Consider the following 72,089-nt stretch of genomic DNA (forward strand, 5'->3'; position numbering starts at 1 on the left):
CTGTAAATACTCCAGAAGCATATTCTATGGAAATGGAAAACTTTTATGCAGAGGACATGAAACGGCTGTTTTACCTAATGAAGAGTTATATTAAACCCAACTCTTGATGGCATAACAAGGTGTCTCCTATACTGCAAGGCAGAGGTTCTTTAATATCTTTTTTTTTTAAGAAAATATTTTTAAAATTTGTTTTTTATATGTTACAATTAAAGGGGTATGCAACAACAAAATTACCATGCCTCAAAGAAAGGACTCAATATCAGCCTTAGGTTTATTTTGAAACGTAATTAAGTCCATCATTCCAGAAAATTATCTGTATGGAAGCTATTATTGCCACAGTATTATTCCTGCTTATAGTTTGTTATTTTAGTCAAATATGCTATCCTGCTCACTCAAAATTGCCTTCCAAGATTGTGGGAGTATCGATAAACTGCATTACATAGCAGCACCACAATTAACAGAGATAAAGTAAAATAACTTCAGGGCCCTTTTGCTTTCAGAACAAGATCCTGTTTAAAAGAACCTGTTCTCCCATTTCTGATTTTTGCATTTGTATAGCGGTTCCATTTTATTATATTTGGGTTCTGTGAGCATGTAGAGGAAACAGATTGTCTATATTCCTAGTTAGGAGGTTCAAAGAGGAGCGTTTTTGTGAGCACTAAAGTTTCAGGAACTTCAATAAAGACCTCAGCAAGAGCACTTCTGGCAGATTTCATAGTCTCATTGTCATTCCCAAAATCATAATGGCTTGTGGAAATGGTATGTATTCATTAAATGCTCAGCAAAGTGGTAACAAGATGTCTTTAATTGGCTTTAAATTGCTTTTATGACCTTGTGAGCTATCTCAAGCAACCCTGACACCCAATTAAGGGCTAAAATTAAATTAAATCACCAGTTTTAAGTAAACAGAGATGCCAAGAATCACCAAAAATCCTCAAAAAGATTGCTTCTTTGCACATTCTGAGATCTCCCCCGCCCCCGACCCAAACCCAATGAAAATCTCATGATCCGTCCAATCTCATGGACCTCCAGGATGACCCCTGAATTTTACTTCTTTAATCTCTGTATTCAAGTGGTATAGAGAAGTGGAATTCATACATCTTCTTTAGAGAAAAGAGCAAGCTGCCTTTTCCCTTGTTAGCAGGTAGCAATTCTCTTATGTTTCCTGTATTGTTTGGGTAACCCTTCTGCGGTGGAATGTGCCTTTTTTGGCCTGCAGGCCCCATTTCCACCTTGTACTCCTAGGTGTTTATCTACACCTGGAGAGGATTTTCTTTCACTCTCAGGGTAGCCCTCCACCTGCACCTGACCTGTGTACAGAATTGCCCACTGGGAAGGTCAGAAATCTCAGCTTCTCTTCCATGTTCTGAGGCCTTGCCTCTGTGTCTCCTGTTGCACAGCACCTACTCATCATGGGGAGACTCCCCTGCTTTGTGCACCCCAAGAGGAATAGCTGTTTGCCAACTGTCTTCCTTCCTAGCACCCTTTCTGAAATAGTGCATCCAAGATGGTGGAGGTCTTATGTGGTACAGAGAACTGCTACCAGCGTCCACGGTTATAAAGTATTTATTAAAAAGAAAATGTCCACAACTATACTTTTAGCACAGCACCTGATGGCTCAAGGGAACCAAAACCACAAATCCTCTTTCTATACATGCCCTATCAGACGTTAAAATATAGGACAGGCTCTTTAGCTTTAAGAAGTTACAGATCTCTGCATAGTGATCTCTACCTTGATGTTTGCTCCAGCTCTTGAGGTGAGCTGAGCGCATGGCAAATAGCTTCCTTGCCTGTGGAGAGTTCTGTGAGCACTCCTAGACACAGCACCCAAGGAGAAGAGAGTGCCTTCCTGTTGCAAGATTTAATCACCTCTGTTACTCCACCCACTAACCGGAAGCATTTTCTGGAAATCTCCAGGAATCTCTTCCCTGAAGACTATCTAGCATTTAATATCTCCAAGCCTCTATGCCCTGCTAAGAGAAGGGAGATGAGGGAACCGTGGACATCCCATTGTCTCTAGTTAGGCCCATTAGCATAAGCCTGGAAAACCATTGATGGACTTCCTCCTTCCCAAGCTGTTCTCTGCTCAGAGGAAAAATAAATATATAAAATAAAATGCAAAAGGGGGAGGTTTTGCTCATCTCAAGTTTCCCAGGAAAAAATGCATTTCTTCACGCTTTCTATTGCCTTCAAAGGCAGTACTAAGGAGGAAATCTGTATCAACATTGAAATGAGACTCCGAAATCTGGGAATCTAGATGGGGTAAACTGAGTTGCTTGGGAAGCAAATACAAATGATCAAAAGCCAACACCTAGGTAACTCCTACAGTAGGGAAAACAGGGAGATCTAGAATCTCTGAGCAATTACCAATTATCTATTTTGAGAGGCATAATTATTAGATCCATGAGGGAAAACAGCATGGCATTAGATCTCTGAAGGTAAGCAGGATGAGTGTATGGATGGGAGATCACCAAGGAAGACTCTGCAGAGAAAGGCAATGGCAAACCACCTCCACTTTTCACTTGCCTTGAAAGCCCCTTGCTGGAGTCACGGTTGATCAGTTGTGACTTAACACACATACATAATTATTAGTTAACTCTTATGACCATCTCCAAATTATCAAATGTACTCCTTGGATGAGTGAAGCACAGTTACACGAGACATGTCTATATTGTCGAGACCTACTCCTCAGGGTAACTCTGGGGCACTGGACTCAAACCAGCTGCAATGATTTTAGTTGCTAGGTCACATAGGTCATTCCCATTCTGCCAGGTAGACTGATGTATCAGAGCAGGCACATGATGCCCTTTGACAATCCTTTAAAGGATATTTAAACACATCTGGATAATCAGAAGTTTGACCCAGTGATGCTAATGAGATGATCCCAGTGTTGGGATCCTTTCCCCATCCTATGTTCTGGATGTGTGTAGCGTAGATATTTGTTGCTGAAAAACTGTCAATATGTGCTATTACCAGTAATTAATGTAGGTAGTGAAACAACCAATGCTGTTGGTTTCCTGAGAGACATTTTAATGATTGAAGCGCTCTTAAGCACGCAGAGGCTTCCTTCCAAACAAATATGCATAGGATTATGCTGCATACACATAAAGGGCGTTTTCGCACTGACCTTACTCCGGAGCGACGTCCCTCTTCACCGCGCAGCGTCTGCGCGGATTTCGCACACGTTGCTCCGCGGAACCCGGAGGAGCCGCAAAGTCCCGCGGCTTTTGCGTCGCAAATGTAAACTGGTCTTTGGCGGTTTACATTTGCGACGCAAAAGCTGCGGGACTTTGCGGCTCTTCCGGGTTCCGCGGAGCAACGTGTGCGAAATCCGCGCAGGCGCTGCGCGGTGAAGAGGGACGTCGCTTCGGAGTAAGGTCAGTGCGAAAACGCCCAAAGAAAATATTACAGGAGAATTATAACACATTATTTAAGAGTTGTATTGGGAAAAAGGAAGAACTATATGTTGTAGAAGAAAATTTACACAGAGAGTGAACATTTTAACTTCGTTAACATCTTAACCTTAAATATTTAGAAACAAGCAAGTGCTTGTGGTTGTCAAACCATCAGGAGTTGACTAACAAAGGAGAAATTACAAAAAAAAAAAAAAAAAAAACCTCTAAATGTTCTACCTACTCATTCCTGGCTTCAGAAGTCAGACACTATTATTCCAAATTGTTATTTCCTCAGCTCAGCTTCTGCAGCACATTTCTTTGCACTATGTAATTTAGATATAGTAGATGAATGCTGTAAACCACTGAATCCTTCCAATTCATCAGAATGGCAGGGAATCTTTTCTATTTTGAAAGAAATAACCTTTCCGTCCCTGTGTTTTCAGTGGAAGATGATAAATATCCCCACTGGAAGGCCATAAACACCATAATAGTAGTACCAGAACAGCTGAGGAATAGGTTTTAGGTTAGGAGAGAATAGAGGAAAGAATGAATAAAAAGGAAGAAAGAGTCCATAATGCGATCATTAAAGGAGGGTCACACCACTATCTAAGGGTCACGTTTTACAAGACTGAGTAGCAGGCTCACATGATTATTGAGCCAGCTATGACCACCTGAAATTTCCCCATTTGTGTGTGGTAATAATTCTCAGTTGAATCCCACAATAAATATCTGCTGTTTGAAGGGATTTATGTCAGCAGAGCCAGAACTGCTTGCTTCACCTTGACTTCTTCAGCCCAAATTGTCCCCTAAAATGCTGCTCCTGGAGTAAAAGACACCCCCCGGGACCAGCATGAGGGGGCTACACCTCCACCCCTACTTTTTATGATCTGCTCTCTCTGCTGTTTAGATTTGAGTGTTAGATCTGCCTCTCCACACAGACCGAACAGTGGAGTCTAGCCTAGTGGAGAGCCAGTTTGGTGTAGTGCTGAAGTGTGCGGACTCTTATTTGGGAGAACCGGGTTTGATTCCCCACTCCTCCACTTGCACCTGCTGGAATGGCCTTGGGTCAGCTAGAGCTCTGGCAGAGGTTGTCCTTGAAAGGGCAGCTGCTGTGAGAGCCCTCTACAGCCCCACCCACCTCACAGGGTGTCTGTTGTGGGGGAGGAAGGGAAAGGAGATTGTGAGCCGCTCTGAGACTCTTGAGTGGAGGGCAGGATATAAATCCAATATCATCATCATCATCATCTTCTTCTTCTTCTTCTTCTTCTTCTTCTTCTTCTTCTTCTTCTTCTTCTTCTTCTTCTTCTTCTTCTTCTTCTTCTTCTTCTTCTTCTTCATTAATACATTCTCCCAAAGCTTTGGTGTCAGGACTCTGAGGTGGTCTCAGGGCTTCAGTGCCTTCTGGGTGAAAGTGGAAGGGGTGCTTGTTGTGGGGGGAAGAAACCCTCATCCTCCCATGCACCAGAAGACCCTGTCCCTGGGCACCAAACACAGCCTCCTTGAAGGACATCCCCAGCATGTCATCAGCAGGGGTCACGGAGCCTCCTTCCTTTGCTTCATCCATGGGGCTCTCACAGGTTGTGAAACAGTGTTTAGCAGTGCCCAAACAGCAGGAGTTGCTAACACTGTATTGAAGGGTGAACTTTGATGGCAGTGATTCAGAGGGTGGTGGTGGGGAACTATCCTCCCCTTTCACATCTCAACTCCTTGCTGCTCATCATTAGTAGGCTGATCTTGGTGCTTCCCAGCCCAGCACCAAAAAGCAGCTGTGCTTCCCACCTGTTCCAACTGTGGGGTCCAGGCTTCAGTATCCCCAGTGACCCCTGTGTGGTGGAGTGCCTGGTGTGCTGTACCCATGTCCAGAGGGACAGGAACACCCAACACCTGTCCTCCACTGCTCTCCAGAGGAACCTGCAAAGAGTGTACTCCATGGTGTTGGTGCTGGAGGAAGGAGTGGAGGCCAGTGGGAGGCAGAAGAGGCCCACTGCCTCTTGGCAAGCAGAAGCAGGGGGAAACAGGAGGCTCCTCAGCGAATGCCTCTGGGTACCATGGTTGGGAGTCAGGATCCCAAGGCGCACTACTCTTCAAGAGGTCTATGCCAACACTGCCAGGCAAAAGGGCAAGGGGGAGGGCTGAGGAAATAGTCCCTTGCCTCATTGTTGAGATGATTGTCATGACTGGCCAACCCTTCTCCCTCATGGAGGATGTAGCCTTTCATTGGCTGCTGCACCACCTGGCTCCCTGGTACTCCTTTCCCTCGAGGATGACCATGAGCCAGTGAATCTTACCCACCATGCACCACTCCACAGTGGTGATGGTCAAGACTAAGCTTTCCAAAGCACAGGCCTGGACCATCCTCTTCATGGGAGACCTCTGGAGCAGCTGGCAGCATGGCTATCTCTCCCCCTCACTGCCCACTGGTGGCAACTGGAAGACCTCTCTGTCCAGACTGTCAGGCCCAGGGCCCTGGTGGGGACAATCCGGCCATCTGGCTACAAGATGGTTCGGATCCACACACAGGGAATGGATGCAGACCACAATGCGGTAAACAACACCTCCATGATGCCAAGTAGCCTGAAACAGTGGTTGGGTGGCACAAACATTGTCTGTGGCTATATGGTCACAGTGCAGGCAGTCGTGAGGCTTGTGCACCACAAGGGCATTGTCCGCCTGGTGCGTACGCTTCACCTCCTCTCATGTCCTGAACACTGGCTCTTCCAGGACATGGCCAAACACTGGAACGACACCTACTCCATGATTGTGCATTTGGTGGAGCAGAAGAGTGCATTGCCATTTCAGAGAGTTGAAATTCATTTTGCGGCATATTTATATTCCTTTGCTCTGAAGGGCTTGCTGCCAAATAACATGTTTTCGATAAAGTTAGAACAGAAGCTCCTATTGAAAAAATAGTCCGTTGGCAAGAGCTTGCGGCTAGCTCAAAGCCTAAGTATCTTCCGTTTGTTTAGAGCTGTGGTGGCAGAACCGTCCTGTAGTGTTTTTGGCGAATCTGACCCTGTTTTGATGACTCTGCATCCTGCAAATCAAGTGCCTGAACATTTTTGCCCATGTTACATCACAGATAGGGCAAACATTTGACAAGAAATAATTAGTGTTTTGATACTTAGGTTTATGCTTACGCTCAGAATTGCTTCAGTGGCATCAGTACGAATCTGAACTTTAAACCTGAGTAGGTGTCTGGGATGTATTCTACAATTCTGGTTGCTAAGGAAACTCTTCTTTTGTCTGCTTAGAAATACATACTTGTTTGAGCTAGGATAAGATTCACAGGCAATGTTGCCCTCATTGTCGCATTCAACAGCCGCAGTGGGAGAGCTGCTTGTGAAATGGTCTTGAGTTCATTACAGGTGATAACATATGATGAGTTTGTGCACTGAAGCTGTCATTCTGTCATTTTGGAAACCTCCATGACTAGAAAAAGGCAATTTTTAAAAGTTCAAGTTTATCCTTTCCGTAATGTTTTAGCTGCCCGCCTAGAGAGGGTTTTTTGCCCTGTGAAAGCTCTCAAGCAAGTAGACTTCCACGGGTATTCTGGATGTTGCTACAGTGCTGGTGAGGGTTTTTTGCCCTGTGAAAGCTCTCAAGCAAGTAGACTTCCATGGGTATTCTGGATGTTGCTACAGTGCTGGTGAGGGTTTTTTGCCCTGTGAAAGCTCTCAAGCAAGTCGACTTCCATGGGTATTCTGGATGTTGCTACAGTGCTGGTGAGGGTTTTTTGCCCTGTGAAAGCTCTCAAGCAAGTCGACTTCCATGGGTATTCTGGATGTTGCTACAGTGCTGATGAGTGGGCTGCCTTCAAAGAATCTACTTACCACCTGCTGTGTTGGGCTACTGCTTTTTGCCAGTCCCAGTTTTAAGCAAGGCACAAAGAAGAGCACTATTGGCTCTTGGTGAGCCACTTGCTACTTCACACAAAGCAGCCAATCAGAGGCGTGAAGGCAAAGCTATTGAGAACTGCTCAGTTTTCTGCAGCAGGCTTTTGTGGTGAGTTGGTGATGAACGGAGAAAATCTAGCGCAAGGGCTGCTGTATGCCTTGTTTAAGGACAAAAGCAGAGTGTGAGAGAGTGAGAATAAACCTGTGGCTGCTAAGCTTTAGACTTCCAGATAAACTGATCTGTTATGTATGCGGACTCAAGTGAGAACTGAATTGGGTGTTCCCGCATGGCTCATTGGAGCCAGAAGACCAGAGCTTCAGGACTTGGGAACAATAGGCAGCAGGATTCAAATCCCTGCTGCCCTGCTCCAATCACGAGCCCCCTGCTGGTTTGAATGGACCAATAGAACGCTAGCGCGGGAACCCTGACATGTATATAAGGTTGGCCCATTGGCCCTTTCCCCCAGTCTTATACTATGCTGAAATCAATAAAAAGCTTATGATTCACTACCCCTCGCCTCTTCCATGTATGGAACCCGCTATATTATAGTGGGGATGAGGATGGGATCCTGGTGAGCGGCCCAGACGGGTACTGCAACGTGCTTCACTGCCCCAGTTCCAGCACCACGCTCTGCACTGCCGTGGAAGAGATGGCTGCTACGCCAGGACCAATTCCGGCCTTCGACTTGGCCAGGACTGAGAGATGGCAAACATGGTTAGAGCAGCTGGAGAACCACATCAAATACAACGAGCTCACGGGCTGCAGGAAGAAGGCACTGCTCCTCAGCTCCTGCGGAATGGACGTCCTGGAGCTGGCGCAAGGCCTCATGGTGCCTGTGACTCTCAAGGCGGCCACCTTGGACAAGATCACTTTGGCCCTCACAACTCACTTTGCTCCGCAGCCGACAGTCCTAGCGCACCGCCTCAAATTCTCAGAACACAGCCAGTGACCGTGGCTGAATTCAGCATCGCTCTCCACCAGCTGCCCATCCGCTGCGAGTTCCTGAACCTGTACAAAGCACTGAGGGACTGGTTCATCTTTGGTCTTCAGGATGAGAAGCTGCGGAGGAAACTGTTCGGTAAGGACGACACCAATCTGGCCAAGGCCATCAAGGAAACCACGGCCTACAAGAAGACAAGGAAGGAGCAAGTTTTGACTTCAGTGCATCAAGCTGTTGCTTCATCGTCTGAATCCGAGGACCCGGGGGAGGATGATGCACTCAAGCTCCGGCACGCGGCTTCGAAACAACCGTTGAAACGGCCAACTAGAAGTGCGCTGGCCCGTGAGTGTGCCAGCTGTGGGGAGGACCACAAGCATCGTCCCTGCCAATTCCGAGACACCGTCTGCCACCAGTGCGGAAAGACGGGCCACCTGTCAAGGGTCTTCTGCTCCAGGCCAAGGTGATCCACGCCGAGAAGCGCCGGCCAGTGAAATGCAAGCAGAAACCAAGACACCACCATGGCAGAAGACCTCCACTCCATCTACTCCTTGGATCAGCAGATATGCCAACTTCCCCTGCCCTCCCCTGGGAAGTTGCAAGTGACTATATTCATAGAGGACAAACCATGTAAAATGGAAGTGGACTCTGGGGGGGACAGACTGTAATTTCACTCTGGACATTTTGGAAGTTATGCCTTGGGCGGGGGGGGGGGGGAGCCCATCTGCAGCCATCCCTGTTTGTGGTCCGGGACTACCAAAAGCGGGAGAGTGCAATAAAGGGGGTGGGGTTTCTGAGGGTGAAATACGGCGGCTTCACAGGGAGACTGCCCCTAATAGTTGTGGAAGGGGACTTGTGCAGTTTGCTGGACAGAACATGGTTCAGATCCCTCAGAATTCAGGTGACCAGATTAAACCAGGTTCCTACCCGGCCCATGGATGTCCAGAGCATCTGTGGCAGTTTCTGGCAGTTTTTGACGGGACCCTGGGAACTTACACGGGGCCCCCTGTGTCTCTGCAACTACACCCGAATGTCCAGCCCATAAGGCTGAAGGCCCGGCGGGTTCCCTTTGCCCTGAAACACAAGATAGAGGAGGAGTTTGACCCCCTGGTAGCCCAGGGAGTGTTGGAGCCAGTTGGTAACGCTCACTGGGAGACACCCATCATCACCTCAGTCAAGCCTGACGGCCGAGTCCGCCTCTGCGCAGATTATAAGGGTATGATAAATAAGCCATTAAGGAACCATGCCTACCTGGTGCCAGTTGTGAGCCATGTGTTGGCCTCCCTAGCGGGGGCCAAGATTTTCAGAAAATTGAAATTGGCCCAGGTGTACCAACAGCTGCCGGTGGACGCTGCCACGGCCGAGGCGCAAACAATAGTAACGCATAGAGGCGCCTTCAAGGATCCAAATCCCTGCTGCCCTGCCCCATTCACAAGCCCCCTGTTGGTTTAAATGGACCAACAAAACACTAGCGCAGGAACCCTAACATGTATATAAGGTTGGCCCATTGGCCCTTTCCCCGTCTTATACTTAGGCCTTACTATGCTGAAATCAATAAAGAGCTTATGATTCACTACCCCTCACCTCTTCCATGTATGGAGCTCACTATATTATATGATCCCTAAGAGATCTGGGGAGGCAGCAGCAACATCACAGGTTCCGAGGGATCAGAAAACACAGATCCATGTAATATCATTTTTAGGACCAATCTGATGATATATGACAGTATGCAGGGTCTCTCCAGCTTCACTGAACTTTTCCTCAGGCTAAATGTTACAAAATGGGAGGGGGTAGTGAGATTTTAAGCAAATCCTTCTGGTCATGAAGTTAAACGTAAGCCAGCATATGGTGCATATGGTGCCAACAAGATTCAGGTTTCAGGTTGCTGTCGGCAAGAGACAGCAAGAAGCAAATAAAAAAACAAACAAACTGAGGCTATTTCCATCAACGAACACTAGCAATGGTGACTAAAGAAAGTCTCCCTTTAGACAGTATCAGCAGCAGCAGCCTTTATCGGCATAATGTCCGGCCCTCCCAGCCAAGCCGGCTTGCCGGCGCTCAGGCTGGGGGCCACTTTTGCCGCCCCGGAAGGAGGGAGGGGCAGCATCACCCCACATACGGGTGTTTGCTTAAGGCGCGGAGCCGGGGCTATATAAGCCCCGGCCCCCGCCCTCTTTGCATGCAGTTCCTTTGGCTCTCTGTAGGAGAGCCACGTGCCGGTCGGGTTGGTAAAGAGGCCTGATCGGTCTGGGAACTGTTTGGCGCGCGGGCTCCTGATCACCGGCGGGAGAAAGGCGCGAGCGGCGGCTTTTTCTTCGGCATCGGAGGCGCGAGCGAGGCTGAGCGGCGCTGTGAAGCCGGGTTTGCCTGGGCGCCTGGTGGTTGGGAGGCTGGGGCTGGGGCTCGCGAGCGCAGCAGACTATACCTGGCTTGGGTCGTCCGGGCCCCCCCCCCCTTTTCAGTCATTCCGTCCCCTCATATGAGGGAAGCGCGCGGGGCCAGCGCGGCGGCCTTATCCTTGGGCGTTTTTAGAGGGCAGTAGCCTTCTTTGGGGAGGCAACGCGCAGCGGCTTTTTGTAGCGGCTCTTTTTGCAGGTGATCTAAACTTGTGGTTGCCTAGTGGGGGTTGCACCTAGTAGCCTTCCCCCACCCACCCACCCCCTTTTTTCTTTTCCGGCTGGATAGGCTGGGCCCGCCCCTTTGAGGGCTGGTTGTTGCGTGGGTTGGGGCTCGTTTTCCTGGTCACTACCCCCCCACATACCTCCTTTCCCCTTTGGGGTCAGGGAGCCTGTGGACACAGGCTGCTGGTTGGGGGGCTGTGCTTTGCTTTCTGGCCTGCGGACTGGGAGTTTAAGCGCCCCTATTAACTACACGGCCCCTCTATCTGCCAATAGTTGGTGGGTGGGGCAGAGAAGGAATCTTTGAGTGCTTCGGTGGCAGGCATTTAACCTCTCCCTTCCCCTGCATTGGTGGGCAGAGGGAGTTGGTGGTGCTTGGGGTGACCCCCCCCCCTCTGTTGCCCTGACTACAGGGCGGGTACTGTGCGTTTTGGCGGGAGGGACGGTGGCTCGGTGGTAGAGCATCTGCTTGGGAAGCAGAAGGTCCCAGGTTCAATCCCCGGCATCTCCAAAAAAAAAAAAAAAAAAAAGAGGGTCCAGGCAAATAGGTGTGAAAAACCTTAGCTTAGACCTTGGAGAGCCGCTGCCAGTCTGAGTTGACAATACTGACTTTGTGGACCGAGGGTCTGATTCAGTATAAGGCAGCGTCATATTTTCATTAGTGGTATTCCCCAAAATATATACTTGCAGGGGGAGATTGAATATATTTCACCCCCTCCTCTCCTGACAGTAAAATACAGCCCTGGTAGGACAGTAGGCTCCTTGACTGCCTGGTTTATTATATCGCTATTCGGTGCCTTGTACGGGATGGCTCCAAAGAAAGGCCAGGGCAAGTCCAAGGGAAAGCAGCCCGCCCGCCCACCCCGCGGGCGGGGGCAACAAGGTACTCCAGTTGAAGAGCCTAGCCAAGGAGAGAGGGTGAGGCTCGCTATCATGAGCCAGCTGGATGCCTTAGAGCAGGATAGATTGGTTAGGGGCGCTCCCATATGGGGTGGGCGTCGCCGGGCCTCTGGCAGGTCGGCGCGCCCGACTTTTGAGGCAGAAGTGCTTGCACGTCTATCTGCTTTGCAGGGTGGGCCACCTGAGCCTGAACCACCGGCGGTACCGGACCAGGAGGAAGATCCACAGGAAGGCCCATCAGGTACGGCGTTCGGTAGTGGTGCAGCCGGAGGTAGTGGGCAGCAGCCCGCTGAAGGTGCTGGCGTTTTTCCCGGCGATGGTAGTAGGCTTCCTCTTCTGCCAATTCAGGGGTGGCCATGGGCTCCCATTCCACTTCCTCCCCCCCCGGTGGCCCCAAGTGGGGCGTCCTGGGGTATGGGGCAATTGGGAGTGGTTGAGCAGCCTGGTCCTGTCCAGCCTTGGGCTTGGGGTTTTCATGGAGCTAACCCACTCCCCTGTCCGGTCTCGTCCACAAACGGCCAGTTGGCAGGTGCTGCGGCGGTCCCCATGGCCCCTTCAGCCCCGCCCGTACCGGGCATTTTGTCATGGGGCGGTCAGCAGATGGCGCCTCAGAGTAGTGGGTGGTTTTACCCCCCCAACCCATATGCTAGTATCCCCTTTCATTCCCTCCCATACGGCGATACCTCTCTGCCGTTGGGGGATCATTTAACGGTGGCCACGCGTGAGAAAATCCTCCGTGGGGAGTACGTGGACGTTTTCGGTCTCCTTTTCAGAGAGCTCGAAAAGAAAAGTAAAGACGAGCTCGACGATAAGGAGAAGGAAAAGTTGAAACGGCGTAGGGTTGATAGGTCCTGGGCGAACTGGTTGCCTGGATTTTTGATTTACGCCGGAGTAATCGCGAGAGCGCAGCCGGCGCGGGCGGCGGCCCTTTTTCAGTATATAGATATTGTTTATAGGGCGTATACGGACTTCGTGGGTGCAGCTTGGCTGCAGTACGACGAGGCTTTCCGTATGAGGGCCGCCGTCAATCCAGGGATGCCGTGGGATCAAATAAATCAGCAGCTGTGGTTACAGCTGATGTCCCCGGCAAAACCGAACGCCGGAGACAGGTCTGACAGTGGCCATCTTGTGCAGAGGTCGCAGCAACAACAGTGCTCTACAGGGGCCTGTGACACCTCGGGCCAGTCTGTCCAGTCCCGGCTGTTATGTTGGGAATTCGCACATAAGGGTGCGTGCCCCAGGAAACCTTGTAAGTTCCGGCACGAGTGCCTGCTCTGCAGCGGGGCCCACGCACTTTCGGCCTGTAGCAGATCTTCATCCAGACCGGGCAGTAGGACCTCCGGGGGAGGCGGGGGTGGTCAGCAGCCACCTGGAAGGGGGGCCCAGCCCCAACCGCCCGATGGCACTCCGCCACCTGGCACATGAGCGGGTGGCGGTCGGCGGCCGGCCAAACTTATTGGCCCTCTGGTTACCTCTGGTGGGTAGGGGGGCTCTTTTGGGTGTGTTGTTGTTATGCTGACTGCTGTTTGTCTTTTCAGATGCTGGGCTCGTGGTGAGTGATGTCGGTTCTCATCTGCGGGCGCAGCACGGTTTTCAGTTTCACATTTTGCCCGGTGGGCGCCCAGCCTGGCCTCAGTGCGGGGCTACCGTTGGCCTGGGATCCCGCCCCTGCTGTTCTAGTAGGCTGACTTGTGTCGGCCAGATGGTGGTCTGAGTTGGGCAACCGGGCCTTTTAGTTGGCTACGGCAGGGGGTTGCGGTTGGCTCTGGGCCACCCGGTGGGGCGCTAATGCCTAAGCAGAGGCTTGGCATTGGCGGTGGCTGGAGGGTTTGGCCACAGGGTTTTCCAGGGGAGCACCTATGGCCTAGCACCGTTGGTGCGGTGGTCGGCAGGAACCGTAGATGGGCTACACGGCTCAGTGCGGTGATGCAGATCACTCGGAGCCTCACCTGGTTGGATCCTTCCATGGGGATCGATGCCAGCCCAGATGGTGATGGCTGGAGGCCTGGCCGCTCAGCTACAACCCGAAGACGGCGGGCTTGTGCTGGGGGCAGGGTGGCTCGCCCTTTGGACAAGGCGGGGTCCAGGTGTTGACCCCAGGGCTTGTCTGGTTTAGTTTTCCCCCCTGCCAGTTACTGTGTTATGTGTTTAATAAAGCGGCCCGGTTTTAAACCCAATTCCTGTGTCTGCCTCTTCATTCCGACTGGGGGGGCAAAAGAAATCAGTTATACAGAATAAAAGGATTACCAAATTATACAGAATAAAAATTACCTATAAAATACAAAAGGTACAGTTAAAATTCAGGGTTGTCAGAAAGCGGGGGGAGGGGAGGGAAATGTCTGCTGGGAACTCTATTATTCCCTAGGGAGATTTATTCCCATAGAAAATCATGGAGAATTGATCCGCGGGTATCTGAGGCTCTGGGGGGGGGCTGTTTTTTGGGGTAGAGGCACCAAATTTTTGGTATAGCATCTAGTGCCTCTCCCCAAAATACCCCCCAAGTTTCAAAAAGATTGGACCAGGGGGTCCAATTCTATGAGCCCCAAAAGAAGGTGCCCCTATCCTTCAGTATTTCCTATGGAAATTTGTCCAATCATTTTGAAACTTGGGGGGTATTTTGGGGAGAGGCATTAGACGCTATACTAAAAATTTGGTGCCTCTACCTCAAAACATAGCCCCCCTCCCAGAGCCCCCAATACCCACAGATCAATTTCCCATTATTCCCTATGGGAATCGTTCTCTATAGGGAATAATAGAGTGCCCAGTAGACATTTCCCTCCCTCCCCATGCTTTCTAAAGCGGGGGGAGGGCCTCCAAACCAGGGAATCCCCTGCCCCCCTCTCTCTCACACACAAATACTTACTGAGTCTTGTTCCTGCAGAACTTTACTTGCTCTGAAAATGAAAGCAAATTTAGAAACATCATTATCAATTAAAACTACGGCTACAAAATCCTTTGGTGTATCATGGTGGCCGGAAAAATAAACTTGGCTACTATTTCAGTGTCTTTCGGGGAGTAACCACTCAGGAGCCTACAGACTTTTAAGGCATCCAAGCAGCTTCCTGATTTCTCCAAAATGGGACGCAGCAGTGAGTTACGAAGCTGTGAATGTAACAAACAGTGGAGCAAAACGTGAGGGACTGTTTCAACGGATGTATGGTCGCAAGGACAGAATCTAAGAGAGTAGTTGAACAAAGAGAGTACGTTGTCTTGTTAAACCTGCCAAGAAGTATGGCAGAGGGCAGAGCTTTACATCTAGCAAGAGAGAAAGCTCTTCGGTCCTGGGATGTCAATAAAAGGGAAAAGTATGAAGCCATAGTGAGAGGAATCTCAAAACACAGTGGAGAGGTATGAAGCCATAGTAAAAGGAATCTCAAAACACAGTGGAGAACAAGTTTTATTGGCCAGACTGTATAATTCCTGGCATTTAATGTCCAAAAGTCTACTTTTAATTTGGTAAAATGCTGCCGAAAACAACAGCATGAATGATTCCAGGGATAGGCCCAAAGACTTGATTTTCCCTGCAATATACTCTGACCAGGTGGACAATTTATATTCAGAGATCATATGATGGGACAAGCTCTCAGGTTCAGAGAAACTGTGAAGACGGAGTCAGAGGTTGGTGATAGCAAGTCAAGCTCTGGTCACCAATAAAGACATGCCAGTTTCCAAGCATATTACTGCTTATGGAATGCAGTTCGGCCAGCCTAAGACTTTCCACAGAAATTTCGATTGGATCCATTCGATGGATTGGTCAAAAGCATGGATCCAGATTGCGATACCATGAAGTAATTGCGGAATCACTTTAGTCTTAAAGATCTTTATAGCTGTTGGCACAAATTGATTACCTCTACCATAAAAAAAAACATGTTATGGCTGACACACTAACATTGGCAATTTTCATAGCATAGTTACGATGTGCAGACCAAGACGCATTATTCTGGAAATTAATGCCTAAATATTTTAAATGCTTAAGTTGTTTTATCCTTTTCCCCACGATGGACCAGCTAAAGGAACTCCTTCTCTTGGAGAAGACTACAATTTTATATTTCTCATAGTTTAGCTGGAGCTTATTGTTCGCAAGGAACATCGAGACAACAGCTGCCTTAGACCTACTCTAGAACAGGATAAAAGCATAGTATCATTCGCATAAAGTAATAAAGGGACGTGGATTGCTCCAAGTTTAGGTCTATGACAGTCTGGGTCTGTTAGGTGCACAGCTAGGTCATTAAGAAAGAGGTTGAACAAAAATGTGACCTTGCTTAATGCCTTTATCAACGGGGATCTCGGAGGTTAGCTGACCATCCAGGGAACATTTGATCTGGCAAGTATTAGAAGTGTATAGTTTTTTGATAATTAAAAGAAGTCTTTTATCAATATTAAGCTGAGCGAGTTTGGACCATAGGAGGTTCCTATCTACTGAATCAAAAGCCCCTTTTAAGTCTAAAAAGGCAGCATATAGTTCCTGTTTAGCCCTTACGGAATATTTGTTCTATTAGATGCGGTAATACGGCACAATGGTCCAGGGTGGACTTTCCTTTGCAGAACCCTATCTGTTCAGGTCCTAAGATTTTATGTTGCGACATCCACAAAGTGAGTTTGGCCAGAAGGTGTTTGGCATATAGCTTGCCTATAACAGAAAGCAAGCTTATGGGTCTGAAGTTATTCAGATTAGAGTGATTCCCTTTTTTTATAAATTGGGACCACTATTGAATTCAGCCATGCTCGAGGTATCATGCCTGTACTGTCAACAAGAGTGAACAGAGCTGCCAGAGGGGGGGGGGCACCAGCCTGAATCTGTGATTAATATTTCAGAAAGAATGGCATCAGGGCCTGGGGCCTTTCCTGCTTTCAATTGTGCAATGAGGTCTTTGATTTCTTCCGGAGAGACCGGAGGCCAATCGGGTAAATCTGCTTCTGGGGGCTCGAGGAAAGTAACATAGGTAGAGTCATGACTAAATAGGACCAAAGAGTGTTGAAACCATATATGAGGTGAGATGACAGACATTGAGGGATCATTTGGCCAGAAAGCCCCTGAGACTATGGCCCAAAATTTCTTGGAGTTATTTAGAGTTGTGGCTTGGTACAACTGTTCCCATTGTTTTTAAATATAGTCAGGTCTCTTGTCCCTAATTAATTGCTGTAAAAGGTTCCTGTAATAGAAATATTCTGGGAGGGGGAGGGTTGAGGTCCCAGATTGGTGGAAATTATGATAAATTTCCTGCAGAGTTGCTTTAGTAGTTGCACACACTCTGTCAAACCACGGAGATGGAAAATCAAGTGGAGTGGAAACTCTTCTTTCTGGACAGGCAGAGTTAGCGCTCAATGATTCTGTGATATGGTGTATTAGGGAATTATAAACAGAAATAGAAGTGGAGGGGTCAGGTGCATTAATTAAAGCAGACCTAAATTCTACGGCTGAAGGAGATTTCAGCAGTTGATGGAGGGTGCTGGAAGTGTGGTCATTCCAGAAAACTCTGGGGAGTGACGCCACCTTTAAGGGCTGCTAGACCAAATTGCAGGAAGTATGTTTCTGAGAATCGACTTGAAGAGTTAAGAGTTAGGGGAAGATGGTTTAGACAGTAAACATCTGAATACCAGTGTTGGTAGGCAGCATTAGCTGAAGACCTTCGCTTCTATGCCTTGTCTGTTAGCCCTCCAGTATAAACAGAACCATTAGTTAATTGAGTGGCACATGAAGAGAGGGAGATGAGGCTTAACACATCTCAGACCTGTCTTATATGCAGATGAAGATAACGGAAGCAATTGGTATTCAGGGTTTGTTTGTTTTTTAGCAGGAATGCAGTTCCGGCTGTGGAGGTATGCAAATGAGTTTCTCCTGAGCTTTTTCTACAAAAAAAGCCCTGTGTGAAACAATGGTGACATCAGGGGGTGTAGCCTAATATGCAAATGAGTTCTTCCTGGGCTTTTTCTACAAATAAAGCCCTGGCTGTAGTTAAGTTTGGCACTTTATTGTTGTTCAGTCTCACAGTCAAGTCCGACTCTTTGCGACCTCATGAATCAAGGCGGATCTATCCAAAACACCAGCAACCATAATAGGATTCTTGCTAGTAGTCACTTGGACTTATTCAGGGATGTTTAACTGATGCAGGTTAACAATTAATCCATTAGTTAACCCACATACTGGTGTTCACGTCCTTATTTTGGGATACTGGTTTTTAAAATCACATTGCCTCATCTAGATATCTAATAGCCAACATGCCCGTCTATGCAGATATCTAAATCTGCAGATCTGGGGCTCATGGAGGCGAAGCAGATTTTTTTTTTCTGCACATGTGGGGAACTCCTCAGGTTTGCAGAAAAATCTGAAAACTTTTTAAAAGTGCCTTTGAGGGAAGACTTACCAGGGCCAGGCCTGACTATGTTTGCCAGCTCTAGGTTGGGATAGGGGTATAAATCCAATTTCCTCTTCTATAAATCCAATCTCTTCCTCCACCTCCTCCTCCTCCTCTTCTTCTTGGTAGAGGTTGCTGGGGGGTGGGGGGAGAAAAGCTTAAAACAGAGGAGCAGATAAAGGTAGGTTGGCTGTTGGGTGGGAAGTAGATGGGGTTACCAACTCAAGGTTAGGAAACACCTGGAGATTTGGTGGGTGGAGCCTGGAGAGGATGGGGTTTAAGAAGGAGAGGGAGCAAAATGCCATCACTCTCCAGTCAGCCATTTTCTCCATGGAAGCTAGGGTTACCGGCCTCCAGCTGAAGGCTAGTGATCACTCAGATTACAACTGCTTTCCAGATGACAGAAATCAATTTCCCTGGAGAAAATGGCTGCTTTGGACGGTGGATTCTCCCATGACAGGGGTGGCCAAAACTGTGGTCGTTTTCGCACTCACCTCCAGCCGGCGCGACCCCCCTCTTCACCGCGCAGGATCTGCGCGGATTTCCCACTAAATGCTGCGGAGCAGCCTTTTGCGCCGGAAACTCCCGTCGCAAAAGCCTTTTGCGCCGGAAACTGCTTTTTGGAGGTTTACGTTTGAGCGGCTTTTGCGCCGGGAGTTTGCGCAAAAGGCTGCTCCGCGGCATTTAGTGGGAAATCCGCGCAGATCCTGCGCGGTGAAGAGAGGGGTCGCGTTGGCTGGAGGTGAGTGCGAAAACGACCTGTATGACTCTCAAACCCCCCGTCAGCTGACTTGGATAATGCATTTAAAGTTAAAGTTGCTTTCTTTCCACCTCTTCCCCTCCCCATCTATTTTCCTTACTCCCCCTCCCTCTGCCCCTCCCCTCCCTCCCTCCCTCCCTTCCTTCCTTCCTTCCTTCCTTCCTTCCTTCCTTCCTTCCTTCCTTCCTTCCTTCCTTCCTTCCTTCCTGTTCTCAAACATCTGATGTTCATGTCTTGTGGCTCTCAAACATCTGATGTTTGTGACTCTTATGTTAAGCAAGTTTAGCCACCCTTGTCCTGTGGCATTATACCTAAACCTCACCCCTCCCCACCCAAGGCTCTGTCCCCAAATTTCCAGGAATTTCCCAGCCTGGAGCTGGCAACCATAAGGGGGGGCCTGATCTCTGTGGGTGGGAGACCTGTTGCGATTCCAGGTGTTCTCTAGTCCCACCTGGGGGTAGGCAACCCTAGAAGAAGAGAAGAAAGAAGAGGAAGAATTGCAGATTTATACCCCACCCTTCTCTCTGAATCAGAGACTCAGAGCGGCTTACATCTTCCCCCCACAACAGACACCCTGTGAGGTGGGTGGGACTGAGAGGGCTCTCACAGCAGCTGCTCTTTCAAGGATAACTCCTGCAAGAGCTATGGCTAACCCAAGGCCATTCCAGCAGGTGCAAGTGGAGGAGTGGGGAATCAAACCCGGTTCTCCCAGATAAGAGTCCACACTTAACCACTACACCAAACTAGAAGCAGGAAAAGGGAACAGTCTATGGGGATTTTCAAGAATGGGAAAGAGGAAATAGTGGGGAAAGAAGAAATGAGATGCCTCTTCCTCCTTGTTTTCATCTAAGTTTCTAAGGATTCATTCACACTACACTAACTATTGCATTTTACACGCAGATTTTTACTGTGTAAGAATAGCAAAAATACTTAGCTAATGCAGTGTGAATGCACCGTAAGTGGTTCAGGTTCTGTTCTAGTTTAAGTTTGTTCTGATTTTTGGTTCAGACTTTCTGAATTGTTCTGCATTCAGTTCTAGTCTTCCTAGTTCTCTTTTTGGTTTTTTCAGCACTCCTGTGGGCTGCGTTTCATAATATACTGCTATATATCTTTAGCCAGTATGCCAGTTTACAATTTAATAATTTCAATGCATTAAACATTAACCAACAATCTGGTGTTAAAATGATTGTGACTCTTTCCAGTACTGTTTCCTTTCCATCACAGAAGCCTTCATGTTCTTAAAAATCAGTATTCTACCAAATTCCAGTCTATATTCTCTCTAGAAACACATCAGTGTCATTTCAGTCATCCAAAGAGTTGTCACTCTAATATCTCTGGATCTGACATTTTCCATAATGCATTTTGAGACTATAGCATCCCAATTTATAGATTTTAAATCTCATTTGTCAGAATTATCAGATATTTTATTCATATATTTTTAAAATATATATATATATATCCTATCTTCTTCTATGACATGAAGTTACATAATTCCTAATAAAATCTGGAAGGCAGGTTTTCCAACTGGCAAGGAGGAAAAAAATATTGCCTCATAGACTTAATATGTAGGGTTGGGTAGTTAAAACATTTCATAGCATGGAAATAAAGAATGTCACCTGTTCTTTGTTGCAGATCAAGCTGATATTAAAGGTGAAGTTAGAGGGACCAGTTTAAAATTGACGAAATGATAGTTTTGTTATGGTTCCCTGGATCCACTGTGCATGCATGTATGAGACACTGGGCAGTCCAGCATTCTGGACCCCAAAGATCCTGTAGGAGAATCTACCACCATGATCTAAAGATTATTAGTATATTTACAGGCTGCTCTTGGCCAGCCAATAATTCTCCTCCTGAATATAGGCTACGTGACACCCCCCCCCCTTCTTCCCTACTTAATAGACTTGTAATGGAAAATAATCCAAGACTTTCCCATTTCCATTACATATAGAAAGAATAAAACCCCAGCCCCATTGTATTTAATGGATGAGTGATGAGTAGATTGTGTCTCCTCAAAGGTGCAAATGCAACTTAGAATGCTAATTGAAAAATTCCAATTTATTTTGCAACTTGAAAAGTGTAAGTTGAAAATCATACTGAGAAAGGTTGTAAGTAGGACTTTTTTAAAAAGCAGGAATGCACAGGAACGCAGTTCCGGCTGGCTTGGCATCAGGGGGTGTGGCCTAATATGCAAATGAGATCCTGCTGAGCTTTTTTTTTTTTTTTACAAAAAAGCCCTGTGAGAAACAAAGGTGACATCAGGGTGTGGCTTAATATGCAAATGAGTTCCTCCTGGGTTTTTCCTGCAAAAAAAAGGCTTGGTTGTAAGTATGTAAGAAAATAATTTCTCATTGTCCTAAGCTAGACATATATCAAATTTAAATTTGCTAGGATAGGACAACTGAATTTAACTGGACTCTATTAATTTCCCCAACCTTCATCAACTGCATTTCTCTTACACATGCACACACATTTCTCTTTTCTCCTATCTAACTTCTTACTGATAGCCTCTTAAATTAGCTCTGTGAATTTCTGTACACTCTGAGTTTTGCAAAGAAACCAATAAATACATTATTACATTCTCCTGAAGCTGTTGAAGGCCAAGACAAACGCAAGTTCAGACCAGTACTAATTTCTCAGACTTTTTGTGCAAGTGGCACTCACTGAACCTTGTCCTTAGCTTCCCCAGCCCTAAAAAGAAAAGATCCCATCGCCTTTGTGTCTTACTTTGAGCTTTAAAGCAGTCTGAGAGCAAGAAAAGTCTTATCGGACAACATTAGTTTGGGCCAGAGGCAGACATTTTAATAACGTAAGAGCCTTGCTGGATCAGACCAATTGAGCATTTTGTTGCCAACGCTGGGCAGCCAAGTGCCTGCAGAAAGCCCATAAGCAGGCCAAAAATACTTCCTCTCCTCCTTCTCTAGTAACAGGAACTCAGAAATATGCTGCTTCTGAACCTGGAGATTCATTTTCGTTCTGGCTAACAGGTATTGAAATTAATCCATTAATTTGTTCAATATACCTTTGAAGTCATGTAAACCAATGGGGATTTCCCACCTTCTTTTTGCTCCATCTTTTGCACTTGTAGAAAAGGCAGTCCTGAGGAGTTTGAGATCCTAATTGGGGTGGGGTGGAGCTGCAATGGGAAAATCAGTGGAAATTGGAAATAGCTCCAACTCTGCATAAACAAAAGTACATTCCTCTCATACAAAGGGCTCTCTAGATTTACCACCAATATTTATACTTATAATTTTACAAATGTGTTTAAAATATTTCGTTATACATACAAATATAGCTAACTCTGAACAACAGTCCCAGAGTGGAGATCAATTAGGGTTGCCAATCCCCAGGTGGGGACAGGGGATCCCCCGGTTTGGAGACCCTCCCCCTGCTTCAGGGTCGTCAGAAAGCGGGGGGAGGGGAGGGAAATGTCTGCTGGGAACTCTATTATTCCCTAGGGAGATTTATTCCCATAGAAAATCATAGAGAATTGATCCGCAGGTATATGGGGCTCTGGGAGGGCTGTTTTTTGGGGTAAAGGCACCAAATTTTCAGTATAGCATCTAGTGCCTCTCCCCAAAATGCCCCCCAAGTTTCAAAAAGATTGGACCAGGGGGTTCAATTCTATGAGCCCCAAAAGAAGGTGCCCCTATCCTTCAGTATTTCCTATGGAAGGAAGGCATTGAAAAGGTGTGCCGTCCCTTTAAATGTGATGGCCAGAACTCCCTTTGGAGTTCAATTATGCATGTCACAGCCTTGATATTGGCTCCACCCCTAATGTCTCCTGGCTCCACCCCCAAAGTCTCCTGGCTCCACCCCCAAAGTCCCCAGATATTTCTTAAATTGGACTTGGCAACCCTAAGATCAATACATCTGCACAATGGAGCCATGTTCAAATAGGGAGGATTTTTCTACAAACCTGTTGGAACTCCTATCTTTGTAGAAAAATCCAAGAATAATAAAAAAGGGACTTTGAAAAATCACCCAGACCCAAACTTACATGAGGGGAAATGAGATCCTGCCACACTATGTTGCAGAATCTTAGCTAGCATTTTGAGGGTTACTTATCAATTCTACAAACTGACAGCAAAGGCAGGAAAAGATGGCAGAGGGTGTGTGGTGTGGACAGCAGGGGAGGCAGTGACATGATTGAGTGACTGAGTGAAGCAGCAGTAAAGTAGCAGAAAAAGGTGGAATCGGTGGCAGCTGTGCCTAAGCAGTGTTGGTGGTAGTAGGAGCAAGCAAACATATGAGGCAGTGGCAACAGTAGAGTTGGGGTGGAAGGAACGATGGCCAGAAAAGATGGCATGATGGTGCAACAGGAAAAAGCAGTATGGGTGGTGGTGGTGGGAGCATGGATTGTAGAAAAAAAATATTGCTGTTTCTGCGCTAGCACTGATTCAGCAAAAATGTTAAGTCAGTGTTTGCCCCCCAAGGTCGGAATAAAGAGTCGGACACAATGCATTGGAATAAAATTGGGCCACTTTATTAACTAACAGCATAAACAGCAAGGGTACTCCACCAGCGGCCTGGTCAGGGCTAGGGGTCACTGCGACCGCTCCCCTGCCATTAACGGGCGAGAGACCCAGCCCCCCAGCCAGAGCTGAGTGACTCAGCTCCCTCCAGGCAGGCCCAGCAGGGAGGCACGCAACAGAGGGCCCCAAACCCAGACGCATGTCTCGCAAGAAAGACACCCTCTAGCCGAGCCTCCTGGACAGTCTGCAATCTCCAAACCCGGGTCTCCAAACCCCAGGTTGTTCATGCCAGACTCCAAATTCCCCAAAAGGGGGATGCTTCACAGTCCTCCCCTAGCCGCATAGTGTCCTAAACCCCCAAAACCTGCCAACTAAAGTGACCAACTATTTAAAGGCACCTTCCCTGAGCCAAATCCACAATCCACTGCACTGCTATGCAGGGTAGGCGAAAAACACACCCCAGCAACAGCCAATCAGCCGGGTGTAAAAAATTCCTACCCGGCTCCTCAAATGAGGCAACCAGCCAAGCCTACATAACAGACAGGGCGGGAGGGAGGGCCGATCAATGACGGAATGAACTGAGGGGAACGTGGAGCTAGCCAATAAAGCAGCTAGCCCCGCCCCTCACATTGCGCGCCCAAATGGGTGACTTCTGACTCCCCCTCCCAGGGAGGCAAACGGCGCAGAAGCAGCCTAGCAGCTATGCTGCAGGCTGCAAGCTTCCGATTACACCATGTTTTTCCCCTTCTGACCTGATATCTACACATTAGCGCTCTTATGTGCAATGCCAAGTACGCTTTCAAGTAATCTCGTGAAGCAGGGCTCTTAGGTACAGAAGCTTTAAGGACATCACAATGATTGCATTCCCATTTCCACTTGTCCTCTACATTTAACTGCTGGAGTAGGCAATCTTTCTGAAGAATGAAAGTTTTCATGCTGTTGTAATTCAGTGTACAGTAATTGCCAAATCAGACAATATGCAGAACAGTCTCCCGATATCTGGGAGAAACTGGAAAACAGGTTTTTCTTTTATTTTCTTTTTTTAAACCAATACATATTTTATTATGAAATATTAATAAATACAATAAAAAGTAAAGCAAGCAACAGATATCATTACAGAGATAAAGATACTCAGGATATATATTGTAACTACTACCTTGTGAAAGACGAGGTAAGTATAAACATGAGTTATTGATCTGAGTCACTCATAAGTGGGTTTTTCAGGTCATATGAAAATTTAAAAAATAACCAAGAGTGATAGGAACGATTGGAAGGAAGGATATTCTTTTCCGACATGAAATTTAATACAGGGGCCCAGATAGAAATAAATTTATGATAATTTCTTCCGGAATCAGTGTAATTAAGATTCACTACCACTGATATTTTGTCCATCATGAATTGGTCCCAAATCTTGTCATACCAGACTGATATGGAGGGCTACTGGAAACCAGAATGCCTGCCGTAAACCCTCTAGGTTTAGAGTCCTTTTGGTGAGAGACGTGAACATTAAGTCAGCCAGGCAAAATGGGAAAGGATAGAATAGCAGTATAAGGTAAGCAGCATCTCCTTTTTACAAATGGTTCCCAGCAGACATTCCCCTCCCCTCCCCCCACTTTCTGACGACCCTGAAGCGGGGGGAGGACCTCCAAACCGGGGGATCCCCTGCCCCCACCTGGGGATTGGCAACCCTAATTGATCTCCACTCTGAGACTGTTGTTCAGAGTTAGCTATATTTTTATGTATAACGAAATATTTTAAACACATTTGTAAAATTATAAGTATAAATAGGGAATAATAGAGTGCCCAGTAGACATTTCCCTCCCTCCCCATGCTTTCTAAAGCGGGGGGAGGGCCTCCGAACCAGGGAATCCCCTGCCCCCTCCCTCTCTCTCACACACAAATACTTACTGGGTCTTGTTCCTGCAGAACTTTCCTTGCTCTGAAAACGAAAGCAAAACAAAGGGAGGGGCTGTTCTCCGAAGCCCTTCCTGTTTCCTGCTTTCTGCTCAGCCTTAAAGATACATATTTAAAAAACGGACCTGCAGGAGCTCTAAAACTACATGGTGACTGTGGGGGGCGGGGCTTCCCCTGCCGGCCAGCAGGCTGGGGGTGGGGAGAAGCCTGTAATGGGGGATCCCCCACTGGGATCTGGGGACTGGGAAGCCTATCATGGAGGAAAATTTTAATCCTCCTGCACACTCACTATTGGAGATCTTAAATTCACTGTTCTCCGACTCCCTCAAAGAAGTTGAAAGAAAAAAATCGGTCAAAATCAGGGTGGAATACTTTAAGGATTAAAATGAGAACTAAACGAGAGAGTCTAGAATGATTAAGAGACAGAACTAAGCAATATGTCTATAATGATATATGTCTGTAATGATAAAATGTTAGAAATGTTAGGAATGAAGAAATGATAGACAACAGACTAAATTAGAAGTATATAAGTAATCTGTATGTAATAAAGTAAGATCTGTTAGACAATTCTGATAGGAAAATGTGGTTCATTACAATTTAATAGACACTTTTGATTATTATGATGTCTATCTCATTTATTAATATTTATGTTTTTGTCTAGCAAATATGATTGCAGATGTGAATATGTAGTATTGTAGTATTTCTGTCTCACTTTTTTTCTGCTTGTATTTGTTTCTGTTTGTCAATAAAAAAAATAAGTTAAAAGAAACATCCAATGTGAAAGTGAGAATCAGAGCTCTTCGCGACGTTAAATACCACATCCCATTCCAGCTTAAACAGAGACTTGGGATTCCTATTTTACTATACTTGATAATATTCCAGCAAACCCACCCTCTAGAGTTGTTAATTGGTGCTTTGGATTATGATATAATCATACAACTATGCTGCATCACACTGTATTCCTTTTCTTAAGCTTCGCACTGTGTCCTTGCAGCAAGTTGTGTTGCTATTTACTTTAGAAATAACTGCTAAAAGGATTCTCCAAACAGAACTTTTTTTCATAGACCTACTTTTTCTTAACTTGTTTTATCTGTCCGTAACCAAACTTCATGGAAGACTAGAACCTGTGACCTCTCACACTGTTCATTAATTGCAACAACATCTGTTTCAGTTTCTTACACAGATTACTCACCTGAAGTATTTACAATAGGTCTTTGCCATGGTGCTCTTCCTCTCACCTCATCCGTTTTGTTCCCACCCTATGATTTTTGGTTATAAACGTTACTGTAAAATTTTCATTTTCATATATATCTGAAGAAGTGAGATCTGACTCAAGAAAGCCAGTAGATGTCTGGCATAAAGTTTGCTAATAATGTTGAGCAGGCTAATTGGCCTATAATTAGCAGGAATCATCCCTCTTCCCACTCTTAAAAAATGGAACTATAGTTGCCTTAGGGATATGGCCAGAAGCGTCAATGCAAATAAAAAGTGATGTCAAAAGCAGAGCCCTCTATGTTGTTTCTCAGGAGTGCTTCTTCTGACTTGGCCAATAAGTGATTTAAACTCTCTTTTAGGCAGGGCTCATGTACTTCCCTTAAAGTTATTACGTGTGGGAAACAATTTTACGTTTTCTCTTACTGCAGCGGTTGGGAATTTTGCTAAGACTTGTGCTGGTCTATGACTGTATTAATAAAGACTGACTCATGAAAGTCTATTCCGGAATAAGCAGGGGTAATCTTAAAGGTGGCACATGATTTCTGCTTCCATGCGCTCTAGCCCAGATCACAAATATTTGATCATGGTTTCCCCTTATCACATCTGTCAACCCAACAGGAAGAAATCTTCGTTTATAAAAGCGTTGATTGCCTTGTTGAAGGGTATGGAGCAGAAGCTGCATGATTTTTCTCTCAAGTGTTCCAGCCATGCCCAAAATGGCCTATGTATATTTCATAGCCTGTCTGCAGGTAGGGTTGCCAGGTCTCACAAAATGCTGGAAGACATCTGAGCCATTCCTCCTGCTCACTGGAGCCTCAAAGACCAGCAGGGGAAAATTAGGAGAAGGGCAGACATGCCAACATTATGCCAGCACATAATGTGGTTGTTGCAATTAATGAACAGTGTGAGACGTCAATGAAATAATAAAATCCTCAATTAACAATATATAATAATTCAAACAAAACAATTAATTAAAACACAAGATGGTGGTATTTCATGAATCTGCACAGAGCATTCTAATAACCAGATTCTATTGATGGGCATTTCAACAACAACAACAACAAAAAGTCTGGGGCAATGTATGGCAGGAGGGGCAGATCGTATCAGACATCCACTCCCTCATCTGAAATCCTGGTGGAAGAGCTCTGTCTTACAGGCCCTGTGGAAGTGCAGCGGGAAAAGAAGTGTATTTATTTATTTATTAGACCTATATCCTGCCCTCTCCACTGGAGCAGGCTCAGGGTGGCTCCCTACTTTGACACTGGGTGGTAGTTGGCCAGGATTGTTGGGTCCAAAGATGACTTATTTAAGAGTGGACGCACCACTGCCTCCTTCAGCCCCCCAGGGAAACTCCCAAAGAGAGGGGCTGATTGATAATCTCACACGGGGGTGGGTCCAAACTCCATCTCCACAAGCTTTCACCTGCCAAGACAGGTATGGATCAAGGAGGCAGGTGGTGGGCCTCACAGCCACCAGGGGAGAGGCAGCTAAATGTGTCCAATATAGGACTAGAAGACAGCCAAGGGGCTTCCAGTTCTGCTATTGTCTCAACTGTAGCGGGGAGGTCTTGGCAGAGCAACAAGACTTTGTTGTTGAAATGGCTCACAAAAACCTCACAGCCTAATTCCAATTCAATATTTTCTTTGCCCTGTGGCAATGATGTCAAGGACCAAATTGTTCTAAATAACTGAAGAAGAAGAAGATATTGGATTTATATCCCGCCCTCCACTCCGAAGAGTCTCAGAGGGGCTCACAATCTCCTTTACCTTCCTCCCCCACAACAGACACCCTGTGAGGTAGATGAAGATATTGGATTTATATCCCGCCCTCCACTCCGAAGAGTCTCAGAGCGGCTCACAATCTCCTTTCCCTTCCTCCCCCACAACAGACACCCTGTGAGGTGGGTGGGGCTGGAGAGGGCTCTCCCAGCAGCTGCCCTTTCAAGGACAACCTCTGCCAGAGCTATGGCTGACCCAAGGCCATGCTAGCAGGTGCAAGTGGAGGAGTGGGGAATCAAACCCGGTTCTTCCAGATAAGAGTCCGCACACTTAACCACTACACAAACTGGCTGGGTGGAAGCTCGTTGATTCAATGAAAGCTGCATAGTAGGCTTTCTTTGCAGCCTTCATTGTCATCTCATAGGTTCTCATAAACAAGCTAAAAGATGCTCTAGTTGCTTCATCATGAGTGCCACCACCTTCATTCTAGCTAGCTCAGTTCCTGTTTCATATGCCAAAGCTCCAGAGTATACCATCGGGTCAATTTGGAGTGGGGATAGAGAGGGCACCGGAGGGTAATAATCTTGGTGGTTTCAGAGAACCAGCTATTTCAGTCTCCCACCAGTTCATCAAGCAAATCTCCAGGGGACATCAGGTCATGCAGATCATTCTGGAATCCATCAGGATCCATAAGTCTTCACAGGCAAGCATGAATTTGTTTGCCATCTGAACAAGGAGGGTTAGGTATGCCCATCCAGGCCTTAAAGGCAAAGTTAAAATTAAATTAAATTGTCAGACCATGACAATCAGGTGTATCAGTGTGTATCTGATCCACCTCTATCTCTGTCCCAAAAATAAGGCCCAGTGTGTGACCTGCTTTGCGTGTGGGGGTAACTACAAACCGGGAAAGCCCCAATGCTGCCATGGATAGCATTAGGTCCTTGATCCAAAAGGAGTGTTCCTCATCAACATGGACATTAAAGTCCCCCAGAATAAGTAGTCTGGGGTACTCCAACGCCCAGGTGGAGACAGCTTCCAATAGACTTAGCAGGATAACTGCTGGTGTGTTAGGCAGATAGTACACCAGCCAGATAGCCAAGCTTTCCTTCACCTCCCACACTGGGCCTACATAATCAAGGCTGGCAAGCTTTGGGCTGAGGAGTGCCCTCAAAGAGAAAGAATATGTACTGTAACTATAATTAGGGGTTTTCCTTTTAAAGCATGTTTAAATGTATCTTGGTAAAGATTGGGCAACAGCAATGATACTGCATTCAATTAAAACAGACAGCCATCTACAAGAAGAGATTTTAGTGTAAAATGCTCAATAGCTTTTAATTTTGTATGGCAAACCAAACAGCAATTTTAAACATGCCTCTTATTTGCTAAGTGCCATAGTTTTTGTGGGGTGACTGATCTGAGATGACAGTAATGAAAGGCTAGATCAATAGCTGGGTTGGAGTGAAGAAATATGTGGAACAGAGCACTGCCAGTTGACATTTTCAGGTACAGAATCAGCCAGATTGGCCCAGTGCCTATTTCATGATGTATAACAGGGGTGGCCAATGGTAGCGCTCCAGATGTTTTTTGCCTACAACTTCCATCAGCCCCAGCCATTGGCCATGCTGGCTGGGGCTGATGGAAGTTGTAGGCAAAAAACATCTGGAGCGCTACCATTGGCCACTCCTGAGTATAAGGTAAGCACAGAGTTTTAGAATCCGACAAGCAGGGTTTTGTGGGGAGGAATATCATTTTTAGAATGTGACAAGCAAAGATTTGTGGGGAGGGATCTCATTTTCCCCTCTCAACTATTTCCTCTTTCCCTCTTCTGAAAGCCTCCATAGCCTCTTTTCCTGCTTCTGTCTCTCGTTCACACCCACCAAGCAACCTGCCTTTATCTACCCTTCTGTCATCAGCTTTCCTTACTTTCTTCTCCCTAGCTGCATCTACTGAGGAAATCTACGGTCCAGTTGTAAGGTTCCAACTGCTAGGCACCTTTGTGTGATGGAAAGCTTCCAAGGACTAGTGGGGAATACTTCATCTTCCCCTGGATCCCCCTCCCCACATATTTCCTCTTTACCTCCTCCTGGCAACCCTCATATCCTCCCCTTTTCACTGTTTCCTTCTCTCTTTCTCACCTATCAACCAAGCAATCTACCTTTTATCTTCAGCTATATTTATTATATATTATTTATTTACTTAATTTATGCATTGCCTTTCTCCACAACAGGGATCCAAAGGAGCTCAAATCATTATCCTCTTGTCCATTTTATTCTCACAATGAGCTGGTGAGGTAGGCTAAGAATGTGTAAATGGCCCAAGGTCTCCCAGGGACTTTCCATGGCAGAGTGGGGGTTTGACCCTGAGTCTCCCAGATTCTGTCCTGAAACCGTAGCTTCCCTGGCTTTTGTGGGTGGCTTCTGTTGATCAACAGCAAGCAGCTGGGCCTGGGTGAGTCATGCAAATCATGTAGGAGTGAGTCACCCAGTGGTTGCTGTAGGCTTGGCCCCAATGAGTCCTCCCTCAAAGCCCTGGAAAGGATCCTCCACACCTTTTTACTGACAGAAACCAAGACTTGAAGGCTGGCAATACTGTTGCAGATACTTAGGAGCAGTCACTGAGGCTGCATGTCTTAAACGTACAGGTGCTAGGCTTCCCAACCCCCCCGCTTTGGCGGAAGACTTCTGGGTTCGCAGCTTCATCCCCCGGTCTCCAGAAATCAGGAAGCGGGGGGGGGGGTGGAGGGGGGGGGAGAACATACCTGTAGGGTTCATGTTGGTGAAGAGATCCTGAGCAGTTTGTAAATGTCTGCCCCTTTAAGGCTGGGCAGGAAGGAGGAAACAGGAAGGGCTTCGGAGAACGGCCCCTCCCTTTCTTTGCTTTCGTTTTCACAGCAGGCAGAGGGAAGAAGACCCAGTAAGTATTTGTGTGTGTGAGAGAGGGAGGGGGCAGGGAGGGGGGATTCCCTGGTATGGAGGCCCTCCCCCTCTTTAGAAAGCGTGTGGGGGGGAGGGAAATGTCTACTAGGCACTCTATTATTCCCTATGGAGAACAATTCCCATAGGGAATAATAGGGAATTGATCTGTGGGTATTGGGGGCTCTGGGGGGGCTATTTTTTGAGGTAGATGCACCAAATTTTTAGTATAGCATCTAGTGCCTCTCCCTAAAATACCCCCCAAGTTTCAAAACCATTGGACCAGAGGGTCCAATTCTATGAGCCCCAAAAGATTGTGCCCCTATCCTTAATTATTTCCTATGGAAGAAAGGCATTTAAAAAGGTGAGCTGTCCCTTTAAATGTGATGGCCAGAACTCCCTTGGAGTTCAATTATGCTTGTCACATCCTTGTTCCTGGCTCCACCCCCAATGTCTCCTGGCTCCACCCCCAAAGTCTCCTGGCTCCGCCCCCAAAGTCCCCAGATTTTTCTTTAATTGGACTTGGCAACCCTAAGAGGTGCTGCTTATATTATTTGGCATATAACTCCAAGTGTTTGGGGTGGCTTTTTTAAAGATTTCAGATTTTTTTCTGAAAACCTAGGCATTATTGGATTTGTAGCTCTATCTGTCTTGTCTTGTCCATTCATTGCTCCAATCTTTGGAGTTATGTATCCATACTATCCACAGATTTAGTCACACTGAGTATTAGATGTACTGATTTGGAGGTGCTTTTCAGTTTGTTTACTGCAGTCAAACTCTGTTATTGCAGTAAACTGGGAAAAGCCTAGACCTTCTTCTATCAGAGTGGCATCAGAATATTTGGAAAAATCATGCTGACAAAATTAACCTACTGTGCACGGTCCTAGGAAGTAAAGTTCCTAATCGATTTGTAGAAAGGTGATCAATGTTTTGAAACAGTAAATTTCAGGATGAGACTATGCCTTATGCAGCTTTTAGCTGGATCTGAAAGTTTGGATGCCATAAATTGTTCTTTTTTTGTTCGTTTGTTTTAAAAATGAAATCAATTCTAAGGTTGGAGTATGACGGCATATTATTTGGCAGTCTGAATTCATCTCGGAGCCAATACGTCTCAGCTGTTTATTCAGAGTTGCTTTGGATGTCACTACAAGCATGACCACCTCCATGGAAACTGACATAGCATGGCTAAGAGTGTACAGGAGGTGACTAATTCAGCTCTTGCCACAAAATCACTAGGTGGCTTTAGTCAAGCTATTCTGTTTAAGTCCAATGGGAAAATATCCTGCTCTACCCTACAAGATCACTTGGAGAGCCAGTTCGGTGTAGTGGTTAAGTGTGCGGACTCTTATCTGGGAGAACTGGGTTTGATTCCCCACTCCTCCACTTGCACCTGCTAGCATGGCCTTGGGTCAGCCATAACTCTGGCAGAGGTTGTCCTTGAAAGGGCAGCTGCTGTGAGAGCCCTCTCCAGCCCCACCCACCTCACAGGGTGTCTGTTGTGGGGGAGGAAGGTAAAGGAGATTGTGAGCCCCTCTGAGACTCTTCGGAGTGGAAGGCGGGATATAAATCCAATATCATCATCAAGTTAATGTCTGTGAAATGCTGTGAACCAAGCCTTTTAAAAATAATATGAAATATGTGACTGCAATTTGTGTGATTCCTACAACACACCTGTGCAGTTATCTTCGGTGTAGGCACATGTTTTGCTCCTTGGAGTCGCATATCATGACATCTTTAGCACAACCTTAAACAGAGTTCCACCTTTCTAACACACTGTAGTGAATACAGTCAGGAGGGTTTTAGTGTATTTAGAATTGTGCTGTTAGACGCCTACACAGAATAACAGAAAATCCTTAGAACTGGCACTCTGATAGCACTAATGAAGAAGAGTGTCATGTTAAGCTAACAAAATACAACTTCTGCATGTCATGAATTTTTGAACTACACATTTTCCCTCCCTGGAACCACCAATGTTATCTTTGGTTATATATAAAAGGCCCTGCTTTGAACACCAAAAGCACTAGAAATTTTTTAAATTGTTTTTATATCTTGCCCTTCCAGATGTTACACTGATGGTGTATCATCTGAAAGACAGCACACAAGAAAAATTGAGAAGCTAGAGCTGTGCCTGAGACTTACGACCCTTGCCTAGGTAAGTCTCCCAGTTCAAAGGTTACAGCTATAATGCAACACCAAAGCATATAGTTGCACTTGTGACAATCTCTGAAGTCACTCAGAGGCCCAAACTAGATGAAACCGTCCCTGAGGACACCTTGGGGCTGCCACTGCCATTTTATTGCTGGAACTTCCTCCATGGGGGCCTGGACTTATTTGGGACTACAGGGTGGGAGGAGGGGCTCCTATCTCCCTACTCAGTGCCATAAACAGTCCAGATGCTGCTGCAGAGGGATTGGGATCTTGAAAAAAGTGCTGAGATAGGACCCCCTCTCCCTGTGCCACAATCCCAAGTAAGGTGAAGGAATTCCAGCAGTAAAAATGGCGGTAGTGTCTCTGAGAGCACCACATTGTCTAGTCTAGCCCTCTGATTCTGATAATCTGTACGATATCAGCAGCTGCTATTGTCCATTTTTAGATATATGCACTTAAGGAACATTCAGTAAAATTGCAGGCAGACCCTATGTGATTCACTTCTTGACTACCAGGAGGAATTTGGATATTTTGGAGCTCCTCAAGTATAACAGAATTCCTACACAGAGTATAGAAATTCTGCCATACCTTGTTAGGAAATGATTAATAGGAATACTTTTATGCCATATGTTTATTTTATAATTTTTCAAGTTGAAAAGAAGCTAATATTAATACTATATATTTTATCGTATGTCTACAATACACGGCTAGCCATTCAAATGCATAATTTTTTCATAGGTGAATTAAATTAAGCACATAAGAAGAGCTCTGCTGGATCAGACCAATGGTCCATCTAGTCCAGCATCCTGTCTCACACAGTGGCTAACCAGTTCCTCTGGACAGGGCATAGAGGCTTAGGTTTTCCCCTGATGTTGCCTCCTCGCTCCAAGGTTCAAAGGATTCGGATAGATTAGTGAATCTATCTAATCCCCTTTTAAAACTGTTTATTCCTGCGGCCATCATTACATCCTCAGGCAGCAAATTCCACATTTTAACGTTTAAAAGTTGCATTAGTTTTCTAGAAATTGAGGGCAAAGGGCAAGAGGGGACAGAAAATAGTAGTTACAAATCAGTCTTAGTCTGCATATATAGTATACTTTCATAAAATACAAGTCTGCATCTAAAATACTTTCTTAAAATACGTAAGTTGTCACATCATTATCTCTTAACTTTGCGTCATCAATATTTTGATATTTTTATATTGTAAATTTTCTTATTAAAATACCTATTCAAATTGACGTTTCCAACAGAGAGAATCTTATAATACAAAATACAGGGATAAGGAGATATAAGTTCACACCAAAGAATCTTAAGAGTCTTGAGTATCTAGCCAAGTAGAGAATTTCAACCAGTATTTTCTTGCTTCTTCCTTAGATTTCTCAGCCAACAGCTGCTGTTTCCAGAATTTTTCCCACCAAGTCCATTTTCGTGGGAGTCTCCTGAAGTTTCCATCTCTGTGCCAGAAGAATCCTGGCTGCTGTACAAATATGCGCCAACAAGTGTCTCATCTCTTTAGAATAGTCCTCAGGAAATATGTTCAATAAAAATAGTTCTGGTCTGAATTGAATCTGTGTCTTCATAATTTTCTGTAATAGTTCATGAACCATTTTCCAATAGTCCTTCACCATCTCACATGTCCACCACATATGATAAAAGGAACCCACCTGTTTAGCACATTTCCAACATTTGTTAGACATATTAGTATACATCTTATACAATTTCTGTGGGGTCATGTGCCATCTATATAACATCTTATACAGATTTTCTTTAAAAGTTACTGACTTCGTTAATTTAATGTTAAGTTTCCACAACCTCTCCCATTCTTCTAACATGATATTATGACCCAAGTTTTTCGCCCATTGGACAATCTTTTACTACCTCATCTTGCATCTTCATCTGTAATAGGTATGCATATAGTTTGGAGATTAGCTTTTCTTGAGGAGCTAAAAAGATTTTGTCAAATGGATATTGCTCTGTTTTAAAGCCTAGCATCTTGACTTTGGCATACCTAGATTCAACTTGCATTCTCAACCACCAACTCATTTTAATGTTCATGTTTTCTAGCTCTTCTCTGGTTTTCAGTTGATTGTCTTTTTCCAACAGGTCATCGTATCTGTAACTTTGATTAGGTTTTAAGAGATTTGGAGGAGTAAATGCTTCCTCTGGGAATACCCATCTTGGAATTTTCTGATAAATTCTCATTTTTAACCATGGCCATGTGTGGTATAAAGATTTCCGGAACCAATGATTCTTAAAATAAGAATGTCCTTCAAGTCTTTAATACCATAAATACGCATGCCAGCCCAGATTAAGATTGTGTCCCTCTAACAACAGTTGTCTCTTGTCATTCAGTAGTATACAGTCTCTTACCCACAGGAGCACAGAAGCTTTATAATACAGTTGCCAGTCAGGAAAGCCCATACCTGCTCTCAGTTTAGAATCTTGCAGTATTTTTAGTTTGATTCTAGATTTTTTGCCTTGCCAAATATATTTAGAAACCATCTTATTCAATTCTTGAAAAAGCCCACAATTTAAAAATACTGGGATAGTTTGGAATAGAAATAACAGTCTTGGTAGAATATTCATCTTTATTGAAGCTATTCTTCCCATCAAAGATAAATTCAAATCATGCCATTTTCCCAAGTCTTTTTTAATCTCTTTAAGTAGTTTATCATAATTGTCCATTTTTAAATAACTACATTTATTTGAGATAAGTACACCTAAATATTTGATTATTTTCTCATACAAAAAACCTGATTTTTGTTGAAGTTGAATTTGCTCTACCGTCATATTTTTTTGTCAAAAATTTTGTTTTATGATAGTCGATCTTCAGTCCTGTGCAGTAGCCAGATTGGTTAATCTTATTTATAAGACAGTCAATTGAATCTATTGGTTGCTCCAGTATAAAACCCAGGTCATCTGCAAAGGCTCTCAATTTATATTGTTCACCCATTACCACGTGCCCTTAATATTTGTGTCTTCTCTTATCTGGTTATTTAATATCTCTAAGCATAAAATAAAAATAAGTGGTGACAACCTTGTCTTGTACCTTTTTGGATATCAATTGCTTTTGTTAATTCACCATTCACCATCACTCTTGCTCTTTGGGAGGAGTATATTGATTCTATTGCTCTCAAGAAATTTTCACCACATTCCATTCCCTTCAATTGTTGCAGCATAAATTGCCAACGGACATTACCAAAGGCCTTCTCAGCATCCAAACAGATTAATGCCAATTGTTTCTCTGGATGAGTCCCATAGTATTCCAATATATTATAGACTGTTCTAACATTGTCTTTCAAATACCTTTTAGGAAGTAATCCAGCCTGGTCTTGATGTATTGTGGACTGTAGAACGTTCTTCAGGCGTTGTGCCAATATTGCTGCAAAAATTTTATAGTTCACGTTCAAAAGAGATTGGACAATAATTTTTAATATCTTCCAAATCTGCACCTTCTTTTGGAATTAAGGATATTGTGGCTTCTTGCCAGGAGTCTGGTATTTGGGCTTCATCTTGAATCCTTTCAAGTAGACGTTTGAATGGTACCAATAAGGACTCCTCATAAACTATGTAAAATTCTGCAGGCAATCCATCTGGACCCGGAGTTTTTCCATTCTTTTGCGATGCCATTGCATCTCCCAGTTCCCTTATTGTTATTGGTTCATTTAAAAATTTTTGTTGTTCTTCTGTAAATTTATTAAGATTATTTTGACTAATATATTCTTCTAAATCTGCCTTATGGACTTGTTTATCTTCATATAATTTTCTGTAAAATTGTTCCACAATTTGACATATCTCCTGTCTTTGAACTTTCTCTTTGTTATTCTTGTCTTTCAGAACCGGTATTATTCTTTTGGCATTCTCTTTTCTCATTCTATAGGCCAACCACCTTCCAGGTTTATTAGCATATTCAAAAAAGTTTTGCCTTGCAAATCTCAATTTTATCTCCATCTCTGCTATAAGTAATAAATTGAGTTGATGTTGTGTTTCTTTGACCTTATTTTGAAACTCCTGTCTTGTTGGTTGTGCTTTTAAATTCTTTTTGTCCTGCTTGCAACAACAATTTTTGGAAATTTTCAGTTTTTTCTTTCTTCTTCTTTGCACTATATCTGATTGCAAGGCCCCTGTAGTATGCTTTAGCTGTATCCCAAACTACTTGCGTCTTTACATCTTGAGTTATATTCTGTTTAAAAAAAGATTCCATTTCAACCTTAGATTCTTTAAGAAAGTCTTTTTTTTTTCAAGATAGAAATATTTAACCTCCACGATCTTCTCATTCGTGTACCATTGAGTTTCACCATTACAGAACTATGTTCTGAATGAATGAATGAACTTTTTATTACAGTCATAGACCAATATAAAAATTATAACACATCATGTAAAACCCCTCCTAAAATACATAAAATACAATAAAATACTTAAAACTTTTCAGCACCTATACAGGTCGGGGATAACTAAAATATAATTTAACCAATTTTAAAATCCAGAATCAGTTCAAATTAATATTAAATCCTTTAAATCCGAATATATAAAATTGTTTATAACCTAAAATTCAAACAGATCATACAAAACCTACCATTTCTTGTTTCTTAGTATGGAACTTCACCAGGTAATGGCAGAATTTAGCTATCTGTCTAGAGATAGATGGACTTTCATCCACCAAAAGTTTCTCCAAACACGCCCTGTCTGCATCTACTATTGGTTTGACTACAAACAGGGAAACAAACCTGTCCCTATATGCTTGGTGGAATGAGCATCGAAAAAACTTATGAATCATCGACTCCACCTCTCTCATAGCACAAGAACAGCGTCGATCTTCATATGGAACTTTTCTATATTTCCCTTCTAACACTTTTGAGGGAATGACTGCGCATCGAGCCAATGTAAAGGCTCTTCTGTGAGCTGGTACCTCCAAATAAGAAAAGTACTTGGCCATCCTCGTAACATATTTGGTCTCGGTAGATGCCAAGAAAGAAGGGGCCTGTTCTAGATCCCTTTGTCTCTCTATATCACAGATTCTTTGTTTTTGCTTTGGCATTACTCTGCGTCAAGAGGTTTTCAAGTGAGAATCCTATACTTTCCAAATTGCTTTCAACCAGTTGCAGCCACCTTGGCCTATAGAGGTCTTGAATTAATAGAGGAAAGAGGCCTTTTTTGTTTGTATAGATTCTTAGCCATTGGTATGCCGAAGACAACATAATTCTGGCCTCAATTCTCATTTGCCCAGTTTCTAGTCGCAAAAGGGCATTTGGCACACCTGGCGGGAGCTGCAAGATGTTACGGAGAAATTTAGATTGCACTTTCTCAAGAGCCTGTAATTTTTTAGCCGAGATGCCCAGGTTAATACCATAGAGCAGTTGTGTTAAAACTTTATATTGGAACAGTTTCGGTGCTGCAGGAACATAAAAGCCCTCCTTGGAATAAAAAAATCTCAGGATAGCGTACATTGGTCTGATATAACTCTTGTTTGAATTTCTGTCTCAACTAAATCTTTAACCAGATTTGCTGAGAACCAGCACATGTCTATTCTTGACCATGTTTGATGACTGGCAGAGTAGTAGGTAAAATCTTTCGAATTTGGATATCTTGTTCTTCATACATCAACCAGATCCAGTTCTTCTACTAGCTTCCAAAAACTTATTGGTAGTTGACGACTTTTGCTTTTAGCATGTGTATTTTTTTGTCGAATTGTCTGTCAGAAACTGCATTGAAGTCTCCTACTATGCAATGTTCTGCATATTCTAGATTTGATAATTTAAAATGTAAATCTTGAAAAAAATTCTCTAGGTGATCATTTGGAGCATAAATATTTGCCGGTAGAATTTTTTTATTGTCCACCGTGACTTCCACTAAAAGAATTCTTCCATCTTCCGAAGCATACTGTAGTTGTGGGTTGAATTTGTCCTTAACGTAAGTTGCTACTCCCCTTTTCTTTTTATTCATGTCTGTTGCTATAAACAAACTGATAAGTTTTTTTATTTTTCAGAAGGTGTTGATCTTTAGCTAAAACATGGGTTTCTTGTAATGTCCATTTCCAATTTTGTCAGGTATCTAAAAGTCTTCCTCCTTTTGACAGAAAATTGTCCATTCATGTTAATCAAAACAGGGTAAAAGAAAGACTTTTCTGACAGAAAGAAAGAAAGAAAGAAAGAAAAGAAAGAAAGAGTTGGAAACAAATAGAGAAAAAGAAAGAGAAAGGAAATAGGAAGGGAGGGAAGGAGTGAAAGAAAAGAGGGACAAAAGAAAGAGAAAAGAAAGGAGAGGAGAGGAAAAGAAAAATGGAAAGAAAGAGGATGGGAGCAATTCACCTTTAAAACTGCTGACTCTCATTGCGCAGCTGACGCAAGTGTGGCTGGGTCCCCTGACCTTCGCCGGCCAGGACGATGTCAGGCCTAGTTTGCCCCCCCCCCCATGCCTCTTCCTCCTTTCCTTCCCCACCCCAGGTCAATTGCAATGTCCGGAAGGGTGATCAGTGCTGCTCCAGGCTGTATAAAGGCACTGCCCTGTCGATCACCTGATCGGCGGGGAAAATGTATTGAGTTCTTACTCAGTGCCTGGGCAGGCCAGCGGCAGCACGAACCAACCACATGCAGAAAGGGTGCTGTACTTGCTCCCTCTTCTGCACTCCCTCACATTCAGGAAGTGTGGAGATAGGAGCATTGGTGGCGCCCTTTCGAGATGTGGTTGGTTCATGCTGCCGCTGGCCTGCCTGGACACTGAGTGAACATTTAGCACATTTTCCCAACCAAACAGCTGATCGGTGGGGGGGGCGCCTTTACACAGCCTGAACGACGCTGGCAGACATTGAAATTGACCAGGGGTAATAATAATAATAATAATAATAATAATAATAATAATAATAATAATAAATAAATAAATAAAATTTTATTTATATCCCGCCCTCCCCGCCGGGGCAGGCTCAGGGCGGCTTACAGGGTGTGAGGGCGGCTTACAGGGTGTGGGGAAGGGAGGGAGAAGGAGGAGGCATGGGGAAGAGGCATGGGAGGTGGCAAGTACGGCTGGGTTCCCTGACTTTTTCTGGCCAGGGGGGACATCGATGGGAGGCCGTGACCCGGCATGGAGGCCTGCGTGGCCTGGTGCCGGGTCGTGACCCTGCCATTGGAAGATAGTGGGAAGTGGAACCATAGGATCAATATTTTTAAATATTTCCTACAACACTGCAGAGTAACACCACTAAATAAAAATCAGAACAGATAGCAAAATAGCAAATAGCAGATAACAGATAGCAAAATCACAACAAAACAAAATGCAGATAACTTTATTATAAGATAAATGAAAGCAATATAATTATACTTATTAACTAGCAAATGACAAATGACTGAAATATTGATTCAATTCACATAGTAATAAGCTTGAACAGGAATGAGATAAGTTACAAGACCCTTTTACCCCAAAACTTTGACCTGCTAGAAGGGATCAAGGGGAACCAATATAGTATCAGAGCAATACAGAAACCAAGAACGGAGGCTTAGAAACATCTGAATGAGGGTAATTACAGGATATTCCAATTAACACCCACATTTCCCTAGGAGCATGGCAGCTTCTGACTGGCATTTGATGAACTAATTGGTGATAAACTCAGAAATCCCTCTTTCTAGCAACTATAAAAATATGCTCAAGAGAGAGCTACATTGTTATCTGTTTTGAGGGCTTAAACATTTAAAAAGGCGGATAAAGGATGGCAATTAGCAAACCACTTTCACGAAGGTGATGTTATGAGTTGGAAAAATTAAAGTCAGATTCACCAAACTTCCTAATATACTTCAGCAACCTTCCAAATGCACCTATGGGACTCAAGATGCTGTGTTTTATGTATAGAATAAGGAAATATGCAGGCCATCCTGTGGAGGAAGAAGGTTTAGTCTCTGGTGGTCTGCCCAAGGAACTACAGAACATTGCAAATAGTGGGAGAACACTATAATATAAGGTAACATCATTGCTATTAGCTACATTTTTTTTACACATTGTGCAGGTTTAACAGTGACATCCTAAGCAGTCACATTGACTTCAATGAACTTTGAAGGTGTTCTTAGATCTGCTGTGTTAAAATTCACACAAGACACGGTTGATTGTTGGCATACAGCTGGGTGGATAACCAGTTGTTCAGTCTCCTTTTCTCCAGACTGATCATTCCCAAATCCTTTCCTCATAGGGTTTGGTCTCCAGGCCCCTGATCATCCTCATTGGTCTCCTTTGCACCCATGTACCTTCAGGACTGCCTCTCCCACTATACCCCAAGAAGAGCTCTTTGCTCTGAAAATAACTTACTGGTGATCGCTGGTTCAAGTAAGATCCTTTTGTCCTCAACCAGGGAAACGGGGAGGGCAGTTACTAGTTTCCTAATGAAAGAACATTACTTCTGCCACGATTGGAAGTAGAATTTGGCTAGAAATCTGTAGCGATGAATATTTGTTCATTCCTAGATGACACGAACAAGTTTAAGGTAAGCTATTATAAAACAAATATCCTTGATCCATTGGGAAAATATTTTTATTCCATTTTCAACCTGAGGCCGGTCTCCACAGCAGCTAACGACATAATTGAAAGCAATCAATTAAACAATTACAATAATAACATTGTTAAAATTAAGAACCCACAGCCAACAAACAAACAGCGCAGTGAGACACAAAACATGTAGTCCCCCTTTGAGAATATAACAGGCAAAAACAAAAGCCACAGATGTTCATATTTAAATTTTGGCAAGCACTTTGAGGCATTTTATGCTGGGGGGAGGTTTCAACCTCTCGTGGCTAACCAGATCCAGGGAGGGTTGGGGTTGATTCAGAGCTTATTCTTCACCCTTTGAACCCTAGTGTTGTACAATGGGGAGGGGGGGATGGTGGTAGAGGAATAGCTCCACCCAGCATACAATAGAATGTGTAGGTACAGCTTATAGAACTAGGGTACCAATATAGGACTAAACGGCTGTTTCCTAGCTTTCACGCAACTGTGGTTAACGTTGTGCTTCCAGAGTCTCTTACTTCTGCTCACAAATCACGTAACAGCTATGTGTTTGTGTCAGGGGTTTTCTTTTGCTGCCTGCCTCAGAATTCCAAAAGGGGGGGGGGGAGGCTGTAGGGATGTTGTCAAAGATTGGCAATTCATGGTTAATTGTTGGCATACAGCTGGGTGGATAACCAGTTGTTCAGGCCTCGTTTAGCTAAAGAGAATGAATTAAGAGCATTTTCTTTAAAAAGACCACTGTCCCTAGCACGTGTCTATGCATATAAAAACCTTAGCCCTTGAAGTAGTCAAAGCTACATGTGCTTTAAAAGCATCCCTTAAGAGAAATAGATGAGCCGCTGCCGACATGACAACCCTTGGAAGATCACATCTCTGACACGGAGATACATGTGTAATTAGCAACCCTGTTTCATAACACCAAAGGCTCTGCAGACAAAAGAGCCAACAAAGGGAACTGCTCATTACAAGAGAGTCCCAAATGCCATCACACAGATGTCTCCAATGCCCTCCAAAAGCTCTTTGAAAAACATGAGCAGAAGAAAAAAAAAATCTTTCTTCTTTCAAAATGGGTGGTGAATGCTTGCCTGGAACTGGGTCCAGAAAAGAAACCAAAGCTGCAATTCTAAGAATACTTCCCTTAAACAAAATAGGGCTTACTTCTGAGTAGACCTTATTAGGATTGCCCTGCAAACAATCTCTATTATAAAATACCGACTATAACTTACAGTAAGAGTCGGAAACAAAATTCTATGACTTGTAAATATGTCTGAAGAGGACATTTGGTAACTCCAAACTAGTTGCCTGTATGTAGTGGTTACTCTGTCATACTAGAATCTGAGCAACTCAAGTTTCAATCCCCACTACACCATGCAAGTTTGTTGGGTGACCTTGAGCCAGTCATGCTATGACGATTTTGCCCACCCTCACAGGGTTTCCCTTTATCTCATTCTTCACTGAGCAGACACTAAAGCTGGTGATGGTAGGCACATTCTAACACATTCCAGTTTCCCTTCTTAACCATTTCATAGGCATCACCCTCCTTCTCTAGGAGCTTTTCCCCTCAGATTAGGCAGGGATCACCTTAGGAGCTATTTCCCTCAGGCTTGAATGGGGATCTTTCTTGATCCTCTCACTCCTTTAGCTTTTCTTCCCAGTCAGCTGTCAATTCTTAACTGCCATTCCTAACTGTGATTCTCAACTGAAGAATTGCATTTGAATCTCCTGTCACTCAAGGGTTTCAGACCAGGTTACAGCATTAACCATTTACAGTCTGTCACACGTGCGCTCTCAGTCTAACCTCTGTCACAGAGTGTTTGCTTTGAGGATAAAATAGAAAAGATGAAAACAATGTAAGCCACTTTGGGTCCTCATTGGGGACAGAGGCAGGATATAATTAAAGTAAATAAATAAACCATCAAAATTAGGACTTAGAATTGATTTTGCCAAAGAGAAGTTGATTGAAACTTTGCCCCACCTCCATGTGTAAGGGAGATCAATGGAAGTTTCTCTCCCACCTGCCTTTCTAATAATAATTGCTTGACGGTGCAGTGAGAGCTGATTCCCCATTGGTTTGATGATACGCTCACTTGCTTTTTCAGTGATGATTACTTTTTGAACTTGTTGAAGCAGTCAGTAGAGAAGCGAGAACGAACTTGCGATGGAAGACAGCGGGTGAACATTTGCAATAATATACAAATAAAACACCTGCCTAAGAAGTTTTCACACCTGTAAAGCTCCAAAGAACTGGTACCTGCTTTTGGTAAGATCACATAGAATACTCACCATTAAAACCCACAGCAGAACGTTCCACGGATGGAAGAATTTCTGCCTGCATAGTGCAGTTTTCTCACCTTTCTCCTTCTGTTGCAGCCCAAAATGCCACCTGATGCTGTTCCTGGGGGCTTCCCAATTACCCAGTAAAAGTATTGTGTCGTGGTTAAGTGTAGTGTATTGTGTAGTGGTTAAGTGGGCGGACTCTTATCTGGGAGAACCGGGTTTGATTCCCCACTCCTCCACTTGCACCTGCTGGCATGGCCTTGGGTCAGCCATAGCTCTGGCAGAGGTTGTCCTTGAAAGGGCAGCTGCTGTGAGAGCCCTCTCCAGCCCCACCCACCTCACAGGGTGTCTGTTGTGGGGGAGGAAGGTAAAGGAGATTGTGAGCCACTCTGAGACTCTTTGGAGTGGAGGGTGGGATATAAATCCAATCTCTTCATCTACCTCACAGGGTGTCTGTTGTGGGGGAGGAAGGGAAAGGAGATTGTGAGCCGCTCTGAGACTCTTCGGAGTGGAGGGCGGGATTTAAATCCAATATCTTCTTCTTATTATTATTTGAGAGCACCTTTTGGCTGAAGCAGCAGGGGAGATGCAAGAAAGTGCAAGCAGAAAGTCTCTTTGTGATGCACTCGCCAATAAAGCATGTTGCCTTCTACAAGTCTAGTAACTCAGTACATTACACCTCCCATCCATGGAAATGCACAAGATGATTCAAGCCAGTGATTCCTCCTACTTCACTACCAGCCCAGCTGTGCATTATGGCCTCCCACAGTGTTTGAGAATGTCTCTTAGTTCCAGGCACTTATCAAGACAGGAAGTTTGCCAGGACCTTGGTGTTATGTTCATGACCATAAAGAGTACTCAGAAAGTAAACTTGCAATTACCACTCTTCACACCTGGTGTGAGGCTGTCATATATAATTTAGTGAGTTGCATTTAAGCAGAGAAGGCGCACAGGTTGAGTAACATATGAATGGACTGCAGTGCCAATAGCTCCTTGAATTTTTGCTCTGGCATGTTCACCGTGTTTATAGGGCTTTCTAAAGTAGTCACACATAAAGGCTCCTGCCTATTACTCTGAGACTGTAGACTGCCTACCTAGGCATTGCCAACAAAGACAAGTCATAACAGGAGGATTGCTGAGAAAGGAAGAAAAGTCCAACTGGATTGAATGAACGGTGCATCAGTCTGCTTCCCACACTGGAAAACCAGATGCCCCAGAAGGCCCACAAGTATGGACACAGAGGCCAAAGTCTCTTGTTGTTTCCCCCCAATAAATGTTGTTCAGAGGTAGGCTAACATGGGCTCATAATGAGAATAAGAAGGATAAGAATAACAAGAAGGAAACCTTTGGCATGTTGAGTACAACCAATATTTGCATACATTTCTACCACTAGTACAACTGATACCTAGAATTGTCTTCCAAACCTAAGTTTTAAAAGGAAATTCTAACATACAAAAGTTATATTCTCAAAACCAGCTATTTTCATAAGAATAATTTGTTTTGAGACTGTAATAATGTATATGTTTGAATGATTGCTGGGTAAATAGTTAAATATTTTCCTTTACTTCTGAAATAATAGATGTATTTAGAAGAGGAGGAGATTATTGAATTTATACCCTGCCCTTCAGTCAGAGTGTCAAAGTGGTTTCCAATCTCCTTCTCTTCTCACAACAGACACCTACCTCTGAACAACATTTATTGGGGGGAAACAACGAGAGACTTTGGCCTGTGTCCATACTTGTGGGCCTTCTGGGGCATCTGGTTTTCCAGTGTGGGGCTGAGCGAGCTCTTTGAGAACTGCTTTTGAGAGAACTGCTCTTGAGAGAACTTGGGCCTTTTCACACTTACCAGTGGAAACCAGAAGGGAGTCGGTATTGTGCCACCTTGCAGTAATCCGAGACAGGGATGGGAGTTTTCAGACACATGTTTTTTTCCCGATAGGGTTCTGTGATTGAACCGAGCCATTTCAGACTGTTCCACTTTTATCTCGCTTCCACCAGCGCCAGCCGTTTTTGCCTGCTGGCGTGCGATCTCCGGCTTTTTTTTTGGGAACGTTGGGCTAAGATCGCTATAACGCTATAGCGATGTCTCACAACAGCACCACCATAGGGATGCCTGGGCTCCATTGAGATGCCAGAGATCACCGCCGCTGAAAATTGGTAACAGGTGCCCCATTGGATACACAGTTCAAGCGGGAGATCAGGGCACCAGGCGTTGGTCTGTCACCTGTTGCTATCACTTCCATGCCCACACGGGAGTCAGGGGAATGAGATTGGTTCGTAGGTGACTCTGAGGCATATTTTTTTTTGGGGGGGGGCTGTTGCCACCTGGAGAGGGGTTGCCCATAGGGCAGCAGGTTTCAGACCAACAGACCAACAGTGATTGGTGAGACAGATGGTTTGTGTGGAAGGCTATTGTTCTATTAGTTCTATTGTTGTAATAGTCAGAAATTTCAGATAACGATGCCCTTGCATTCTGTTACTTCCCTATCTTTTTCATATTCAGGCAGTTGCATGATCAAAAGTATACCAACTTATTGTTATGTACTGATATATCAAAAACTGAAACGTTATAAATTCACACTCTCCTTAGGGGTTAACTGTCTCTATGTGATCCATAAAATATAATCTAGTACTAATTATGGTTTTGTTTTGCACACTGTTCTCATTACACCTAGATGACATTGTTTGCCTGGCTGATACACATGGTTTAATTTCCAGAAGACAATAGGAAACTCATGCAGCATTTGTGGTAATTATGAAACAAAAGTGAATCAAGAAACGGCTGCACTGATCACAGTTGAAAGACCTGGAGAGGGGAATCGCTGAACTTTTTTCCCTCTCCCACCGAGCAGGAAATTTCATATCCTTAGCAGACCAGTAACAATTTAATAAAGGCAGTCAGATGTAAGAATGTTGCTCTTCTGCTGGAGCTGATATTGCAAGTGCAGATCGCCAAGAAACAGCAAATATCCCTTAACGTAAAATGCTCCAGTGACCAACTTACTTCTTCAGTGTTTCTTTTTCTGTTCGTTACACCATAGTAAGCAGATACCCCTCCATGCTGGCCCTTTAGGGAAAAAATAAGCAGTGTGATTAATTTGAGTATGCTTTTACTATGTAACACAATTGTCACAACTTGCATATGATTCCAAAACTACATACTTTGTTTTTACTGTAGCTGTTTTGGGTGAGAATAGGAAAAGGAGAATAGGGTCTGGACCAGAAGTCGGAGCCTTTAAAAAAAATGAGATATACTAATGAAAAAAATCCAAAGATACTTCCCCTCTTCAGCAAGATTCTCTTGGAGTGAGCAACTCAGCATGCCTGGACATTAGGTGGGGGATACTACATCACTCTAAGCTGAGCATGTATAGATGTTATCTCCTTGAATTGGATACCTCTCTTTTGTCGTAATCTGGGAGCTGCCCTCTGATCCCTCCTCTCTTGCTTTGTTCTATTACTCTGGACATGTCCTTCCATGTCTCTGCAGGTCTCTCCTGTAGATACAGTGCTTTCATGCTCCCGCACACACGATACCGGAAAAGCTGGCCATTTGTGATAGGGAAAGTACTCTTTAGATTAGGTTTCTTTCTCTTTCTCTTGCAATCTGAATGTGAACTGGAACTACTTGAATAAACAAGACTGTTTTCGCACACAGCTCACCACGGGGTCACGTTCCTGTTCTCTCCGCAGCGTCCGTCGGGTTTCCCATTATCTGCGCCGAAGTTACAGGAAGTCCCGCGGCTTTTGCGTAGCAAACATAAACCGCTAAAACCCAGTTTACGTTTGCTACGCAAAAGCCGCGGCACTTCCTGTAACTCCGGCACAGATAATGGGAAATCTGACAGATGCTGCGGAGAGAACAGGAATGTGACCGCGTGGTAAGCTGTGTGCGAAAATGGTCCAAGTTTACCTTTTTTGCAATATACTTATTAACTGCACTCAGTATCACAGCTCTATGACTGGGCAAACTCTGCTATATTAATCATATATCCCAACAGATACTAAGTTTTGTTCTGTGCTAGAAACAGAACATAGCCTAGGAGGAACATCAGAAATGAAGCTACCAGCAAAGCAGTGCAGAGAAAATTCTATGAAATGACCTCTTGTTTAATTTAAAGGGTTTTATTTAAAGTTTCTAAACTGAAGATGATTAAGGGGTCGGAGCACCTTTCCTATGGGGAAAGGCTGAAGAGTCTGGAACTTTTCAGTTCAGAAAAAAGGAAACTAGGGGGGCGGGCATGATAGTGGTTTATAAAGTTATGCATGGTGCCAGAAAAGTAAAGAGAGAGAGAGAGAGAGAGAGAGAGAGAGAGAGCTTATTGTCTTTTCATCACCCTATAATATGGGAGCACCTAATGAAGACAAAGGCCAATATGTTCATAGGGCTGCCAAGCATCCCCAGGTTTTATTGCCTGCTGAAAGCAGTGGTGGGAGAAAAATTAGAAAGAAAAATAAGGCCTCATCTGCTTACAGAAAGTTATTACGACTCGGGTTGCCAAGTCTAACTCAGAAAATAACCTGGGGACTTGGGGGGGAGGAGAGAGATTTTGTGGAGAATTTCCCATTCCTTAAAGTAAATAAATAACCATACAGCAGTGCAGTTCCCCTGGATACAATCTCAGTTTCCTCATCCCCCAGCAGCTTGCTGGACTCTCTCTTCATCCCTCCCTCCCTCCCTCCTTCTCTCTCTCTCTCTCTCTCTCTCTCTCTCTCTCTCTCTCCCACACACACACACACACACACAGAGCAGCCAAAATAAACACAGTTTGGAAGCATACACTTTGTGGTCTCACTGGGGCAATTTACTCACCTTGGAAGTTGTTGAATGCTGTATACTCAACCAAGTTCTTCAGACTAACACAGGGAAACCAGAGTTTCTAGTTCACTCTTTACTCTCTATTTTACTGTGCAAATGACTTCTGAAGGGACTGTAAAATAAACAGAGGGACTGGGCAGCTTCCCTTCCCTTTCTCATAACAGCCACATTGTTCTGCAGGTTCCCCCCACCCTTATTCAGCCTGGCTCTGGAGAGTTAGGCACACCCACCTTTTAAAAAGCAAGCTGTTCCCAAGCATCTTCTAAGCCTTCTAAGGTGGAAAAACACATCATGGCTGTTGGGGAAGGGTTTCCCCCCACCAGCCAACATACTGGGGGTGGGAAGGAGTCTGTAAAACTGGAGTATCCCCCACTGGGACTTGGGAGTTGGGAAGTTTACTTACCACAGGTCTCTGATTTGACAGAGTTTTCAGCAATTCCTGTCACATCACAGTAACTCTAGGAATCACCAGGAACTCTGTGGTAAGAACTGCTTGTAAGTAATAAAAGCCTACCTTTTCCTTTAATTTTTAGCCTGGGACTCAGCTCCCCCCCCCCCTCAACTTTCCTGTCAGTTGCTGGATTCTGCCTGGCAACTCTGTCTAAGGTTCAAGACAGAGAAACAGAAACACTTCCTTACCCAATTAGTATTAAAATTGTGGGATTCACTGCTGGTGAATGTAATCTCGGCTACAAGTACTGATGGCTTTAAAGCTTTAAAAGGTGGTTAAACAGATTCACGGAGGATAGGTCTATCAATGGCTACTAGCCAGGGCTGGATTAAGGGCAACTGATGCCCTACACACAGCCCAATATTGGCACCCCTCAACCCTTTCATTGCTTAACTGACAAGACATTGAGACTCAATAAATACTGAAGGTGAAATAAGAGATTAAAAATTCAGTTTTCTTCTGGGCCAGACACCAGAACTATGCTAAATATAAACTTTGAAAAAATCAACACTAAACAGTATTAAGCAATATAAGCGAAAATTTCTCTGTGGTGCCCAAAGCACATGCTAATTTTGCTTAATGGTTAATCAAGGGCTTCTACTAGCCAGGGTGACTAAAGGGAACCTCCATATACTGAGACAGCAAATCTCTAAATACATCAAGGGAAGACCTTGACCTCTATACCCTGTTAGCTGATCCTCCAGGGCAGCTGATTGGTTGCCATGTGAAACAGTATGCTGGACTAGATGGACCACTGCTCAGATCCAGCAGGGCTCTTTTTATGTTCTTCTTCTTCTCTTTTTTAAAGCCCAGAGTTGATCTTTGCACAATCTTTTCCTAGGTTTTCTATAGGATGCTTGGGACACTCTGGAATAGCTGGCAAGCTTCCAGTAGTTCATGAGCTAACTGCTGGAAACGCCTGGTTTGGATTCTGTATCAATTATATTTTATTTGGTCGTGTCCAGAGAACAGTATCACATTTTTTTTTTCATTCCTTTTTTGAAATGGTAAAATATAGTTGCAATCTACGAATGAAATGCTTTCTTCGTATCTTTTTGTATTAATTTATATTTTATCTATGTTTATGTCTTGAGCGTCAGCGAAACAGGTAGATGATAAAGGAATAAACTGGGAGAGGGGTTCTGTTACTGAATTTGTAAGACATGAAAAACTATTATAATTCACTTTTGGTGTCTGAATATGGGCTGAGCCTGCATATCAGAATTTATTTTATATGAATCATTGAAATTCTCAGATAACTGAAATCCCCTAATGCGCACATACAAAAAAGATGCTTGTGCTTGTAACAGCTGTGTGACAGGGAAAGATTCCACCAGTGCAAATTTTCTAGTCATTGAGCTGCAGTAACTGGAAAAGCTGCCCATTGCTGCTTTTCCTATCCAGCTCTTAAAGGAGAAATAGAAGAGATCACTCCCATTGAAGGGTAGCAGCAACGTGTAATAAAAAACAGAAATGCAGAGGGAGCAGGCAAGGTGAACACAATTTTACAAGCCCCAATGAAAATATATCTCTCTCTCTCTCTGTGCTATATATGCATGACAAATCTTTACTGTACCCAGATCTTATGTTTCGTCCCTTTCCACTTTCCCTAACTCACTTTCTATACATGCAATAGGGCTTAGGAGTTTTATGAACTTTTTATTTATCGTTTTGCTTGTTTTTTATTAACTTTTATATATTTTTTAATAGAGGTGATGTTAAACTTGGTAGCAATCTGAATACAATAACGCCATGATAATAGCATCTAAGCGCCAACACAACAGGAGTATCAATGTCAGCAATAATGTGAGCTCCAAAGCAATGATAGCAGCGATGGTAAATGAATCTTGGATGATTGGTTTATAGTTTTGTAAATTGTTATATTGTTGTTTTAGTATATTGTCTTGTTTTTAAGCTGAATTGTTGCTTTAAAAATGTTGTTAGCCACCCTGAGCCCGTAAGGGGAGGGCAGGATACAAATCTGATAAAATAAATAAAATATACTTGGTATACAATAGAAGATACTGAAGATAAGAAGATATTGGATTTATATCCCACCCTCCACTCCGAAGAGTCTCAGAGCGGCTCACAATCTCCTTTACCTTCCTCCCCCACAACAGACACCCTGTGAGGTGGGTGGGACGGGAGAGGGCTCTCACAGCAGCTGCCCTTTCAAGGACAACCTCTGCCAGAGCTATGGCTGACCCAAGGCCAGGCTAGCAGGTACAAGTGGAGGAGTGGGGAATCAAACCCAGTTCTCCCAGATAAGAGTCCGCACACTTAACCACTACACCAAACTGTCATGCCCGCCTTTCCTTGGTGCCCTAAACTTGTATGTTAAACTTGGTTGCAATCTCAATACAATAACAAGTTATACTACAACTTTTCCAAAGATGGTGTTGTTTGGGTCCAATAAGCATGTTACTGCAAAACTAATATGGAGGGGAAGGAAACCACTTGGGAAAAAACACACTTAGTCCCTAATTCAAATTGCAATTTAAAAAAAACCCCTTCTCTTGAAAGCTACAAAAAATTGCCTTCATCATTGCTAAAAATGTTGAGATCATGGGTTGGATTCTATCAATCACAAATGGAGAATGTTTGTGGATGAGATCTTTCCCCTTCCAACTGCAGTCCCTGCAAAACTGTTTGTGATCATCAGGTACCATTGGAATGGTGGGGATTCACCGGCGCGCTGAAGTAGACATGGCTCAGCTGGTCTGTGAACTCTTATTAACAAGAAACTTTTAGCCACCAGGAGTAGGCTGGGAGGGCACTGGGAAAAGAAAAGCAGAGATTTGCTTGAACTACGCACAATATATGTTGTGTGCCCCTGTCCTTTCATACTCATATTATTATTCAATACAGTTTATTCCTGGACCAAAATACCTGGTGCGGTGATTCATTCCTGTCTACAAAGGAGCACACCTGGGGTAGACTTGGCCTGACTGTTCTTTCTGCTAATCCATGGCAACTTCATAATAATCAAAAGACATTAACATGCTGAAATGTTCATCCATTTTTCAGAGGAAAAGTCTCTCTGAACAGCAGGCATTATTTACAGCTCAGTAAACAGAACTCTAATTAACCTTGGCAACCTGAGCGAGAAACCTAGCTAGTTAAGGTCAACAGATATAATCATTTTGAGAATAACCGTCTAAAGTACTGAACTATACAATGATTACAAAGAGAAACACAGAGTGGGAGGAAATGCTTAAGATCTTTCCTCTTAGATGAAAGATGCACAAAAGTGACATTTGTTCTCTTAAACAATCTCTTATAATCTCTTCTACACCTATTTTGTATGCCCAAGGTCCCAAGGTTCAATTCCCTATCTCCAGCAGCAAGACCTCTGTCTAAGGCCTTGGAGAGTTACTGGCAGTCATTTGAGAATTTGCAACAAGGGATCAACACATTTGCAACAAAGGGTCAAACATTCTCATCACTAACATTCCAGGGCTAGCATTCATGTGCTAGCCGAGTGAACTTGCTTGTCCATTTAACCTTTTATTGTCTAATCACCATTACTCTGGAACTTTGGCCATCTGGCTCACAGTTTGGGAAGCTAAGCAAGTAGGGAGTGAATCAGTAAATATGTAACTCAGGGGCGGCCAAGGGTAGCTCTCCAGATGTTTTTTGCCTACAACTCCCATCAGCCTCAGCCAATGGCCATGCTGGCTGGGGCTGATGGGAGTTGTAGGCAAAAAACATCTGGAGAGCTACCATTGGCCACCCCCGATGTAACTGACAGATATATTTTCCAGTCTGCAGTTACTCAAGTATCTAACCGAAGTAGGTTGTGTTGATGGTCCATCAGGCCATCAAGACTGAATGAATTATATTGCTGGTTCAATGACTTGTGGAGGTTCTATAGAACCAGTGTTTGCTTACTATCCTCTAAGCCTCCTGTCCACTGAAACAAATAGTTCACTTGTGGACTAATAGGCAGCACAGTAGACTAAACAGGAAAGGTGATAGATCTATATATATTGCAATTACCTCCTCAGATGTTAGGCACAGCATCAGTACCAGTAATATCTAGAGATGACAGACTTAGGGCCAATCAGAAGACATGAGCTTGGTGATGAGGGAATGATCCAAAATATCTCTCCACAGCTTTTATTTTCTTTTAAAGTAGCTTTACAAGGATCCTGTTATGGGGGGCATTAACCTAACACTGTTTCCTTGATAAAATATTTAATAAAAGCCTTTCTTTCTCACAATTGCTATTAACCCTGGTAGGGGAAACAGACAACTAGCTAACACCTTTATATATTATAAGGAATTGTTATATACTTATATGAGTCTAGCCACTCATTTGTAAAGAAAGCAGCTGGTGTTTATTTTTAAGCACTAACAGAGCACACGAGCAAGGAAACGAAGCAGTTATTTCCCTCCTCATTGTGTGTTATTTCTTGTATTCTTTTTTTTCTGGAAGAAGAATACTGAGTTAGTAGAATGTATTGCAGAGGTGGCCAATGGTAGCTCTCCAGATGTTTTTTGCCTACAACTCCCATCAGCCCCAGCCAGCATGGCCCGGCTGGTGCTGATGGGAGTTGTAGGCAAAAAACATCTGGAGAGCTACCGTTGGCCACCCCGATATATCGCATTAAGCTGATTTGAGTTTCCTTTGCCTATGCATATGCTTCTGTGCAGGGGTCATTTTGTAGAAAAAAAGGGATTGTTATGCAGCTGCAGCTACTATTCAATGGACAAGGTGAGAAGAAGGAGGTGGAACTCTCAGAAAGGTTCAGGTGCTGTGCTCCTGTGAGCTCCCGCTGAATCCGAGGCCTGCTTTTGCGTAAAAATAGACTCCACCTTCTCTACTTCATGTGCATGTGAATGGGAAGATTTGTTTATATAAGCAAGGGTTCCCTGAGGAAACTCATATAGCAATATCACAGTGTGAGAAGAGGGATTCAGTAGTAGCTAACCTGGAAGTGGCATCTGCCTTTATTCAGTTCATAAGAACATAAGAGAAGCCATGTTAGATCAGGCCAATAGCCCATCCAGTCCAACACTCTGTGTCACACAGTGGCCAAAAAAAAAAAAAATTATATATATATATATATATATATATACACACACACACACACTGTGGCTAATAGCCACTGATGGACCTCTGCTCCATATTTTTTATCTAAACCCCTCTTGAAGGTGGGTATGCTTGTGGCCGCCACCACCTCCTGTGGCAGTGAATTCCACATGTTAATCACCCTTTAGGTGAAGAAGTACTTCCTTTTTTTACATTTTAACCTGTCTGCTCAGCAATTTCATCGAATGCCCACGAGTTCTTGTATTGTGAGAAAGGGAGAAAAGTTCCTGCACTATGGACCTACATTCCCATTTAATGCAATTTTTGTGAAAAAAAAAATATGATTTGTGCCCATTACTGGAGAATAGATTTGCCCATGGTAACTAAAGGGAACCTCCATGTTCAGAGGCAGAAAAACTCTGCATACCAGTACAAAGAGCCAGCATCACTGGCCCTCAATGTTAACTGGTTGGCCATTGTGTGACACCGGATGCTGGACTATAGGGACCAGTAGTGTGGTCCAGAAGAGCTCGCCAGATGTTTATATCTGCTCTTATGGGTTCCCAAGCATTTGTGCCAAGCAAAAAAAAAATAATTGCCTATGAAACTGAGACACTTCTCACCTGTCTGAAATTTGACAATGAAATTCACTCGAATGAGGTTCCTAAGAATTATCCCTCAATGGAATGTGGGAGGAAAGGTAGAGCTAGAAATGTTTTTTTTTCCCCATTGAAATAAAATAATAATAATAATAAAATAATTACAATTGCGAGTTTCTGCAATTAATTTCAGAAAGTTAAAGAAAATTAACTGAAAATCAAAAACAAAAATTGTTCACAGTATCTGTTAATGAGTTACTTCATCATCCTCATAGTTTTTTTTAAAAAAAATCCTAGAGCCTCATTTCCCAGCCATGTCTATCCATTTGGCATATATAGTTTCACTTATAATTGTATCATCAAAAATTTTCTAATGCTGAATATTCAGTAAAGCATATTTTTGTCCCTTCTTTTTATTTACTATTATCTGAGCTCTCTCAGTCAGTATAACATTTCTTCATGCTCATAGCCATCCAAATATTGCAACGCAGTACAACCTATCTCTATGCATATTTCTTCTATTATTGCATCAGCTTACCTTTTTAATACTACTAGTGTCTTGCTTGGACGATTTATAAGTATTGGAGGGATCTCTACTCCTCCATCTTAATTACTATTCTTATCTTTCTCTGGCATTATCTTTCATGCCGATATTTCTGCCCCCATATCCTTGAAATGATCTACATTTATACACAATACTTTTTCTAAGCAGTGTTACTAATTCAGAGCGTTTCAAAATGGAGCAGATGAAACCCAGGACTACACAGAAAGCCATATTTGGGCTTTATTCAGAAATAAACTTCTTGTTAGAAAGTAATATGGGGGAATTGGAACAAAGATAAATATATACTGTATATAAGTTTTTAGAACAACTAGGAAACTCTGTGTTGTGCTGTCAAACAAATAAAAATCAATGGCTGTCAGCACAAGCACTCTGACCCAAGATGGGAGATACTGGTGAATTTTATTTACTTCCTTCATTGTTAGCAGCGGCGTCACTAGAGCGGGGCCAAGGGGGCCATCAGCCCTCCCCCAGAGCATTCTCATTGGCCCCAGGCACTGACCCATGACCCCCCCCCCCCAACAGGAAGGGGCTGGCCCTGGGACTAGAACGCTGCTGCTGTGTGTGGGCTGTCCGGGATTCTGAAACTGGGGCGCGCTGCCGCCGGCTCAGCTAAAAGTGTGTGGGTGAGTGGGGGAAACTTAAATGCTGCAAAACTGGTATCTTGGATTACGAGGGCTGGTCATGTGACCAGAGGGTGGATGAGGGAGGGGCCATGTGAAGTGGGCGGGGTTGTGTGCGGAGGGGGTGAAGCAGCCCTCCAAAAGGGGTGATGCCCAATGGGGGGGGGGTGACTTGAATCAGTTACACCCCAGGGTGCAACCCACCCTAGTGACGCCTCTGATTGTTAGCCTGCCTTTCTCATTGTATTACTTCATAGTTACTACAGCTGAGGCATGCAAATGTGCCAAAGAATTCAGACATGTACCTTGGAGTGATCTGCAGTTGTAAACTAGGTATGAACTATAAAGGAGGAGGAGGAGGAGGAGAGAAGAAGAAATCAAGTTGCAACAAACCAACTTACAGTGATCCCATCCACAGGGCATTCCAGGGAAGAGACAAGCGGGGGCCGATTGCCATAGCCTTCCTCCACATCGCAATCCTGGTCTTCCTTGATGTTCTCAAATTCAAGTACTAAGTGTGGCTGGCTATGCTTAGCTGAACTACCCACAAAAGAAGATTACACTGAACAAAAGACAACCCTTAAAAATGTTATACACCCCCCCACAAAGTTATTCAATATAACTGTAACTTAAATGTAAGGCCACCTCACGTTTTTGATGGCACACCTGTGAAAAACTTACTCTTGTATTTGAGTAAATGCTATCTGTTAAGCTTCATCCAGTTTTAAAATCTGTCAAAATCAAGTGTTTTCTGCAGACATCGTATCGGAGGGATTTAAGCCTCCTCTGTAAATACCTGCTTTGCAACTTGATGTTAAAAACAACTCTTTTCAATAAATGACAAGAATGATTATAATAAATGTAAAATTGTTGCCTGGCTGAAAGATTTTTTTCCTAAAGGAGTTAAAATCAAACAAACCAAAATGTGCAGCAGGAGTGGGCACGCCCAACCTAATTTCCAATAAGAAACATGATTTCCCACACGCAGCGCAAAATGGCCCTGTTACCAGAGGCCATGCTGATGGAAATAATTCACCTTCACAAAGAAACAGTTTAATCTGATCTCCCATCATGATCTCCTACCATCAATAATGAGAAAACATTACAAGGAAATGTGAGGTCGGTTTTTTGTGTGTGTGCGTGCGTGCGCGCATGTGTGTGCATTAAAACTTCTTTTACCAAACAAATTTCTATTAGAAAAATCTTTTTTTAAAAAGATAATATCCCCTCTGGCAAGGAATCAATGATTTTATCATTTGAAAATTTTCTCAGAATTAACCAAGCAGTGTTTCGTTATCTGAGGTTTGCCCACTAGAATCTATATATGGGTTGTGGGAAACCATTTGAGCCTGTATACTGTATATAGTCACACTGGCCTTCAAGACTGGCAGTAGATCTACTGCTGCCTAACATTCCAACAATTAAATTGCAAAAGGGGAAGCAAGCACTCACTAGGAAGAGCTAATGTAACATAGTGGTTAGAGAACCTCATTAGAACTGCGGAGTCTCCAGTTCAAATCCCCAAGCAGCCATTAAGCAGACTGAGTGATGTTGGGCCTGTTGCTTTGGTTCTCTCTCAGCTCTCTCAGCCTAACTTACTTCACAGACTTGTTATGAAAACAAAATGAAGGAAAGAAGAACCATAAACTTGGAGGGGGGATAAGAATATGCTGGGAAATGTAGTGGCATACTTTCCCTATGAAGAAAGGATGAAACGCTTGGGACTCTTCAGCTTGGAGAAACGTCGACTGCGGGGTGACATGATAGAGGTTGACAAGATAATGCATGGGATGGAGAAAGTAGAGAAAGAAGTACTTTTCTCCCTTTCTCACAATACAAGAACTCGTGGGCATTTGATGAAATTGCTGAGCAGACAGGTTAAAATGGATAAAACTTCTTCACCCAAAGGGTGATTAACATGTGGAAATCACTGCCACAGGAGGTGGTGGCAGACACAAGCATAGCCACCTTCAAGAAGGGTTTAGATAAAAATATGGAGCAGAAGTCCATCAGTGGCTATTAGCCACAGTGTGTGTGTGTATATATATATAATTTTTTGGGCCACTGTGTGACACAGAGTGTTGGACTGGATGGGCCATTGGCCTGATCTAACATGGCTTCTCTTATGTTCTTATACATGTGATGTGTGGAAATACCCTTTTGAACATGTCTTTCTACCTGGATGAGAAACTGGAGTACAGAAACCTATTAACAACATGATACGTCAGTTAGATCACTAGACCCAGCTTTCATACTGTGTAAGAATAAACCAAGCTCAACAACAACCAGGGTTGTGTTTTTTTTTAGCAGGAATGCACAGGAACACGGTTCCAGCTGGCTTGGCATGAGGATGTGTGGCTTAATATGCAATTGAGTTCCTGCTGAGCTTTTACTACAAAAAAGCCCTGTATGGAACAATGGTGACATCAGGGGTGTGGACTAATATGCAAATGAGTTCCTGCTGGGCTTTTACTACAAAAAAAAAAGCCCTGACAACAACAGTGTCCAGTTCTAGAGTAAAGATGTCCACATACATTGCAAGGATGGAAAATTTTGTTCCGGGGACATTGAGGGACAAAAGGGTAATGAACTAAGAATGAGAAGAACGCTGGTCTGCAGCAAGGAAGAAGCTCTTGAAATGGAAGATGTGGATTTCCAAGACTCCACATAGGGCTTGTGACAAATGCACATTCCTTGCCACATACATTGCTTATCCATCAGTGGTTTTGTTTTGTTTATTTCTACTAGATGGAACAGAAAGTGCTTTAGGCACGATGGGAAAATACCCTATTACTACTAGCAAAGATCAGAACAAGGGCTATAGCATATAGACTGCTTCTCCATGTCATTTGAAAGACTATTACTTACAACAGAATAGTATAATTTTGAGACTCTGCAGTGTATTTTGGGGGAATCATTGCTGTGTTTTACCAAAGGTATGTTTTAAAAAATGTAATATATGCAAAGCAGAATAATGAAAATTGCTAGAAGCGTAGCACCTAAGGGATAATCAAAGGCTCTCACAGCAAAAGGAAAACTCTTGTAGCTGTGTTTGCATGCATGTGATACTATCCACTTCAACTGTACACGGTGAGCGTTTCCTTAGAAAGACTGTTCCCAGCTGGGATACTGAAACACACTCATGTTGCTTTCTTTACAGCCTTTCCCATTCCTGACTGCAATCCACAGTGCAGCGACCTTAAATCATATGACAATCACATCAGTGCTAAATTGCCGCGGGCAAGTGAGAATTGTGTGCCATTTTAATGCAAGACAAAATGAGATGACTCCCCCCCCCCACATATTACTCTTACCTGGATTCTTTGAGCATATATAACTTCCTTCTAAGAATACTTCTTTCACTGCTTTTATCATTAATATTTTTTGTCTCTTTCTCTTTCCTTCAACGTATACACATGAGGGATTAAAAAGCAGTTAGGTAGGAGAGCGTACCTCTCTTTGTTCATTTAAGAATGATTGATCATGCCTTGCTGCAAAGAATTCCTTGCTTCCCTGGAGTACGCTACCAGACAAGTGAAAGCCTCTCTCTCATAAGTTTTGTATGTTTGGAATAAACTTGGCCAAGAGGAGGGGTAATGGCAGTGCGGAGCAGCAGTCTTCCCAAGAGGGGAAACAGGAATAGGCAAAAGCAAAACATTTTTAAAATCACAGTAGGGAGACAGAAGTGACTTTCAAGGACATGCCTGGGTAGAAGTTAGTATTCTCCAAACTAAGGGTAAAACTGTAGGCAATAACTACATGCGGAGACGGAGGTGGGGATCGAGTATTTTCCCCACTTTGCTTTGCAGTCACTAATTCCACTTTGTCTGCTGTCTGCAAATGAGGGCTTTGGTTCATATCGGAGACCCACTTGCTCTGCCCTGAATGCAGAGTTCTACCATCCTGGACTTACACCCAGAGTCATCCACTTTCTCATGTGTTCAATTGCAGTCCCATTTCTTGCAGTAATATTATGTGGTCTCCAATTCAGCTAGGATTTGGCTGTCCCTCTATCTGCTTTTGAAATCCAAGAAGCTGCCTTAGATTTTGAAATCTAAGAAGCGCCTTCTACACACTCTTCCTTAGTGTACGACTGCCTGATTCACTATTGCCACACTTTGCACAGCAATTGAGCAGAAGGAGTCCATGAAATTCACAAATAATGTGTGCATAATGGCCATTTGACTCTGTCTATAAGGCATTTTTAATATGATCCTGATTCACAGCAATCAAAACTTATTCATCTATTCATGCTTTTAAAAGGGTGTGGTGTTTAAATAGTTGTTGTTTGTTTCATGGTTGGTGTTTAAAAGTTTGGTTACTGGGCTAACTAGAGCCTCAAGACTCAAAGGGGGAAAAATCAGGGGTGGGGGTGGGGAATGAAGGGTGGGAAGTAAAAGGGCTGTGAGAAGGAGAGAAGAGTAAAGTCTTGTGTTAAGAATCCTGCCTTGGGTTGACTCCTCATCTGCACCAAGCTACACAACAATATAGTTTCCATGCAGGTTTTGCGTTTGCAAAACTAGTGGTATTCATCGCACTAGGCAGCCAGTCACAGTAGCTGCTGTTGGCTTATTCTCAGAATGTCCTTGTATGCTTAGCCTAGGGTTGCCAACCCCCATTGGGAAATTCCTGGAGATTTGGAGTTGTAGCCTGAAGGAAGGTAGAGTTTGAGGAGGGGAAGGAGCTCAGTGGGAATGTGATGCTGTAGAGCTCGTCTTCTGAAGGAGCTGTTTTCTTCAAGGAATCTGATCTCTGTAGTCTGAAGATCAACTGTAATTCTAGAATTCCAGCCGCTCCTCAGAAAGTTTGCAAGCCTGCCCCTGAATTTGAGCAGAATTAGAAGAAGAGCTTGGAATGTCTTTCATTCCAGTCCAGCCTTTCCTCTATGACTCTTTCAGGGAAAGCTTCCTGTGAAACTTTAGAAACTAAGATGCAATAACAGGCGACTCTTTATGGCTGCTGATTTTTGTGGTTTCATTGGGCAATATGGAGTTCTGCCCTCTTCCTCCTTCTCAGGGGATCCGTGCTGCTGGCTGGTTCAAGATGAATATTGTTAGCAATGCAATTAAGGGGCAAGGTGATGTGACATATGTAATTACCTGGGTAAGGCAATGCCACCCCCCACTCTCTCACATACACACCTGAACTATAATTCCCAAGTGGCAGTGCAAAAATGTACACATTTGAAGCCTTTGTGATACACTTCTTGAGATCTCTTGGTAAAAAGCAAATTTTGTCCCCCCCCCCCTCCCTGAAATTACTGTTTGTAATTTGAAACCAAATTGTGCTGACTTGAATTGAAGAGAACTAACACACAAGATAACACACACAAGAGAACTAACTCCAAAGGGATCTGTTGAGGCTGGGTGAGTGGGCATCAATGTGGCAGATGCGGTTCAATGTGGCCAAGTGCAAAGTAATGCACATTGGGGCCAAGAATCCCAGCTTTAAATACAAGTTGATGGGGTGTGAACTGGCAGAGACTGACCAAGAGAGAGAACTTGGGGTCGTGGTAGATAACTCACTGAAAATGTCAAGACAGTGTGCGTTTGCAATAAAAAAGGCCAACGCCATGCTGGGAATTATTAGGAAGGGAATTGAAAACAAATCAGCCAGTATCATAATGCCCCTGTATAAATCGATGGTGCGGTCTCATTTGGAGTACTGTGCGCAGTTCTGGTCGCCGCACCTCAAAAAGGATATTAAAGCATTGGAGAAAGTCCAGAGAAGGGCAACTAGAATGATTAAAGGGCTGGAGCACTTTCCCTATGAAGAAAGGTTGAAACGCTTGGGACTCTTTAGCTTGGAGAAATGTCGACTGCGGGGTGACATGATAGAGGTTTACAAGATAATGCATGGGATGGAGAAAGTAGAGAAAGAAGTACTTTTCTCCCTTTCTCACAATACAAGAACTCGTGGGCATTCAATGAAATTGCTGAGCAGACAGGTTAAAACGTATAAAAGGAAGTACTTCTTCACCCAAAGGGTGATTAACGTGAAATTCACTGCCACAGGAGGTGGTGGCGGCCACAAGTATAGCCACCTTCAAGAGGGGTTTAGATAAAAATATGGAGCAGAGGTCCATCAGTGGCTATTAGCCACAGTGTATGTGTATATATAAAAAATTTTGCCACTGTGTGACACAGAGTGTTGGACTGGATGGGCCGTTGGCCTGATCCAACATGGCTTCTCTTATGTTCTTATGTTCTTACATACTAGCTGTATATGTACACTAAAACCTTGTGCTTGTATTCACACCTCACCTTTCTTTCTACATTATTTCTTTCCTTCCCCCCTTACATTGAGAATTCACACTTAAAAGGTTTATAAAGGAATTCACCTCAAAGCTCTCTGCCTCAGCTCCCCGCGCCCCATCTTCCCTGTCTGCAGAAATAAGCTGCAGCTCACTATTGAAATAAATGTTATTCTTTAAGGTTCCATTAGACTTTCATTTTATTTTCTGATATGTATGGACTTTTGCTAAACCACATAAAACATCTGAAAAGCTGTTATACTGGTGACATGCTGTTGGCAAAACTAATCTGGGCAGAATGTGAGTACATGTCATAGGCATACACATGATAGTAAAGAAGGAACTAATGACTTTGCTTTGTTGCTGGTGACCCTGATCTACCTTGGAATATCTTCTCTGTAGAAAAGCAGAGAACGAATTTTCAACTTCTTATCGGCTTTATACAGAGGTTGTGAGGCTAAAATTAGGTAACATTATCTATGTTGTCTGAACTTCATGGGAAAAGTTTGGAATACAGATATGTTGTGATTAACCACCTGTGTCTGAGGGCATTTTCTAATACACACTCTGAAAGCAAAATCCACTCTCTTGGCATATCCCTTTTGCATATTTCCCTTTTCTATTTCTTTGTGCATATGCTATTTGATTGGTCTCATTAATAAATGAGACATTTTTTCAAAGATACGATACAAACCATCCAAGGAACAGAACCACAAAACAGAATTATAAATATTGACTTGTATGTGCAGACACTGGGGCATTGAAAAGAATGATCAATGTGGAATCACACTTCACAAGAAAAGAAACATATCACATACAGGAATGAGTACTGGAACTTCAAAGGGGTTTTTGAACAACATCTCAGGTCATCTCAGGTTTATGACTATTCTGTTAATGCAGTATTGAATAAGGCAAGAAACAGGCAGTTGATAATGTGACCATCTTAATTTTTTACCATTCCTTAAATGAGCAAGTGTGCTTTTGTTCCATTAGCACTGGAAGCCATGATGATGGGGACATTAGTGAGGTTCTTATCACAGTGCTGGACCCCAGGGTACCTCACACAGCAGTTCACTGGGAGGTATATAGCTTCCATCATTGACAGCTGCTGATTCATCAGCCTTCTCAAAAAGCATCAGGGAATGGCACAAGACCAGTTCCTACTGCATTTTACATGTGTATGTGTGGTAGAATTATAGGCGAGGTGGAACACTTCTGTACAGGGTTGCCAAGTCTAATTCAACAAATATCTGGGGACTTTGGGAGTGGAGCCAGGAGACTTTGGGGGTGGAGCCAGGAGCAAGGTTGTGACAAGCAAAATTGAACTCCAAAGGGAGTTCGGGCAATCACATTTTAAAAAGTCATTGGAAATAATGTTTGGGGCACCTTCTTTTGGGGCTCATAGAATTGGATCCCCTGGTCCAATCATTTTGAAACTTGGAGGGTGTTTTGAGGAGAGGCACTGGATACACTGCTACAAATTTGGTGCATTTACCTCAAAAAATAGCCCCCCCCCAAGCCCCACATACCTGTGGATCCATTCTACCCTATGGGAATTGGACTTCATAGGGAATAATGGAGTGTCCAGCAGACATTTCCCTCTCCCCCCCCCCCCCACTTTCTGATGACTCTGAAGCGGGGGGACGGCCTCCAAACCAGGGGCTCCCCTGCCCTCACTGGGGATCAGTAAACCAAAAATGAGAATCACAGTAGTAGGTAGCAAGAGAAAGCACAAGGCTTCTGTGATTACCAGCCTCAATAATTAACAAATTCCAAGAAGCTCTCAAAACTCATATAATAGGAGACTTTCGGTTTCAGCGACACGTCTTTAGGAGCAGCTCGGACTGGCGGATCCAGAGCCACTTCTAAATCGGACTGCGGAGGGGTCCCCCACGAGGGGCGACTTGACTCTGGGACCCAGGAAGGGTCCTGGAAGGCAGGGAGCTTGAGCGGTTGAATGGGGGTGACAGCGGAGGTGGCTGACCCCCGATCCCAGCTCGCTCCAAGCCTCGCTGTCTCGATCGCCATTTTTAAATGGCTCAAGGGTCGACTGCCAGACTTTTCCTTTCCTTCTTCTGACTCAAGTGACTCTGCAGTAGTGAGACAAACTGCATCTCCACTATTATGATTGTAAGTTTTCTTTCCTCTTGCTGCTGATCTCTGAGGCATTGTCTCTGACAAGCAGGAAAAATGGAGAACTGGGGCTGAAGTGGAATTCAGATAGAGACAAAGTTAGAGAAGTGTGTGTGTGGGGGGGAACTCTCTCCTCTTTCAAGGCTTCTAAAAGTTTCAGCCTATCCTGGTGATGCTTATAATCCCTGCATGAGAAGAATCACACTAATTTTTAAACGTAGAAGAGACTTGATGGCTGAACTTAATTGATTTGTTTTAAATCTATTTCTAGAGAAAGATTTGACTTTGAGAAAGGTGTTTGCAAGCATATATGGATGAGAAGGACAGCTGGTTTAAGAAGTAATTTGAAGTTTAGGCTGAAGTGCTCTGAACAAATTTATATGAGCTCCAACTAGACTCTTAAATCCTGGTGAGCATTGTATATTGGATTATACAACATAACATGATTGTTGGTTAAAGGAAGAATACTTGTGCCAATTTCTAAAGTGGATTATAATTCTCTGATGGTGGATGTTATGGATATAACCCTTTAATTTTGTTTTTATTTTTTTATATACATGGTTTGGATATTTTTGATATGGTTTGAATAATTTTGGCTTTGGATTCATTTTTCCACTTTTCCTCTTTTTTATTTACCAAATTTGGAGTCTTTCTTATTTATGCTATTTTTCTTGGAAGTGTCTGGTCCAACTTGTGTTTTTATTTTTCCCTTGGGTTATTTGTTTAATTTTTAATATGCTGAGGTTCCAAAACATACCAGAAGAGAAAACTAAAGATTTGCAGAAAATACTAAGTGAAGCCTTGGCTGAAATTCTATAGGTGACTCCTTAAAGGATGGAAGAAGAGTTTGATCAAGTTAGACGAGTACCATCAAGCTTTACGAGACGGAATAAACCCAGTGAAGTTCACTTGAAGCTTACAAGAAAGAGGACCAGGGATGATATTTTGAAGCAAGCAAGAGATAAACCTATGATGATAGCTGGAAATACGGTGAAAATTTTGAGAGAGGTACCATGGCCAGTGAGACAAAAGAGGAAAGAATATCAAATTTTAACAGGCTTCCTGAGAGAAAGAGAAATACCCTATACATGGCTAATGCCGGAAGTCCTTCTTTTTACCTATCAGGAGAATAGGTATAGGATAAACTCCATTTTCAAAGCCCAGAACTTTCTGGCTAGAGTGAAGGAACTTTCTGGTTAGAGTGATAGGGGAAGGAAAAGAAGGATGATGATGATGAAGAAGAAAGCTCTGGTGAAGAGAATCCAAATGAACCATGGAGATACCCAACAAGACAGCAAACTAAAAAAGATAAAAAAGATAGTGATAAGAAAAATCCATAATAGCTTCAATAATTTCTATTAATGTGAATGGACTCAATTCTTCTGTTAAAAGGAGGAAGACCTTCAGATATTTGACAAAATTGGAAATGGATATAATTTGTTTACAAGAAACCCATATTTTAACTAAAGATCAACACCTTTTGAAAAATAAAAAACTTGTTAGTCTATTTACAGCAACAGATATGAATAAAAAGAAAAGGGGAGTGGTAATATATATTAAGGATACATTGAACCCGCAATTGCAGGACGCCTCTGAAGATGAAAGAACCCTATTAGTGGAAATTACAGTGGACAATAAAAAAATCCTACTGGCAAATATTTATGCCCCAAACGATCAACAAGAGAAATTTTTTCAAGATTTACATCTTAAATTATCAAATTTGGAATATGTGGAATACTGTTTAATAGGAGATTTTAATGCAGTTTCTGATAGACAACTGGACAAAAAAACACATAAACAGACTAAAAGTAAAAGTCTTCAATTGCCAATAAGCTTTTGGAAGCTAGCAGAATTGGATTTGGTTGACACATGGAAAACAAGATACCCAAATTCGAAAGACTTTACCTATTACTCTCGTAGTCACCCAATGTGGTCAAGAACTGATATGTGTTTGCTCTCTACAAATTTGGTCAAAAATTTAGTTGAGACAGAAATTCAAACAAGAGTCATATCAGATCATAGTCCTGTATCAAGTTCAAAGGTACACGAATGAGAAGATCGTGGAGGTTAAATACCTCAATTCTGAAAGATAAAGATTTTCTCAAGGAATCTAAGGTTGAAATGGAATCCTTTTTCAAACAGAACAGAACATAAGATGTAAAGATGCAGGTAGTTTGGGATACTGCTAAAGCATACTTTAGGGGTCTTGCAATTAGATATAGTGCCAAGAAAAAGAAAGAACTTAAATTTTTCAAAAACTAATGTTGCAAGCTGGAGAAGCTGAAAAGAACTTAAAAATGTAACCGACAAGACAGGAGTTCCAAAATAAGATGAAAGAAATACAACACCAATTGAACTTGTTACTCATAGAAGAGAGGGAGATAAAATTGAGATATGCCAGACAAAAATTTTTCGAGCATGCCAATAAGCCTGGAAGGTGGCTGGCCTATAGGATGAGAAAAGAGAACGCCAAAAGAATAAAATCGGTCCTGAAAGATGACAATAATAAAGCTCAAAAACAGGAGATATGTCAAATCATGGAACAATTCTACAAAAAGTTATATGAAGATAAATAAGTTCACAAGACAGATTTAGATTATATTAACCAAAACAATCTTAACAAATTTACAGAAGAACAGCAAAAAATTTTTAGTGAACCAATAACAATAAGGGAACTTGGAGACTTAATGGCATCTTGAAAGAACGGTAAAGCCCCGGGTCCAGATGGACTGCCTGCGGAATTCCACAAAGCTTATGAGGAGTCTTTACTGTTACCACTTAAATGTCTCTTTGGAAAGATTCAAGATGAAGGCCAAATACTAGCTTCTTGGCAAGAAGCTACAATATCCTTAATCCCAAAAGAAGATGTGGATTATAGAATCTTTGCTGCAATATTGGCACCATGTCTGAAGAATGTTCTACAGTCTACAATACATCAAGACCAGGCTGGATTCCTTCCTAAAAGATACTTGAAAGATAATGTCAGAACAGTTTGTAATATCTTGGAATATTATGAGACTCACCCAGAGAAACAACTGACACAAATTTGCTTGGATGCTGAGAAGGCCTTCAATAATGTTCGTTGTCAATTTATGTTACAGCAACTGAATGGAATGTGGTGAAATTTTTTTTAGAACAGTAGTGTCAGAACTTGTATCTTTACTGCTGGTTCCCTATAATGTGACCAATGCTGCAATGTATTTTTACTATGACTTAGAGCTGCTTTGTTACTGAACCAAACTGACTCCATGTTGTAACCCTTGCTTGACCCAAAGTGCTTGAATAGTAATTAACCTTGCCCCACTGGTATCCAAAATATTTGGGGCTGTAGAATGAGTAATGTTATGTCTCTGCACATTCTCACACTGGGACCCTTTGAAGCCGAGCAGCATGGCCTTCGGAGTAGGGAGGCATCCTCTCTACTGATAGTGATGGTGAGAAGACAGATGTGCCTGTAACGGTGTGAATTGTGGCTTTGTGAGATGTTTGTTTTACGTGTATAAAATTGTGCTGGTGCTGGCTCTCGCCATCACTGTTATCTTGCCTCTTCCAGTGCTTAGTTCTCTTCAATAAAATCCTAACTTTGTAACCAAGTATGGGATCCGTTTGAAGTTCTTAAGTTCTGACATTATAACAGTGATCCCATTGTTCGTGGCTTATCTGTACTGGAGGCTTGGCCCGATGGCGGCAAAAGTGCCAGACGACGGAGAGCCCACCACCCCAATAGAGGACCCGCCGCTCGACCCAAATGTGACGGGGGTCCGGCGCAAAATTAAGGTCCCGGCGCCTTTCTCGGTCGACGTCGCGTTCCCAGCCCCGCGAACCTGGAGCCCACGGAAGTCCACGGCAGCAATCGACGCCGCGGAGCAGCGGTACCGAAGTATGCTGGGCGAAGGGGGAGCCGGAGACGGAGACGGCGACCAAGAGGAGGGCCCGGAGCCCCGAGGGGGAGACGACCAGATCCGGACCCTCCGCAACGACTTATTCGACTGGGTTCGGGAGATACACGACGACGTGCATCGATCCCGCGTGACGATGGCCGAGGAGTTGCAGCAGAACCTGGGCGCGATCTACGACCAGCTCCGCACCTTGCAAACTGCGGTCCTGGGAGTCCCGATTGGAGGGCTACCGCTGGGGCAACTGCCCGTAGCCCCGCCGGCTCTGCCGGCCCCAGCTCCGCAAGCTCCGGCCGCCCCGGCCCCGCCAGCTCCGGTTGCCCCGGCTCCGCCGGCTCCGGCCGCCCCAGCCCCGCCGGCTCCGGGCGTCCCGCCGCCGGCTCCACCCGCCCCGGCACCACCAGCCCCGCTGGCCCCGGCTGCCCCGGCGCTGCCGGCCCTGCCCGCTCCAGGGGCCCCAGCGCCCCCCGCCCCGATCCTGCCGGCTCTACCGGGCCCCGCGCCGCCGCCGGGGGCGCCGCGAGCCCCAGGGGGGGCCGAGGGTCGAGGAAGAGAATTGAAGATTACTTTCGATGGGAATCCGGAGGACGTGGAGTATTTTACCATACAGTGCGACACGTTCTTCACCCACTGGGGTGCGGATTACCCGACCGAAGCCAGCCGAGTGTACCACATCGCGTCCCGACTGAGAGGCGCGGCCCGCAAGTGGTACGTCGGGCTTTTTATGGGAAGAAAACCCGAGCTAGCTACGGTGGCGGGGTTCCTGCACGCGATGCTCCGCCAGTATGGCGATCCCCTGCGGGAGGAGAAGGCTGTCGCCGCCCTTCAGCGCATAGAGCAAGGCAACCGCTCCACCCGCGAGTATGCCACCGAGTTCCTGGGGTACTGCGCGGCGGCGAGGGGATGGAACGAGGTCATGAAATATACCGCGTTCATCAATGGGTTGAACCCGACAATCCTCGACCGCTGCTACAGTCAAGGGAGACCCGACACGCTGGTCGGATGGATCCAGCTGGCCGGAGAGGTGGAGACCAACCTCCAACATGTGGGGATGCGACAGCAGCAGCTGGCGAAGAAGGCGGCGAAGCTCACACCGACTAAATCCGAAGGGAGGAAGGCACCGGCGGCCTCCACCCCGTCTCCTGCTCGCAAGTGCTTCAAATGCGGAGACCCAAATCATCTCGCTGCCAACTGCCCAGTGAAAGCGGGTTCCACCCCACCCACGGCGAAGACAACTACCCCGGGGCCGAAGAAGAAAAAGAGCGGCCGCTCGAAGGAGCCCAGCCGGGGCTCTGTCGCCACTTCCTTGGCGACTGACGAGGATTTTACCACCGACTTGGCTACAGTGGAAGAATCGACCGAAGAATCGGACGACACCGAGTCGGCGGGAAACGACAGCGACCTGCTTTAATGGGTGCCGCAAAGCAGGTCCAACAACAGCCGGCACTCCTCACGGTGAGAGCAACAGGGGGTTTACTATTTATGGCCGTTACCCTCCTCAACCCTACCCTAAAGAGATTCATGCACGCCCGAGCGCTGATCGACTCCGGGTGTAACAGGGAACTGATCACCCCCCGCCTAGTTGAGGCGTTGGGATTAGCCACCTCCCCCCTACCACAGCCGATGCAGTTCCAGCAGATGGACGGGGGGCCCATGAGAGGGGAACCATGTGCGTTAGAGACTCAGGCAGTCCCGGTGGGAACCGAGGAGCATTGGGGGATTGAAACTTTCGTAATTGCCCCCTCTTGCTCTTTTGACGTGGTGGTGGGTTCGTCTTGGCTCGCCCGCCACCAACCAGACATAAGGTGGGAGGAACAAATCGTCCGGTTCCCGGATTGGAGGTGTGAGCATCACCACTGGCGCCCCGAATGGGGACCGCACGCTCCCCCCCAAAACATGCGGGCTTGCCTCACTCTCGAGGAAGTCGCCTCAATCCCCAAGGAATACCAGGATCTAAGATTAGCGTTTAGCGAGAAGGAAGCGGACGAGCTACCGCCCCACCGCCCTACGGACTGTGCCATCGAGCTGATCCCAGGGCAACAGCTTCCCAAGGCGAAACTGTACTCCATGGGTTGGGCGGAAAAAGCTGAACTCCGAAAGTTTTTGGACAAGAACCTTAAGCGCGGCTTCATACGGCCGGCCACTTCCCCCCATGCCGCCCCCGTCCTCTTCCGAAAGAAAAAGGACGGGTCTCTTAGGCTCTGCACAGATTTTCGTGCTATAAACGGGATTTCCATGTCCAACGCCTACCCGATCCCGTTGATAAAGGATTTGTTGAACACCGTAGCAAAGGGCAAAGTATTTACAAAGCTTGATCTCCGAGACGCGTACTTCCGCGTCCGCATCAAAGAGGGGGACGAGTGGAAGACAGCATTCAACACCCCCCTGGGACAATTTGAGTACCTAGTCATGCCCTTCGGACTGCAGGGAGCCCCTGGTGTTTTCATGAACTTTATCAATGAAGTGCTACGGGAATTCCTGTTTAAGGGGGTGGTGGTGTACCTTGATGACATCATTATCTATTCACAAGATCTAAAGTCTCATGTACCCCTGGTCCGAAAAGTGTTACGCACCCTTTGCAAACACAAACTGTACGCCAAATTGTCAAAATGCGAGTTCCACAAGACCGAATTGGACTATTTGGGTTTCCGAGTGTTGGGGGAGGGATTGGCCATGGACCCCGCAAAGGTCCAAGCGGTACTAGACTGGGAACCCCCTCGAACCCGCAAACAGTTACAAAGTTTTATCGGGTTCGCTAACTTTTACCGCGACTTCATTAAGGGGTTTGCCACAGTCATGCTCCCCCTCACGGAACTCCTCAAAACCAAAGGGAAGGGTGAAGAGGCGAAAAAGCCAGGCGCACGCCTAACGTGGACGCCTGAATGCCAAAAAGCTTTCAATGAACTAAAACGCCTCTTCACCTCCGAACCCGTGTTGGCTCATCCCGACGAGCGGAAACCCTTCGTGGTCCAATGCGACGCCTCCGACGCCGCAGTGGGAGCCATACTGATGCAGAGGGGGGAAAATGGGGTGCTCTGTCCATGTGCCTATATCTCAAGGAAATTTTCCAACGAACAAAGAAATTGGTCGGTCTGGGACAAGGAGGCGTTTGCAGTCATGTTTGCCCTGAAAACCTGGCGCTCCTGGCTCGAGGGAGCGAGAGTGCCCTTTGAAATCTGGACCGATCATAAAAACCTTGAAGCCCTCACCGGGCGCCGCAAAATGACTGCAAAACAAATCCGGTGGGCAGGTTTCTTTGCTAAATTTGACTTTGTGCTGAAACACATCCCAGGCTCAAAGAATTTTTTAGCAGACGCCCTCTCTCGCATGCCACAACACGACAGTCTCCGGGAGGAGGTAGTGGACTCATTAATTTCCCCCTCAGCCATCTCGGGGGGGGGGGTCACTACCCGCTCAGGCAGGCAGACCAGCCCTCCGGATTCAGATCTGCTGCCTCGATTCCTCTCAGAATACAACCAGGAGACCGACCGCCCACCTAACTTGGTTAAAGCCGAAAACGGGCTCTGGCTGCACAATGAAAAAATCTATGTGCCCGACCCCCTCAGAAAAGAGGTCTTGGAGCGCTGTCACTCAAGTCGCCTAGCCGGCCACTTTGGCTATGTCAAAACCCTCAACTTACTCACCCGCCAGTTCTGGTGGCCGAAAATTAAGAAAGATGTATCTGAATTTGTTCTTTCATGCCCCACCTGCCTCAT

This window comes from Heteronotia binoei, chromosome 16, assembly GCF_032191835.1.
Source record: "Heteronotia binoei isolate CCM8104 ecotype False Entrance Well chromosome 16, APGP_CSIRO_Hbin_v1, whole genome shotgun sequence".
NCBI classification, from domain to species: Eukaryota; Metazoa; Chordata; class Lepidosauria; order Squamata; family Gekkonidae; genus Heteronotia; species Heteronotia binoei.